The 67,174-nt window shown below is 40.0% G+C and overlaps 2 protein-coding genes across 3 annotated transcripts; both read right to left on the reverse strand.

Annotated features, from left to right (window-relative positions):
• Nucleotides 1-2,264: 2,264 nt before the first annotated feature.
• On the reverse strand, nucleotides 2,265-38,652 carry C4BPA (complement component 4 binding protein alpha). The gene is made up of 12 exons (XM_058540161.1): nucleotides 38,582-38,652; nucleotides 30,579-30,745; nucleotides 29,447-29,629; nucleotides 28,249-28,345; nucleotides 20,819-20,904; nucleotides 20,453-20,647; nucleotides 18,330-18,512; nucleotides 12,967-13,167; nucleotides 10,747-10,935; nucleotides 4,448-4,618; nucleotides 3,224-3,399; nucleotides 2,265-2,664 (listed from the first exon to the last, which is right to left on the reverse strand). Exons 2-12 carry the CDS (start codon nucleotides 30,739-30,741, stop codon nucleotides 2,491-2,493), a joined length of 1,818 nt encoding a protein of 605 aa, XP_058396144.1. The 5' UTR covers nucleotides 30,742-30,745; nucleotides 38,582-38,652; the 3' UTR covers nucleotides 2,265-2,490.
• Nucleotides 38,653-43,883: 5,231 nt separating this feature from the next.
• Nucleotides 43,884-53,606, reverse strand: C4BPB (complement component 4 binding protein beta). Of its 2 annotated transcripts, none has more exons than XM_058538134.1 (6): nucleotides 53,549-53,606; nucleotides 52,821-52,991; nucleotides 51,483-51,659; nucleotides 45,702-45,795; nucleotides 44,625-44,751; nucleotides 43,884-44,053 (listed from the first exon to the last, which is right to left on the reverse strand). In XM_058538134.1, the coding sequence occupies exons 1-6, from the start codon at nucleotides 53,604-53,606 to the stop codon at nucleotides 43,910-43,912; spliced, it is 771 nt and encodes a 256-aa protein (XP_058394117.1). In that variant the 3' UTR covers nucleotides 43,884-43,909. The 2 variants fall into 2 exon arrangements, with proteins under 2 accessions (XP_058394117.1, XP_058394116.1); XM_058538133.1 differs by having other exon boundaries at nucleotides 52,821-52,994.
• Nucleotides 53,607-67,174: the final 13,568 nt, after the last annotated feature.

Raw genomic sequence — 67,174 nt, forward strand, 5'->3', positions numbered from 1 at the left:
GAAGGTAAGTGAGAACTCCTAAGAGCCAGTGAGTGAAACAGAAATTGCCAGATATTCATCCACATGCAACCCCAAGGAACTGGTCAACGTCCTCTCCTCCAGGCGCGTTGGTGTTGGGAGTAGATGGAGAACCACCGCAGGAGACACAGACATAAACACAACGGGCACCTGTTTGGGTTTCCTTTGCTTATGATTACACAGCTGCTGCTAACATCAGACAATGCTGGCAAATCATTTTTTTTGAAATGAAACATCTGCCCCCCTTCTTCATAAGGCAATGGCAATTATTTTTCCATATGTTCTAAAACATATTTTAAATTTTTCTTATAAGATATCCAGGTTCCTTTCCTTCCTCTCACTCAAACCTTCAATGAGCATCAGGATGAACAAGTTCCTCTCTTGTAAATCCTTCTAATACGGCTTTCCTAAGCCTCCTCAGCTCACCCACATTCCAGACGGTATCTTCCACTTCCTCAGATCATATTTTTCGTGAATAATGTGGAGATGGTAGTTATAATACACAAGATATTTAAACAATGAGAGCAGATGGCGATGCGATCCTATTCACAGAATGTCTGAGGCACCACTGGGGCTTGTGCTACATCCTCATACTCCGAACCAAAAAGGGGAGAATCGGTATTTGTGATAGTGGATTGTTGACTTCTTGGTGAATTTTGGTTGTTTTCTAGGCAGTAGTAGAAAATATTTGATTTGTGAGAATTCAGATAGTAAGAGATACCAGGATAGGAACAGAGCCCAATGGGAGATGGAAAACTAAACAGCTCACTCTAAAAAAATGAGGGGAATTGCGTTAGGGGCAGCAAAAAGCAAACTGTTGCTGGAGTCTGATAAAGGGACGTGAGAGATTCGAGTAGGGAAAGAGTGATAGACTAGAACAGTGTGTCAACAGAGAGCCACAGAGAAAAGGCAACTGCAGAAGAGGCCATGTGTGCTCTGCCCATATCTCTGCCCCGGAGGTTACCGCAAGCAGCCCCATAGTGCATTGGCTACCAGTGCCTCTGCTTGAGGGTGATCCCAGCCCTCAGGAGCCTGCTCAGCTGGCCCGCAGTGTGAGTCAGATGTGCTTGGGAGTCAATGCTGCTGTAGCGAGTCTTCATCAACGAGAGGAGGGATTGGTAGATAAATACCCCAGGTCCTTGTCCTGGGAAGGACAAGTCCAAATTGTGTTCCATGTACTCTCAGAGGGTGGTCAGCATGATTGAGTGTCTGTTAGCAACAGCAATGACCTCCTTGATAATATTCCCTATTTAGTCACTCCTCCCTTTCCCATCTTACTATCCTACCCAGTCATAGTGCTTTCTGGGACCACCTCCCAAGGAAACTAGTTACCCACAAATCTTTGTCTCAGGGGAAACCCAAAATAAACATCAACCAAAAGGAACTCCTAGAGCAGGAGCAGGCAAATGGCTTTTAAGACCATAGGTAGATATCTTTTGTGTTAAGTAGGTTTCTCTAACAGTTCAAGCCCCTCTGTTATATCTACAGTTCAGTGAAAGCCTGCTATACGCCATTGCTTCATTAGAGGATGTTTGGACAAATTAAACGAAAGAGGCCAATGTTCCCCATGGGGTTCTGTGCACAAAAGAGAGATGAGACAACCAAAGGAGCTGAGATATGAGTGAGAGAGAGATTTCAGAGGGTGCAAGAGTTGGAGGAAGTGATGAGTGGAAGGAATAAAAGCCTCCGGAATATCCCGAGATGTAAATGTGAGTGATATCGGGTTTCTCCTTATGTGTGGGATAGTTGCTTGAGCCATTTTACTTTGTTATTGAGGAAAATGAGGACCAAATCAGATGGAGGACTTGGGATGCACACGTGGCTGCTGTGTGGGCTTCACGTTCATCAGTCTTTCAGAGTTCAGTCTGGCAGGATGGAACAAGGGGGTCAGACACAAACATAAATCCCCTTCCTGTAAGGCAAAAGTCAAGAGGTAGCACTAGTGAGGCGGAGGCCCAGCGCATGGGGGTTTAGAAAAGGGCCCAACTCCCTTCAAACAGGAGGGAACGGACAAGGCTTTCAGGGTGTGATGACATTTAATCCAAATACTGAGGCCCAGAGTGATTTGCACATGTGGAGTAAAGGCAATCCAGGGCAATGTATCGGTGAAAACCCAAATCCATATTTCCAAGTACGGGCTAGAGTAAAATAAATGTATTAACTTTATGTAATGGGTTTGTTTAGGGACCTCATTTCATGGAGTCCTAATGACCACGAAGACAAAACCGTTTTTGCTATGTAAATGTTTTAATTGAACAATATGTGCACTCTGTGTCCAGGAAAGCAAAAGCATGAGCCACACAGATGATCGATAATTCCACAGTCCCAAAGCATAAACGTTAACCAATTATCCTTCCTAGACATTATTACCAGGAATGACGGTGCAAAAGAGACGGCAAAGTTGATAAACTGAAGCGATCCATGTTGTATTGAAGGCGGCAAGGCACGTTCTGCTCCCTCTTTTGGGAAGAATTACAGTGGCGACTTCAGAGTGAATTTCTCTTCCTTGCCTAACTGTTGTTTTAGTAGTTCAATCTCCAGATACAGCTTATACAGCTCCAGGGCCATTTTCACGTCCTCCGGGCTTGGGAGACACTGCATGAGTTTTCTGCCTATGACCACCTGCTCACAGCCTTCAGGGACCTCCTAAAAGAGACACAGGTGGTGAGTGTGGTTGAGTGGCTTCTCCCTAAACTGTGAAGCAGAGTGGGGGGTGCATTCTCACAATGGCAGGACCACAGGATCAGAACCAAGACCAACCCCAGGACTGGTGGGTGAGTGGGAAAAGCAGAAAACACTTTGGGGCCCACCATAGTCTTCCCCAGAGGGATATAGATCTGTTCTGAGACAGCTTCCCAGAAGGCCTCTATGGGGACAGAGGCTATTTCTGCTGACCATCCAGAAACAGAACACAGTACATTGTATAGTTTAGAAGAAGCAAAGTTCTGAGTCAGTACTCCCAGGTCTCTGAGACTCTCCTCACCCTAAGGCACTCAGTTTTTCCTGTTCTCAAGTGAGAGCCAGAAAACTCACCGCTCCTGACTCCCCAGAGCGCTTCAAGTCAAAAAAGAGAGTTCCTCTGAATGCCACAGAAATGAACCCTGACAAGTCAGATCTCACCGTTGCTGGCGGGGACAGTGCTTTGGGGGAGGCACCATTTTTAGGGTCTGATAGCACAGGAACTTCCTTGAATTGTGCCACTTACCCACTCACATTTGGGTACCTCGGGGTACCAGGTTCTGTCCTCTGAGCAAGTGATACTTTGGGGACCAACCAAACGATAGCCAGAGTCACACTGGACGGTGACATTTTCAGGTGTAATATACTGATCCTTAACCACAAGGAGCTGTCCATGCTCTATCCGCGGTTTTAGACACAGAGCTACGATGGAAACACAATTTTAAGTAATCTGCAAATCTAAGAAAAAAGACATGATGACAGGCTAGGATTATAAGAATGAACTATAGTAGATGTTGCTAATCGTTTTATCTTTTTTTTTCATTTTGATAACAATAATATTAGTTAACATTTTTATTGAGCCTTGGCTACACATCAGATTTGAATTGAGCATTTTCTGTAACCATCTCATTTAAGTCTCATTCAGCTCTATAAAGTGAGTACTGTTGTTATTTCCGTTTTATCTAGGAGAAAGTAGAGATACAGACAGGTTAAGAAACTTGTCCAAGGTCACGGTCATAATGTTTCTAAATAAACATGACAGGATATAAAAAGGGCATGTGACCCCAGATTCTCAGCTAACAAAGCAAATATCCCTCGTATCTTGATGCCTGCAAGACACTGGATATGAACTTTTCCCTCTTGCCTATCATCCTCCTGTGTGCAATGGAGACAATGGTGTCAAATCATCCCTGGAGTTGTTGAGGGCAAGGTGATATTAAACCTGTGTGTATATAAAAATCAGACCCGATCTTGCCTTCTCCTGATCCCACAACAGGGTGGCAAACTAGAAGTCCCCCACTACACACCTACATCAAGGCAAGTGGTGCCCTGCACAAGGCTCTGATAGATAAACCTCTCATTTATGATGTTTGGAATTAGCCCACAAGAGCCTACATTCATGCTAGAGTAAGCTTCTGTGAAAATTTTGCTACGGGCCACAGTTACACTCAGATAAAATGTGCCACTTATAGGATATTTCTGGAAATATATGAGAAACTAGGAATAGGGGCTGCCTCAAGGAGGCTGAATTTTGTGACTGGGAAAAAGAAGTAGGGGAGAGATTATTGCTTCTGTACGTCCCTTATACTTTTTTGCATTGGGTACCATCTGATTATAGTAATTATTTAAAATAAATCAAATCAAATCAAATGTTTTCATGCTGCCTCTGGCCGAGAAGAAACCTTACTCTGAATTCTATCATGACAGTTCCACCCACTTAGCAATGATCTGAAAAGGGACCTGAAGTTACCTTTACATTGAGGAGCTGCAGATGACCACTGTGAAAAATGGCAGGAGAGTCTGGCCTGTCCAACCAGAGTGTATCCTTCGTCACATTCATATATAAACTCATATGTGAAAAGACTGTATGCATCAACTTCTTTATGACGTCCGTGGTCAATGGTAGGAGGAAAATTGCAATCTTGATGATGGGACATAAAAGTGAGAGAGCATGAGCTTGTAGAACATATACAATAACACACCCCAGAACCTGTGTGGTTTGTAGGCTTCATTCTGTCCTGTCATCTTCCCTGCCCACAGGATCACTTAGCCAAACCCAAGACCTGTGCTGCCCTCCTGTAAGCCTCAGGCTGAGGAATCATTGTGGCTCTCCTATTAGACCACTCGGTGGGTTGTTGGCCCAATCCCCATACTGGGTCCTTGGCCTATGGGGTAAGAGCTATCATATCCAGGAAGGCCAAGTAGAAGCCATTGATACTGCCCACACCCCTCCCCCTTGAAGCAAAGAAAGTAAATTTAAAAAATATATCATGTACCAAGGAGTAGGGGGGAAGGGGGAAATTAGCGCAACTCTTAAAGATCTAAAGATGCATGAGTGGTCATCCCCATCGTATTCCCATTTACTTCACCAGTTTGTCTACTACAAAAACTAGGATTCTGGAAAATTACAGTAGACTGTTGAAAACTCAACAAGATTTTAGCCCTTATTGCAGCTACTGCACCAGATGTGGTATCTTTGTTAGAACAGATAAATGTATCTTCAGGTAAATGAGGCCACTGATTTAGCGGAGGCCTTCTTTTCCATCTCTATCAGAAAAGAAGGTCATGGGCTGGCCCCGTGGCTTAGTGGTTAAGTGCGCGCGCTCCGCTACTGGCAGCCTGGGTTCGGATCCCGGGCGTGCACCGATGCACCGCTTCTCTGGCCATGCTGAGGCCGCGTCCCACATACAGCAACTAGAAGGATGTGCAACTATCTACTGAGGCTTTTGGGAAAAAAAATGAGGAGGATTGGCAATAGATGTTAGCTCAGAGCCGGTCTTCCTCAGCAAAAAGAGGAGGATTAGCATGGATGTTAGCTCAGGGCTGATCTTCCTCACAAAAAAAAAAAAAAAGAAAAGAAAAGAAGGTCAGAAACAGTTTGCATACACATGATGTATTTGCAGGTTTAACTCTGGGCTGTGGTAACTCACCTGCCCCTGTCATAATAGAGTCTAAAGATATCATGACCATCTGGACATCCACATAATATCACACTGATCCAGTATATCAATGGCATCATGTTAATTCTACTTAATGAGCAAGAAGAAGCTAGCATGATGTGAGATCATAGGGAAAAAAAATGTATACATTGGTCTCTGCTCCGATTCCTGGCATAGAGCTCCTAAAACCCGTGTAAATTCCTAAGTGCTAAGAGGACTAGGAGTATCTTTTGTTCTCTTGAGGTGACTCTGGGTGGGCTCCTGGATGGGGGCTTGTCCCCAGAAAGAACAAGCCATCATTAGAAGCTTGGAATTTTCAATCCCACCCTCCCCCATCCTCCAGAGAGGGGAGAGGGGCTAGAAACAGAGTTAATAATTGATCATGCCTACATAAGGAAGCCTCCATAAAATCCCCATAGTACAGAATTCAGAGAGCTTCCAGGTTAGTGAAGGAGAGTGATGCAACTCTACTACACGGGGACAGAAGCTCCTGCACTAGGGACCCCCCATACCTCATTCTATGTATCTTTTCATCTGGATGTTTACCTGCCTCCTTTATCATATCCTTTAATAAACTGGTAAACATAAGTAAGTGTTTCCCTGAGTTCTGTGAGCTGTTCTAGCAAATTAATAGAACCTGAGAAGGGGTCGTGGGAACCTCTGATTTGTAGCCAAGTCGAACAGAAGTTGTGGGTAACTTGGGGACCTACTACTTGCGACTGGCATCTGGAGTGGGGGGGCAGTCTTGTGGGACCGAGCCCTTAACCTGTGGGATCTGATACTATCCCCAGGTAGATAGTGTCATAATTGAGTTAAATTGTAGGACATCCAGCTGTGTTGTGGAGAATTCCTTGGTGGGCGGGGAGAAACCCCATATATTTGGTCACCAGAAACGTTGTGAGTGTTCTGAATGAGTAGTAAAAGAGACACACAGGAGAAACAGGATGTGGAGGGAAGGACTGGGTTTTTCCAATTTGCATGATGATGCTCCAGAGTATAGAAGGTAAAGAGTCAGGCATTTGCCACATCAGTAAAATTTTTAGAGGTTCAGGGGTCAGGACTTGCTAGGCTATCCCATCCAAACTGAAGTCAAATTATTGCAAATTGCACATCCCATCACGAAGAAGAAAGCACAATGCCTTGTAGACCTTTTCAGATTCTAGATGCAGTGTATTCCATACTTGGGAATATTATTCCAATCCATATGCTAGGTGACACAGAAGACAGCCAGGTTTGAGTGGGGCCATGCTGGCAAAGGACTGAGCGGCAGATCCAGTCTGCAGTGAAAGCATCCCTGTTGCTTGGAGCTTAGGACCCTACAGAGCCTGCTGTACTGATGGTGGCTATAGTAGCAAAACGTGCAAATGCCATAGACCCTCGACATCCTGACCTACACCATGCACTGCTGCAGAAAATTAGGTGCTTTTTGAAATATGACACTTGGCGTGTTACGTGGTCCTGACAGTAACAGCTCCTGACCTTGGGTCATCAAGTGACCATGTGCCAGAATCACTCATCATGAGGTTGGTCTACCAGACTCATCAAATTGTAAGGCCAGGCAGGCAACAATCCATTATAAAATGGAAGTGGTGCATCTGGGATTGAGCATGAGCAGGACCAGATGACACAAGCAAGCTATACAAACAGGGAGCTCAGATGCTCCTTGTGCCCATCAACTGTTGGACAAGTGCCTCTCCCTTCGCTCACACTTATGGCTATATGGGGTATCCATTATAGCCAACTGGCAGAACAGAGGAAAGCCTGAGCCTGCTTCACAGAGAAGTATTTTTGGTACATGTGTGCAAGCTAAAATGGATGGAAGCTGCATGAGAGTCCAATCAGGGGTGGTCTTAAAGACAGTAGTAAGGGGAAATCTTCCTCATAGGCAGAGCTTTAGGTGGTACCTCTGGTCGTTCTCTTTGTCGGAAAAAAAAGTGGCCTAAGGATACATTAAATTAGAATTCATGGCCTGGAATGAATGGCTTGTCTGTCAGAGCCCTTGAGGACAAAGATGGGAAGATTGGGCACGAGGAGATCTGGAGTAGAAGTAGGTGACTGGACATATGGGAGTGACTGGGAAATGTGAAGTTTTTATTTGGCATGTTAAAACCAGCAGACCATCCCCAATGGAAGAGGCATTAAATAACCAAGTAGAAAAAAACATCTCAGCCAGTGGAAGTCAGCCATCCTCTGACATTGGCCTCACCAGCACTGTCATGAGAGGAAGAGGAGCAAAGCGGCCATGGAGGTGTAAAATATGAAACAAAACAGAGTCACTTATGTCTAAGGGCTTTAACATGGAGCTAGGAGGATATTAAGGAATTGGGTCTTATGCACATCCTCATCGGGGACTTTTGAGCTGAGTCAAGGCACAAATATTGAGAGAGGGCTGCAAGAAACCGGCAACTCACCACGCGGATGGGACTTTTGCCTCCCTCTAGCTGTAGCCTTAGCAATCAATTGTGTTTATCCAAGATTAGCTTTCCACAGTCAACCCCAATTAACATTCTTTGTAATCAAACCTCCCCCTTTTGCCTTTAAAAGCCCCTACCTCTTACTCCCTAGTGGGACACTATTTGGGTTTCTACCTAAATCTATGTACCCCAAATTGCATGATCCCAAATTAAATGCCTCTCTGCCTCTCATTTTGGCTCTTTACTTTTAGGTTAACAGTGGTGTGGGGGATCAGAATTGGCCACTCTGAAATGTGTCTCTTTGCCTTGCCTTGATTATTTTTGAAAACAAAAAACTCTGAAAAGACCTTCGACCTTCCCCCTAACTGCCTAAAAGAATTTAAGATAGAAGGCCTGTTCCCAGGGTAGGCCATCACCATAGACAACTCTGGGTATTGATAAACTGGGAGGGTCCTTGCTAAGCCCATCCTTATCAAAGTTCTGTTTACCAAACATTTGCTTTTCCATCTCCATGTGAATTGCCTTCCTAGCCTTTGAAGTCCTAAACCACTACCCCCAACACTTTCCTTTGTCTTTAGCTAAAAGTGCTATTTCAAGTGGCAGCTTTGGCCATTCTGGCTGAATTACCCAGTTTTCCTGGGTTTCTCCCATGTATACATGTTATAAAGCTTTGTTTGATTTTCTCCTGTTATTCTGTCTCATGTCAATTTAATTCATAGACCAGCCAGAAGGACGTAGAGTGGGTAGAGGAATTCTCTTCCTCCCCTACAGTGGCGTGGATGGAGGATAAGCATGGGCCCAACAGCATGGATTCCCACTTACTAGGGCTGCGGTCACTGCATCTCCATTCCGCCAGCAACAATGCCAAGTCCCTGATATGATACCATCCCTTGAGACAACCAAAAAGCCACTTGGTAACACGTTGACTATATTGGACCCTCTTCCACCTGGAAGGAAGAGATATCTGTTCTGACAGAAATAAACAACTATCCAGGTATGGGTTGGCCTTTCCTTCCTTCAGGACTTCAGTTGCACTGTTATCTGAAGGATTATAGAGTATTTAAACAATTGACATAGGATCCCACTACATGCAACTAGAAGACTCACTCACAGCAAAAGAGATGTGGCAGTGGGACCACGGCCGTGGAATGTACTACTCATATTATAGACTGCATCACCCAGTACCTGCAGACCTGTTAGAACACTGGAGTGGCCTGTTAAAGGCATAGTTGAAGTGCCAGTTGAGAGGCAATACTTTACAATGATGGGACTTTACAATATTACTTTACATTATCTTCCAGAATGCAGTATTCACTTTAAATCAGAGATTGACCTTTGTACGGTATTCAGTCCCCAGTAAAATAAAATAAAATGCATGGGTCCAGGAGATGGAAGCATGAGTGGCCCCACTTACCCTCATTCTAAGTGAGCTACTTGGGAAAATTGTGCTTCTCATCCCTGAAACTCTGGGATCTACAGATTGAAAAGTCCTGGTTGGCAAAGTGGGAACACTTCTACCAGGGGACATAAGAACAATTCCTTTGATTTCTAAGCTGCAACTAGTGCCTGGCCCCTTTGGGAGAATAATGGGAGAAGGGAGGGTTGTGTTTAGCATTTAAGTGCTCTCGGTGAGGGAGAGGTAGGAATTTCACATTGGGGAGAGTCTGAAGGAGGGCCTGGAGGCAGCGGAAGAAAGGAAGCAAGTTCAGAAAGGCAGGTTCAAATAGATTTGGAGGGGTCTTGTACTGCAGGTTAAGGCATATGGACCAGAAGGAAGAGAAGAAAAGAGAATAAACACCAAGAAACAGAAGGCAATAATTCAAAAGTCTAGCTGATCTATTAGATGTGGCCTATTTTCACTGATTCAGAAAAGAAAAGAAAGCCAGGAAAGTCAAGACAATGGGGACAACCACTGGAGGAAAAAAGAGAACATTGTGGGGCCAGCCTCCTGGTGTAGTAGTTAAGTTTGGCACATTCCGCTTCAGCGGCCTGGGTTCACAGGTTCAGATCCCGGGCATGGACCTACACAACTTGTCAGCCATGCTGTGGTGTAAAGTAGAAGAAGATTGGCACAGATGTTAGTTCAGGGCTAATCTTCCTCAAGCAAAAAATGAGGAAGATTGGCAACAAATGTTAGCTAAGGGCTAGTCTTCCTCAGCAAAATGAGGAAGATTGGGAACAGATGTTAGCTCAGGGCTAAGCTTCCTCAGCAAAAAAAAAAAAAAGAGAGAGAGAGAGAAAGTTGGGTGGGGCGCGCAGGGGGGCACAGTGTACAGTGTTTTTTAACAAATTTATCCACTCCAAGAATCATGCAGGGTATATAAATTCTTTTACCTAATGTAAAACCTTCCCTTGGGGGCCAGCCTGGTGGTGCATGCCGTTAAGTGCGCGTGCTCCGCTGCGGCAGCCCAGGGTTCACTGGTTCGGATCCTGGGCGCGCACCGACCACCGCTTATCAAGCCATGCTGTGGTGGCGTCCCGTATAAAGTGAAGGAAGATGGGCACGGATGTTAGCCCAGGGCCGGTCTTCCTCGGCAAAAGAGGAGGATTGGCAGATGTTAGCTCAGGGCTGATCTTCCTCACCAAAAACAAAACAAAACAAAACAAAAAAACAAAAAAAACCCACTTCTCTTAATAATCTCCATCACTTTGATATGAAGAAACTTCTAAAATAAGATAATTCCATTAGCTCTTACCGTAATCACAAAAAGGTGTTTTGGGATGCCACGTGCCATCTCCTTGGCAAGTAGCGGAAAACTTTCTTTTCTCAAAACATGAATATGTAACCGTGTCTCCGTAGAAATAGCCACAGCTGATGACCCTACTACCTTTTCTGTGTTCAAGGATTTTGCCATTTTTCAGCTCTGGTTCTGGGCAACATACCTCTAAAAATAAAAAGGGAGGCTAATGGTTAGTAAAATCGCCCTGAGGAGGCTCCTACGGCTGACTCCCTCAGTTCCACCTTTGGAAGATCTCACCACTGAGGAGAGACTGGGGAAAGAGAAAAGGGTACTTGAGCCACTGGAGTCTGTTCTCCAGTCCCTGACATGCTAAAGACACCAACCCAGTCATCTCCCTCCAACTAAATATTTTCATTAGGAGGCTCCAAAATGAGAAGTTGGGTTAAACCTGTATGAAAATGTAAATTTTCAGAATTTTTCAAGAGCAATGACAAATAACATCCATCTCCTTACGGCTTCATTAGGGTTACATCATCATTAAGTTCTTTAATAGCTTGCACTTCCCCAGTTATAGGAGGAAGAATGTTCTCAAAAGTTTATATCTACCTGACAGCTACTGCGTAGATATAAATTTAAATTATTGCTTATGGCCAGGATTTTTCTTTTTTGGTGCCAAATTTAAGAGAAATAGCTATTCAAATTCATTCATTTTTAATGCAGTAAGAGCTGATATAGGGATATAATTTTTTATTAGTAGAAATACTTTCAGATAGAACTTGATATTGTTTGATGTAAGAGAAAACATCAGAACAGAATAAAATGCTCTATTCCCTTATCAGAAGGTTGGCCAGCACCACAGTGGGGTCTTGCAGGGATACTCAAATACTCTCAGTGCTCATCTGTTTATGAATTATCATAAAAATACTCAACATTTATATCATTTCTAAATTGTATCAATAATATTTATGTAATGCTTTGTTGTAGAAAACACTTTTAAATGTTTGTCATAAGTCCAAATTCATATTTAATCAGATTTTATGATAAGTTGGATAAATATCATTTTTCTACTTTTTAAATGGTTAAAAAAATATCCTTGATTAAATAATTAAGTCAATAAGACCATAATGGGTAAAATACATATAATTCAAAAGTAGGTTTTTAAACATGTATAAACATTCATTTATATTAAAAAATTAGTGTATTAATTACATGTCATTGCTTTTTATTCATTAAAGAGGATCCTCAAAGGCTTGCACTTATCAACATATTTAATTGGTGGCAATAATTTTTGTTAAATATATTTTTAATTCAGTTACTTTGTTAAAATCATTCATTCTATTTCCCCAAAATGAGTCTGAATAACTGCAATTAAACTTTAAGTCCTAAGGTGAAGTGAATAATCTTGCAATAGGTCAATCTAAACTACTATTTTTCATTATTTGTGCATTTCACATACTTTTCAAATTCTACTCTGTAGAATAAAGTTCCCTATATTCAGATCCTCAGTGTCTTTATCTCTAAAATGGCAAGGTTCTGACAGATGTGTGGAAGGAAGCATTTTCTCCCTCTGTTGTCAGTTCTATCAAGGCCCATAAAATTGCATCCACCTGTCTCTCAGCCCCTCACTTATTCTCGCAAAAAGAGAAGGGACGTCTCCTACCAGTAAGACTGCAGAAAGTCTCCTTTCTATCCTACTGAGGCAAGAACACTGGGTCAGGGGTCAGGATCTGTCTTCTAGAGGCAGGTCACAAGACCCAGGTCACGAGATCCAGCTCTTTCAGCCCGCAGTCCCATGGCTCAAGAGATCTGTGACACAAGTCACCTTGCAGCTGGTTGAGTTCAGGACTGTTTCACAGACTTTCCTTCTACCAAGGGCCCCAGAGTCTACAGTGAGGAGGAAAGGGCTGTGCTGGGAGTCTGACTCTGGCTATAGTTGAGCCGTATTCTCCAGTCTACCTTTACCTGTAATGAAGTTCATACTTAATCTGCGTAATGTTTGACTTGTGTGTCTACATCTCATTTGATTCTGAACGAGGATAAGGAAAGGCTATAATTTCTCAGCTCCTCAAACTCCAAGACCTTTATGGTCCCTTCTGGCAATGAGTTCACTATTCTATTGAATTAATACAATTTTAAACTTATCTTGAGAGATAAAATTATATTCATTTAAGGTAGAAAATCCTAGTACATGCTGGACAGTGAATATATAAAAAGATTTCAAAAACAGAAACTCACCCTCACATTTTATGTATGGAGTCCACCTGAAATTTTCCTGACAAATCACAGTTGTAGGTTCATCTGAAGCAGGTTTATAGCCACGCTGGCAGTGGTACTTCAACACAGTCCCAACATCATACAGGTCCTCTTTTGTTGGCTGGTGATACCTAAAGGGTTCCCAGGAGGCATGTGGGATGTCTGGTAAGTTAGTACAAGCATCTGCTCATAAACGAAGAACAAGAGAAAAGGACCCTGTTACTAGCAATGCATCGGCGCTCAATGGCCTGTCCTATCAAAGGGTGTCATGTGTTCTTCCAGCCAGGAGCCAGCCTGCCACGGCTGATGAATCAGCCACACCAGAAAACACACATGAATGTCTGCCCAAATGTGTGTGGCACCAGAGAGGGTCTTACTAAGGGCGCTACCAAGTGGTTTCTGTGTGTTGTGCCAACTATCCAAAATGTTGATTCTCCTTCCTCTTCATTGTACTTCAGAAAGTTTAGTTTCTGAATTGAAGCATTAGGCTTGATAGGTAGATACATTGGAGAACTGTTGCAGACAAATGAATGTAACTTGCTTGTTTCCTGACTGATTGGGGAAAATAAACAAGAGTCATTCCTCTTATCCAGATGACACCAGGAACTTTGTCATTTAAGGGCCTGACAAGAACAAACCAAGCACCAAGCATCTTTTGAGCCTAGACCCTGTGTCTTGTCCTCTTCACTCTTTTCTCATTCTACTGGTTCACATGTTATGGGAATATAATAAAAACATCTGCCAAGTTGGATGTTTATTACATTTTATCTTCAAACATTTAAAATGCTATATAGAGTAATATTCTTTTTTAACAGTTTTATTGAGACATAAGTCACATATCATAAAATTTACCCATTTAAAATATACAATTCAATGGTTTTTAGTATATTCACAGAGTTGTGCAACCATCACCCTATCCAACTTTACAATATTTTTACCAACCCAAAAAGAAATTCTGTACTCATTAGCAGTCGCTCCCTATTCCTACCTGCCCCCAGGCCCTGGAAAACACTGATCTGCTTTCTCTCAATGTGGATTTGCCTATTCTGGACATTTCAAATAAGTGGACTTATGCAACATGTGTAACTGGCTTTTTTCACTTAGCATGATGTTTCAAGTTTCCTTCATGTGGTAGCAGGTATCAATACTTCATTCATTTCTATTTCCAAATGATAGTCCATTGCATGGATATACCACTTTTTGCTTATCTGGTTTTTAGTTGATGGGCATTTGGGTTGTTTGGCTATTAAGAATAATGCTCCTATGAACATTCACATAAGTTTTTTTTGTGTCGACAACTGTTTTAATTTCTCTTGGGTAGATACTTAGGAGGGTAATTGTTGAGGCATACATAGAGTATGGTAAGTCCATGCTTAAACTTTTGAGGAACTGCCAAAACTCTTTTCCAAAATGATTACACCATTTTACATTCCCACCAGCAATGTATGAGGGTTCCATTTTTTCCACATCTCCACGTCTGATAACATTTGTTATCGTCTATCTTTCTTATTATAGCCATACTGATGGCTGTGAAGTGGTATCTTATTATTGCCAGACAACCACCTTCAAAGAAATACTAAAGGAACTTCTTCAGGCTGAAAGCAAGTGACACCAGACAGTAATTTGAATCCACACAGAAAAACAATGAGCACCAGCAAAAGTAATTATGTAGGTAATTAAAAAGGCAGTATAATTGTATATTTCTTTTTCTCTTAACTAATTTAAGCAGCAATTGCTTAAAACAATATGTATATGTGTTGCATTGTTAAGGCTATAACACATAAAAATGTAATATATTTGACAATAGGAACACAAAGGAGGTAGGTGAGAACAAAACTGTATTGGAGTATGGAAATGATACCAGATGGTAACTTGAATCCACAGGAAGAAATGAAGAGAACCAGAAATGGTAAAAAGGGGGCCGGCCCGGTGGTATAGCGGTTCAGTGTGCGTGCTCCGCTTCGGCGGCCCAGGGTTCGCAGGTTTGGATCCTGGGTGCGCACAGACACACAGCTTGTCAAGCCTTGCGGTGGTGGCGTCCCATATAAAGTGGAGGAAGATAGGCACAGATGTTAGCCCAGGGCCAGTCTTCCTCAGCAAAAAGAGGAAGATTAGCAATGATGTTAGCTCAGGGCTAGTCCTCCTCAACAACAAAAAAAGAAATTGTAGAAAGAAGATTAATATAATAAACTCTATAAATATATATTTGCTCTCCTTTATTCTCTCAGCTACTTTAAGAGACATGAAACATAAAATCGTATAAAGCAATAGTTATAACAATTTATTGTTTTGTTGGATTCTTGGGTGACTTTTTGTTTCTACACTTTGATTATGTCATCTCATTGCCCTCTGGCCTACATTGTTTCTGCTGAGAAGTGAGATGTTAATCTTACTGGGTTTTCATTGTACATGATGTGTTGCTTTTCTCTTGCTGCTTTCAACATTTTCTCTTTATCTCTGGCTTTCAACATTTTGACTATGATGTCTTCTGGTGTGGATCTTTTTGTATTTATCCTACTTTGAGTTTAGTGACCTTCTTGGATCTGTAAATTAATGTATTTTTTAGTCAAATTTGGGACGTTTTCATCCGTTATTTCCTGATTGGGTTCTTGATACTTTCTCTCTCTCTTCTCCTTCTGGAACACATGTTTGTTGAGCCATCTAACGGTGTCCCATATTTCTCTGAGGCTCTCTTCATTTTTCTTCATTCTTTTTTCTCTCTGTACTTCAGATTGCATAATCTCAATCAATCTATCTTCAAATTCACCAATTCTTTCTTCTGCCAAATCAAATCTACTGTTGAGCTCCTCTTGTGAATTTTTCAATTCACTGTTGTGCTTCTCAATTCCAGAATTTTCATTTTTTGTATGTAATTTCTATCTTTATTGATATTCCCTATTTAATGAGACATTGTTATAATACCATTCTGTAATTCTTTATATACTGTTTTCTTTTGTTCTTTAAACATATTTATAATAGCTGCTTTGAACTTCTTTTCTGCTAAGACTAACATCTGGGCCCCTTCAAAAGGCAATTTCTATTATCAGGTTTTCCTCTTTGTATGGATCGTTCCTTCCTGTTTCTTTGCATGTCTGATAATTTTTTGTTGAAAACTGGACATGTTAGATAGTATATTGTAGTAACTTAAGGTATTGATTCCCCTTCCTCACCTCTAGGGCCAGTTGTTGTTGTTTCCTTGTTTGCTTGTTTATTTCTTTAGTGACTTGACTGAACTAGTGCTGTTAAGTCTATTTCCCCCAAATTGTGCAGCCTGTAATGGTGCTCCCAAGAGAGCACAGCCTTGGGCATGCACACAGTCTTTCTACCACCAGGGATGACTATGGTTTTTTCTTTGTCTCTTTCCCATTAAGCTTTTGGTTGGTCTGCCTCTATTGGTGTTACTTACAGCTGTTAGTATCCATTAATTGTTAGCTGATTGCTCTATTGTTTTTGACAACTCCCTGGGGCATAAATGGTTTCACAGTCTGATCCAATTAAAGTCAGGTCCCTTGGCAGGGGCAGGGCATTGGTAATCTTTGAGGCTTGCTCCAAATCTCCCCTGGCAGAACTTTTGTGCTATGGATCAGGAGCTGGGGGAAACTGGGGAACTAATTCTTCACCAGCTGCCCCACCAGAATCCTTCCTATAGTATAGGAGCTGTGGGAAGGAGATAAGAGAGGGGGGGTAGGAACTGGTACTGCCACCAGGCTATGCCCACCACCAAAATAGATATTTCACAGCCTAGAGCCAGGAAGAATGAGATTTGCCAATGTTCACTGGCTGTCAAATTTACCCACAATAGTTCTTCCACTTTAGGAAGATGGGGAAGATGGGAGGTGCCACTTGGCTGCTGAGCTCACCAGAGCAGCCCTACTGCAACAGAGGGCTATGCAGGAAAGGACTGAATTCTTTAACAGATGCCCTACTTGGATCTTCCTTGTATAATGGGAGTTGGGGTGGAGGAACAGATACTAATGTCTGGCTGCTACCACCTGAAGCATGGAGCTATGGCAAATGCTATTGCAAGATGTTCACTGGCTGCCAAATCCACTCCAAATAGCTCTTCACCCCAGGAAGCTGGGGGAGATGGGAATTGCCACTTGTGAGCCCACTGAAACAGTTCCCCCATACGGCTATTGGGGGCCGAGTACAGATCCTAGCTCTAATGTAATGGCCTCCCATGGTTTGCTCCAAGTCTCCATAGATTTTTTTGAATAACTGCTTATCAATTTCTTGTAAGTCCTTTGATCAATCTGGAGACTTTGAATGGTTTTCTTTGCTAATTTTGACCAGTTTAATAGATATCTCTCCAGGAGAGAGATTTCCCCAAGCTTTTTGCACCCCTATTCCAGAAGTCCCCTGGGTAAGGTTCTTGACATTTCATGAGGGCAGAAGTAAGAGCAAAAGGCATTAGTGGCTTCCTCCCATTTCCAGTTGTACGACCTTGTGCAAGTCACTTAACCTCTGTGAATGGGTTCTTAATCTATAAAATGAGGATAATAATAGTGCCTACAATTCTTGGAAGGATTCATTGAGTTAATTCTTGTTAGGTACCTAGACTAGCGCCAAGCTATCATTGTTACTATTAACATTATTTTTAATGATCTGCGTGAGTTTATAATTTCTGAGTGTTAGAATCATAGTTAGTCCATACAATACTTTTGTGCAAGTTAGAAAAAGACATTTTTTCCTTAGGACACTTTGCTATTTATCTTTCAAAATAATTATTGTAATATAATGATTTTGTTAGAACAAAATTTTCTATCAACTGTAGGAAAATTGTTGAAATAAATAGACTAATCCACAACGTCTACAACGTTAATGTCTCCTCTTAGGGATGGAGTGTGCACAATCTGCACGACCGTATGGAGTAGCCTTTCGTGATGTTATGTGACCTTGCACAACATACTGTATTGTTTTCTTTTCTTTTTTTTTTTAATATGAGGAGGACTAGCCCTGAGCTAACATCTGATACCAATCCTCCCCTTTTTTCTTGAGGAAGACTGGCCCTGGGCTAGCATCCGTACCCATCTTCCTCTACTTTATATGGGATGCCACCACAGCAGGGCTTAACAAGCGGTGTGTTGGTGCATGCCTGGGCTCCGAACCTGCGAACCCTGGGCCGCCACAGGGGAGCGTTCTCACTTAACCGCTGCACCACTGGTCTGGCCCTGCACAGTATAATGTAATTAGTCTTTTTTCCAAGAAAAAAAATAAAAGAAATTACTGATCTAAATTTAAGATTTACTGTGATTCAAGTGGGCTTAGGCCTACAAGTATCCCCCCCCAACATTTCTGGGTATCTTTAGATGCCAAATATGGAAACTACTTCAGTCCATACTCACTGAGCTCACAAATGGGAGGAGGAGGATCCCAGTTGTTATCAGCTTCACAGTGGATTAAACTGCTGCCGTTGAGGATATAGCCTTTCTTGCAGTCAAACACAATAGCGTCTTTGTAAGAATAGAGGGGTCCAAATCCAGAAACAAAGATTCCATTTGGAACCTGTGGCTGACGACAGACAATGTCTAAAGAAGCATAAGAAAAGACATCTCAGTTACAAAAGAGAAATGGCAATAAGGATGTGACTGCTATTGTTGGTATGGTTCCAAGGAAGACCTACTACAAGTACATATCAAGTAGGTACAAAGAAAACACTTTAGAGCTTAATATATATCCTTTCAGTTCCTAGGAACCTCAGCAAAATGAGGTCCCATCATGCTAGTTGTTGTGGATAAAGTCCTACAACTTTCTTATCCAAAAAACCCTAGCAACATAGATGCAGAGAACAGATTGGTGGTTGCCAGAGGTGGGGCTTAGGGGATGAGTGAAATGGGTGAAGGTGGTCAGAAGGTACAAATTTCTAGTCATAAAACAAATAAGTCACGGGGACGTAAAGTACTGCATGGTGACTACGGTTAATAATACTGTATTGTCTATTTGAAAGTTGCTAAGAGAGCAGATCTTAAAAGCTTTTATCACAAGAAAAAAAATTTTGTAACTATGTATGGTGATGGATGTTAACTAGACTTATTGTGGTGTTCATTTTGCAATATATACAAATATTGAATCATTATGTTGTACACCTGAAACTAATATAATGTTATATGTCAATTGTATCTCAATTTAAAAAACCCCTAACAATATCTAACCCCCAAAGCCTGAATCCCAAAGTCCAATCTTCCCCTTACAGTGGTCTACTTTCCTGGGTGATTTTAGTGTTGGGTCAGCGGCCAATGGTAATGATGTGGTGTTCATGATGAAGAGGCAGCCAAGACATCAGAGCTCTGTGCCCTCACAAGCAAAGAACAAACTGCCCCTCCCCCAGATTTCAGTCATCAAGTCCTGTGAGTCCTACACTTTAATTCCTTTTCAATCCCTCAACTTCTCTCCAGGCCCACTGCCATGACTGCAGTTGGAGCCACCTTCACTACCTGGCCGGATGGCTGCAGTAGGTGCCTGTGGGTGAAGCTTTGTCCCACCTCAAATTGTTGTCCATGCTGCGGCCAGAATTCTCTTTCTAAAACGTAGCACATTTACTTCCCTGGTTAAAGCCTTTCAACGTCTCCCCTCACCTTTGTTTTGAACTCCTGAGAATGACACACGAGGCCCTTCATAACCTGGCCCTGCTAACTTTCCAGCCTCAGTCTCTGCCATTTCCACCTCTCGCAGTCTAGAGTCCAGGCATTTTGAACTGTTTGCAGTATCATGCTCTCTCAACTCCTGATTAGACTGTGTCCTGTGGTGAGTCAGAATAGTAAGTGATACTCTGTAGGCACTTAGTAGCAAAAGGAGATACTGTAGATTAGCAAACTAACAATATCACAATATTTCTTGTAGCTCAATTACTGCTTGCTTTGTCCTGTTGACCTTTTGGTGTTTAGTTGGTTCTGCTTGCCCTGTAGGCAATATGTGGTTGACATTACAATTGCTAACCAATATTTCCAGTTCTACTTCCTGAACAGACAAAAGATGATATTCCCCAGTTCCCTTAGAGTTAGGGTCTATACCTTACTACTTTTGGACAAAAGGCTGCAATGTAAAGTGATATGTGGTCACTTCCAGGCCAAAGCTCTTAAAAGCCAGGGCAGTTTGCTTTTTTTTCTTCCTCTACTGAAGAGATTGTGAAAGCACGGATACAGAGATGCCACAAGATCAAAGCAACCTGCATTGCTGAGCTGGTTGCTAAACTAATGCCTACACTACAGCTGCCCTAGAGAGTCTCCTGGGCATGCAGCAGACTCAGTATGAATGAGAATCAACTTTTACTTGGCAAAGCCAATGAGATATTGGTGCTGCTTGTTACTATATGCTGGTACAGCATACATAAGTATCAGTTGACCAAATAAATGACCACGTCACTGCAATAATTAATTTGTCTTTGAATCATTCCATTTCCCCCAATAAAGATACCTTCCTTTTTCTTTTAAACAAACAACTCAAACCAGAATTCATCATTGTGACTTACTTTTACAAGTGGGAGGGCTTGGCCTCCAGACGCCTATTGTTTTATTCTCCACTGTGCAGGAAATGGAGGCTTTGCCTATCATTGAGAAGTCAGGGTTACAGCTGTAGGTGACAGAAGAGCCATATGTGTAGCTGTCTTCATCATCGCCACTGTGCTTCCCATTGCTGATGGCTGGAGGCGGCTCACACGTGGCAACTGGGACGAGTGAGTGAAGAGGAAAAAATAGTCAGGGAAAGCATCCTTACAAATCTAACGTTCATGATGCAAATTCTACTGGAGGGTACAAGAAACAGCAAAGATGCACAGGAGTTTTACGACCTAACACAGTTTAGGTTTATAGTCAAGTCAGAAAATATCTTTACTTACTTACACATACTGGGAGAGGATCACTCCAGTCAACTCCTTTATCTTGGATGTCACAATGACTAGTGGTTGAGCCAATTAAGATATATCTGAATAAGATAGGTCAGAGATTTTAGTGGAATTCATCTTACTCTAAACATAAATTGCCAATGAGGTTTGGAGAAATGGAATTTTTATTCAACATTTAAAAACAAAAAAATAGTGCTCTCTTGATTACTAATTATCCTTTGGGCCAATTTGGAGCTAAATTTCATGACATCAAGGAGAAAGGCTAATTTGTTTATTTTTTCTTTTATTCACTCATTCATTTAAACCACAATATTAAGCTTTTTAGGATCAAAGATTTTAATGGAATTCTTCCTACTCTAAATTAAATTGTATAAAGGGATCGGAACAAATAGAATTGTAACTCAATATTAAAAATGAAGCAATGTTTTCTCAGATACCACTTTCCATTGAGTACTCCATTCATTAAAATTGCATCACCGCAATGAGGTGTGTGCTTGTACATCTGTTCTTTTACCTTGTAATCTATTATTGAGCACCTGCTAGATCAGGCATGGAGTTCACCCAGAGCTCAGGCAGAACAATGCAGGATAAAAGACTCTTTTCAGTGTGTTCTGCAGTTTTCTTTGGATGAGAGCCCCAGCTAGATTACTGGCTCCCAAATCTCATGCCCTCTGGTTTGCAGCCTCCTTCTGACTTCCAAGATGCTTGCCCTCTTCCCTACACCATTAACTGCCTGTTCACCACCCCCATTTTTACGGCTCTTGACAAGTCCTAAGCTTTCTTCAGTTTCTCTTACTGCCCTCTGTGTATTATGGTAACAGAAAAAAAAGAAAAAAACAGAAAAACAGCATTGTTAATATGATATCAAATTGTACTATCACCAAGGAATAAACCTACAGTGTGATTGAACACTAATGCAAATGTTCCCTTCAGCAATTTAAGAGCCCCTGAAAATTATTTAATAATAACTTACAGAAAAATGAATCTTTTAATAAGATAAAATATGATCATTAAGCATTTTTTTATTTTTAAATTTCTTAAAAATGTAATTTTTCTAATCTAGCCAGGAAAAAAAAAGAAAAGTATTGTCTCTGGTTATTCCAATAGGACACCCTAGTGTTCCAACAGCACCTTAGTTCTGAATCTTCTCACTTTCCCTCTTGGGAGCTGTACACAATAAGGCAAACAAGGGAAACATGAAAAAAATCAAACAAAATGAAACAACAACAAGAAAGATTAGAGAAAAAATGTTAGATATAAATGACAAGCAAAGGAAAATCAACACGTATTTAATTGGAGAAACTGAAGAAGGAACACAAAACAGAACAAAATATCTATTTTAAAATGTATTTCAAGTAAATGTTACGGACATAAAATACTACTTAATCTACATTTTAAAATTGCACATCACATAGCAGCAAAAAATTGAACCAAATAGTCCATATCAAAACAGCTAAGAGTAGGATTATTAGATTTCAAAGATAAAGAATAATATCTTTAGAGAGGCAAACAAAGACCAAGTCCCATCTAAGAGTAAAAACTCCGGGTTGACACCAGAGTTCTGCACAGCAACATCCACCAGCAAAAGGTATGCAGCAATATCTACGAGATGGTCAAGAAGAGAAAGGATGAGCCAAGGACTTTATTCCCAGCCACATTATTTTTTAAGTATCAAGGCCTCGGACATTATTTGAATCTGTAAGAACTTGAGGAATAATTTTCACTGGGAGTTTTTTTTTTAGAAATCACCAGAGGACAAATTATAGCCAACCAAGAGATGACAGGAAAACTATAGCAAAAACAAAACAAAAACCTAACAAATAAAAAACTGGTAGTGAACATTGAACATGTCAATCTAAGACAAAAGCAAAGGTGGAATTAAGAGTGACTGAATGAAATATAAGTGTTAATGAAATAAAAATATAGATGTTTGGCACTACTCTGACAGTGCTGAAATGATATAACAAAAAAGAGGAGATGAGGGAGAGAGTGGAAAAGAAAATGAACTCCCTCATTGCCTCATCTGCAAGAGTTGCAATTGAACTCAAGCTACAGACACATATGAGGATTTAATGTTAAATACAAAATAAACAGTAAGATAATACAAATGACATAAACTTACTGGTAGAAAAGATAGAGGAGGTGGGGAGGGGAGAGGGAGGGTAGGATACAAGATAAGTTTACTGTTGCTCATAACAAGGAACAAATTTAAACTGCCTAGAGATAAAAGGGAATAATGATATTATACAAATGTAAATGTATAAAGGTAACCATTAGAACCAAATTTTGAACCTTCCTAAATATAATATATATATATATACATATATATATATATATATAAATAGCACACACATACACATACAGTCATGCATCGCTTAACAATGCAGATATGTACATTCTGAGAAATGTGTCGTCAGGTGATTTCATCATTGTGTGAATATTGTAGAGTGCATTTACACAAACCTAGATGGTGCAGCCTACTACAGAACTAGGCTACATGGTAGTAATCTTACAGGACCACTGTCGTATATGCTGCCCACTGCTGACTGAAATGTTGTTATGTGGTGCACGACTGTGTATACATATAGTACAAAATATGAAATAATATAACAAAACCATGTCTATGGATATCACTCATATCAATAAATGTAATTGGACTTAAGTTTCCTGTTGAAAGACAAAGAGATTTTAACTGGAACAAAATTCAACTCTATGTTGTACACAGGAGACAGACCTAAAAGTGTCTCAGATAGATTAGAAACAAGAGGAAGAGGGGCCAGCCTGGTGTCACAGTGGTTAAGTTTGCCCGCTCCGCCTCAGTGGCCTGGGGTTCGCAGGTTGGCACCCTCGGCACAGACCCACACACCGCTTATCAAGCCATCTTGTGGCAACTGTCCCACATATAAAGTAGAGGAAGATGGGCCCAGGGCCAATCTCCACAGCAAAAAAGAGGAGGATTAGCAACAGACATTAGCTCAGGTCTAATCTTCCTCACCAAAAAAAAAAAAAAAAAAAAGGAAGAGCAAAGTTATATCAAGCAAACGCAACCCAAAAGAAAAGCAGGGATGATGATGTTGATATTCCAGAAACTGGACATCAGAACCAAGATTATTAAATTACACAAAGATGGGCATATTATAGTGTTAAAGGTTTGATTTGCAGTGAAGAGCTATAAATACTTATGTACCAAAAATGTAGCAGTAATTTTAACAACAGCAAAAAAATACATGGGACATAAGAAAAAAATCAAAATGTGCTGTTCATTATTTATCAATAATTTGTGATATTTAAAATAATTATGAAATTGTTAATTTACTTAATTCTTATCTTTAAGCTTAAGACATATAAATTAAGGATTCAAAAGAGCTAATCAATAATAAAGTAGATTTGATGTGTATATATCAAACTCTGTATACTACTAATAAATAATATACCTTCATTTCAAGTGCCTATGGAATATCAATGAAATTAATCATATATTATGATGTATCCTAAAACCTCAGTAAATTCTAAAAAGTAGAAATAAAACAAGTAATATTCTCTGTTGGTCGAAAAGTCTTAGCCACCAATGGAGGAATGCTTCTACCTTGGGACACAACAAGAGTTCTATTAAATTAAAGTTGCCAAATTTAGCAAATTAAAATACCTAGGATAAATAACCAGGATGCCTAGTTAAACGTGAATTTCAGGTAAACAATAAATATCTTTTTTTAGTGTAAATGTGACCCAAATATTGCACGGGACATACTTATACTAGAATTAAACTGGCAATCCTGTATTTTGGCAACCCCAAATTGAACTTGTAGACTCATCAAGTCTGGGCCCTCATACAAATGAATGAACAGGCAAAGAAAGGGGTTACTCTCACGACTGCTGTGATTAACCCTGATTATCCAGGGGAAATTGCGTTGCTTCAATGCAATGGTAGTGAGGATGAGTATGTCTGGATGCAGGAGATCCCAGGGCACCTCTTTGTACTACTCTCATGTCCTCTAATTGAAGTCAATGAAAACTATGACAACCCAATACAGGCAGGAACGCTAATGGCCCAGACCCCTCAAGAATAAAGGTTTAGGTGATCCCATCAGGCGAGGAACCACCATCAGATGAAGTACTTGCTGAGGGCAAAGTGAATATGGAACAAATACTAGAAGCGGGTACTTATAAATACCAGCTACAGCCACATGACCAATGGTAGAAACAAAGTCCATGAGAGTTATGCATATTTCTTTCTTGTTTTGATATATATATCAGTTAGAATATATAATAGAAGAAAAGATCCATTTGAAATAGCAAAAATGAAATGCCTAGGTTTAAACACTTCAAGAAATGCAAAATCTATGTGAAGAAAACTTGGAAACACTCCTGAAGAAACAAGAGAAACAGACTAAAATGAATGGAGCAGAACATGCTATCCCAAAACGTGCCGCTTTGGAATAAGGATTGCTTTGAGCTAAACACACTTGAAAACAGTAGATGCAAGAAGGGCATTCTGACTTTTCCTTTCCTTCTTGAAAGCAGGAGTTCAAACTTTCACGTGAAGGATGCCCTTCCTTAGATCAGAAGGAGAAAACACTCTTATCGCCAGAGAGGGGGAGTTGAGACCAAGAGAAATCTGAACCGACAGGCCTTGTTGAAAATAACCCTTACCCTCCTTTAGCCTCTCCTCTATATATTTTACTTACTATTTTCCACAATTACTACTCTTTGTTCAATCTAATATATAGCACTTAGGCCTAACTGCTTTTTGGGTCTTCATTTTCCTGTGAAGGTGCCCATGTACATGTAAAAATAAAATTTGTATGCTTTTCTCCTATCAATTTGTCTTATGTCAACTTAATTCTCAGGCCCAGCCAGAGACCCTAAGAGGGTAGAGGAAAAGTTTTGTCTCCTCTACAGTAACATATTCTTGTCTAGGGAGACTCAACATAGAAAAAAAAAAATCTATTCTCCTAAAATTAAGTTAAAAACTAATCCAACACTGATTCAAAAATATGCCTAATATTAAAGTTCATATAGAAAAATAAACAGATAAATGTTGCCAGGAAAATTCCCAAAAAGATGAGCAATAAAGTAGATCTACCCATATTGGCTATCAAAACATATTATAAAGCCTCAATAAGTAGATGACCGAGAAATGTGTATACGAATATATAGGCAAAACAATGGCATTTCATAGAAAGTCCAAAAGTAGACCCAGAGACATATGAGAATTCAGTATAATATCCAAAAGCACTCTCAAATCAGTAGATTGAAGATAGATTTTTAAATAAATGATGCTGGGATAACAGGAAAGCCATATGGAAAAATATAGACTAAGATGAGTACCTCATTTGTTGTTTTAGTGCCTTGAGTCCACCCTGACTCTTAGTGCCCCTGTGTACAGCAGAGCAGAAGCCTGTCCCGTCTTTTTGCACCATTCTTTCACCTTCTGGGTGCTATATCAGACACTGCTCCACTGCTATTCCAATTTTTTGGGAAGTGGGTGGCCAGGTCCTTCTTCCTAGTCTGTCTTAGTCTGGAAGCTCTACTGAAATCTGTCCACCATGGGTGACCCTGCTGGTATGTGAAATACTGGTGGCAGAGCTTTCAGCATCATAGCAACATGTAGGCGTCACAGTATGACAACCGACAGATGGGTGGAAACAAACCCCCCACCCCACCCCGGGCAGCGAGAGCACAGCATCTTAACCACTAGACCACTATGTACCTCATACTGTATACTATATATATTGACTCCAAATGGATCAAAGCTTTAAACATCAAAAAACATGAAAACAAGGAGCTTGCCCAGTGGCGTAGTGGTTAAGTTTGTGTGCTCTGCTTCTGTGGCCCAGAGTTTGTAGGTTTGGATCCTGGGCATGGACCTATGCACTGCTTATCAAGCCGTGCTGCGATAGGCGTCCCACATATACAGTGGAGGAAGATGGGCATGGATGTTAGCCCAGGGCCAGTCTTCCTCAGCAAAAAGAGGAAGATTGGCAACAGATGTTAGCTCAGGGCTAATTTTCCTCACGTATACACACACACACACACACACACACAAATATATATATATGAAAAACTAAAAGTGGTAGAAGAAATCTAGGCAAATACGTGGTTTAAAATCTTGTACTGGGGAAGACCTTTCAAATTAAGACCTAAAATGTAGAAGCCATTTTTAAAAAGGAGATTGATAAATTTGACAGCATAAAAAACAGTTTCTTCTTGAGAAGAAAAAAAATATACCAATAGCCAAGTCAAAAGAAAAATGATATACTTGGGGGAAAAGTTGCGGCTCATATCAGAAACAAGGGCTAACCCCTAATATGCCTAGGCTCATGTGTATGTCCTTATGTATATATCCTAGAAATTAAGAATAAGAAGTTCAAGTTAATAGAAAAAAATCGGCAAAGGACATGCCAAACAGTTCACAAATAAATAAAACATCTCTTGAGCATATAAAAATATGCTCAACTTCACTTATAACAAGAGAAAAATACATTGAAACTATAATGAAATTTCATTTTTACCTCTTAAATTGGAAAAATTTCAAAAATTTGACAAGTTTTCAAAAGTTTGACAATATACTTAGTAGGAAAGTTTACAGAAAGAGACATTTACATACTTTGTAAAACCATGTAAACCCTAGGGAGAGCAATTTGGCAAGATTTTAAAAGTTTTCAAATATATGTACTCTTTGATCCAGAAATCTCACTCTGGGAATTTACAGATACAAGTATATATGTACAAAATGATATATGTACAAGGTAATGCATCAGATCACTGTTCAGAATAGCAAAAGATGGGAAATATCCATGGATCCGTCAGAGACTGTTAATCTATGGAAGTCATACAATAAAATTCTACCCAGTTGTAAAAGGAAATTAATGAGGAACCTCTCTATGCACAAACATGTAAATATCTCCAGTATATATTGATAAGTAAAAAATAAAGCAAGATTCAAAACTACTTTTGTTATTGGAAAGGTGCAAAATAAACATATATACTAATTTGTTAGCTTGTATTTGGAAAGGAAAGACTGGAAAGATACGTAAGAAACCAATAAAAGCAGATCCCTGTTTAAGGACAGGAAGGAATGGGGTGAATGGTGATAGAGTGGAGGTGAGAATTCTCAGTGTATATCTTTTTACATCATTTTCACTTTTGAAATATATGAACACAGTAGCTATTTTTTTTTGTGAGGAAGATCAGGCCTGGGCTAACATCCGTGCGCATCTTCCTCTACTTTATATGGGACGCCGCCACAGCATGGTTTGACAAGCAGTGTGTCGGTGCGCGCTGGGGATCGGAACCTGCGAACCCTGGGCTGCCGAAGCAGAGCATGCGAACTTAACCGCTGCGCCACTGGGCCGGCCCCCACATTAGCTATTTTTTAAGATTAATTTAAAAAAAGGATCGTTTCTAGATGGCCTCACACTCACCCTTCTGAACAGCTGAATTCTATTCGTGATCCGAAATAGAGATCTGTCTTACTTATTTGCCCATTATGTAATTCTCCTGGGTTTCTGCAGCGTTTCTCTGAGAGAAAAATTAAAATGATGATTAGTGATTCCAAGTACTCACAGATATGGCGTCAGAAAAGAAGACTGATTGATTAGCTTCAACCTCTGCTTCCAGAAAGACCCAGGGTTCAGATTCGAACTTATTTCTTATATTGACTCATTGAATTTTTATTTTGGAGGAAAAATGAACACAAAGTTTGCTCTCATCTTTTTCTGGTACTTTTTACCAGTAGAGAAAAATGCTCAGTTAAATCATTTTGGTAATGGAGTCTACAGTCCAGGATTTAAGACACTGACCAGGGAGCCACCTCCATTCTATGTCTGTGGCATGTACGTTGAACTTAGGCCACTCAAAAATGCATGTCTTTGGTCATAAAGGGAATAGAAAAAGATTATAGATTGATACTTTACAACTGGAAAAACATCCTACAATGTATTCTCAACTGAGAGTTTGAATCATAGCATCTTCTTCCAACACAGCAGATATTTGGATGAGGTTTCTTTGGAAACTGCGTTACCACTTTCTAGCCACATAACTTTTTATAATTTTGTAGAGAGTGAGTCTGGTTTTCAATATATTAAAATTGAATTTGTAGTTCATTTCTGAAAGAAATGTGTACTGAATTACATTGTAAAGGATAGACTTATTTTTCAACGCAATTAGGTAGCTCTTAATCTTTCTCTTTATTTATTTATTTGTATGTTTGTTTATGTTTTTCAAAAAGTGGCACACATGTGTACATTGAAATCAGTAACTGACAAACTGGATGGTTTCTTAGTGACCACAGATTCTTATTTGCATTCAGAAAGCTTAGTTCCTAAGACAACTTGGCAAAGAAAGAAAATGCTCAAATAAGAAAAATAAATGTTGGGCCGGCCCCGTGGCTTAGCAGTTAAGCGCGCGCGCTCCGCTGCTGGCGGCCCAGGGTTCGGATCCCGGGTGTACACCAATGCACCACTTCTCCGGCCTCGCTGAGGCCGTGTCCCACGTACAGCAACTAGAAGGATGTGCAGCTATGACATACAACTATCTACTGGGGCTTTGGGGGGAAAAATAAATAAATAACATCTTTAAAAAAAAAGAAAAAGAAAAAGAAAAAGAAATGTTGATACTTACTGGTACAGAAGGTACTGTATTGCCACACACCTCTGGGTTGACAGGTAATCTGAGCCCTTGAACTTATCTTACTGTAGCCAGGGCGGCAGGCGTATTTCAGAACAGTTCCAGTTTCAAAGTTTGTCTCGTTCAACTCATTTATTGGAGAAGCAAAGTATAGAGTGGGTGGGGGCCCGCAATCACCTGGACACCAACATGACAAAGAGCACTGAAAGTTACAGCCTGGACGCAGCGTCTTAGTGTTTCAGTACCATGACTTTTACAGCAGGAACCGTTCTTTTTCCCTCTAATCAAGAAAAATAACAACTTCTATTAGCCCCACTGTTCAATGAATCCAGGGAGTGATCAGTAATCCATGTTTGTCGATAAATGATAATGATAAAAGGCAGAAATGTTTCTACTCTACTATCATATGAGATAACCTATCTTAAAAAGATGGCAGGCATGATTACATCAGCCTATTAGGTTCCTCATATCTTCTGAATCAGATGTATCTGGACAAAGCCAGAAGTCCCTACAATTTCCTTCAACAGAAACATCATTTCATTAATAATAACATTATGTATTGGCTGCCTCAGGGAAGGGAAACTGAGGGGCTGGGAGATGGGCAAGTACAACGTCTTTAATTTGCACTTTTTTGCACCTTTTGGATTTTGAATGATACAGGGAAGAAGCATGGAGCCCTTGAAATGTAAACATCTTAATCCTGCTTTCCTTGCAAGAATTAAAGATAGGACCAATTTACATTTTAGGAGCCCCAGGAGAAGTATACTCTTCCCTTCTCCATTCCAGGTAAAGCCACAGGCAGGGACAATTGTTCAGTCAGGCTGATAGATAATATGGATTTTTTCAATTCATGCTTGGGAGACTGATTGTTTTGGAAATTCCTGGAGAAGAAATTCTAGAGGGAAGTGTCTAGAAAACTGTCTCTTTTATGGGTAAAGCAAATCCCCCTAAATTCCAAATAATTCTAAATCCCCTTATTTTCCAAGTTCCTGGTCAAATAAACTTTTTGTTGCTGAAGCCAGATTTCTGCTAAAAGCTTAGTCATCTCTTTGTTAGTCTTAAAAGTGAATGAGCAGATGATCTTGGATGTTTGTTGCCAATCTGAACTTGTCTCCCCGTTACTCACCAAGAACAGTAGCCAATAGAGCAGTGACCACGGTCATTTGGAACAGAGTTGGATCAGAGACTCTCCACAGCCTGGAGAAGAGCCAGGCTGCCATTTTCTCCTTTCTATGAAGGGTCCCATTTGGAGCTCTTGGGGGTTGCATGACCTGATGCTTCTCCCACATTTTTCTGCTGAAAGAACTCAATTTAATAAACAGTCATTGAATTCCTACTTGTCATAAAGCACTAGGATAAATGGTATGGGATCCACTTCTTCAAGGAAATTACAGCCTAAAGTGGAAGAAAAGACGTGCACAAATGTTACAACACAAGACAGTGAGTTTTAGCCTCTGTGGAAACATCCTGTTCAGGGAGAGATTAATTCCAAGTGGAGAGATGGGAGGTGGCTGTATCTGAGTTAGGTATGCTGTAAAAGTTAGAGAATGCATGCAGGGCAAATTGGGGGAACAGTAGATAATACCTCAGTTTGGCTGGAAAGCAAGGTGTCTGAGATGGGGATATGGTAGTTAAGGAGGGGGCAATCTATAGGTGTGTCTGAACGGGATGTCAGAGTCAAGTTTGGGAATTTACAGACACTACCCTTTGGGGAATAAAGAGCCATTGTTTTTTCGTTTGGGATTTTTTTTTTTTTTTTTTTTGGTGAGGAAGATCAGCCCTGAACTAACATCTGCCAATTCTGCTCTTTTTGCTGAGGAAGACTGGCCCTGGACTAACATCCATGCCCATCTTCCTCCACTTTATATGGGACGTCACCACAGCATGGCTTGACAAGCAGTGCGCGCCAGGCATCTGAACTGGCGAATCCCGGGCCACCACAGCGGAGCGCGTGCACTTAACCGCTTGCACCACCGGGCCGGCCCCCTGGATTTTGTTTTTGGTCGTTCGTTTTTATGCTAAGGAATGACACATTATTGTGCTTTAGGAAGAACACCATGGCAGATGTGTACATGATAGTATGACGTGAACAGAGAGAAGAAAGAGGGAGGCTGATTAAGAGGACTATTGCAGTTGGCCAGGTGAGCCACAGTTAATATGTGACCAGGGAAATGGCAGAGGAGTTAGAAAAGAGGGAACAAATGTAAAACAAAACAAAACAAAAAGGCAGGAAAGTGATGAGTTAGAGAAAAGGAGTTGGACCCATATAGATAGTTTTGGGAGTTCCTCATGGCAACCGTCAACCAAGGCAATCAACCATCACGCAATTAGCAGTTTTGAAAAAAGAGTTTTGTATATAGAGATGTACACGCATCTATATATGTAGATACATATAAATATATAAAGAAAAAGAACAATACATGTGACAAATGTTCCTTCATTATTTAATCAGATTATTTAAAGACTTATTTAAAGCAAAATCATGAGGGACATTTTTCTCTTCACCTCCACTCCCATTCTCTTTGGAAAAAAATGGTATATCTTAAATTCACATTAGAAATAGTCCTCATTCTCAGAGGAATATGTGAAAACTCCCAACGAAATATTGAATTTCATCTTTCATTCTGATACCTCTGTTAGATCCAACTGATTCTACATGCCCTATGTGTCCATAATTCATACTAAGCACACATCCATTTACATAAAGGGAGTCCCCTCAATATTTTCCTGAAAGATGTTTCTGTCCCACATTATAGGGGGGAAAAAAGTTTATAGTGGCCTTTCATGCTATGTGGAGGGGCATAACTTCTCCATTGATTAATGACCGATATAATCTTATCCTTCCAAAATTCAGCTCTGAGGAAGCCATTCCTCTACCTGCGGTCAGTTGTGAGCAACTCCATCTCACACATATCCTATCTCATGAGCTCTGCACATGGCTGCTAGGACAGTTCTGCCAAAAAATAAATTCAACCTAATGAAAAACTTATCAAATGTGTTCACATACTAAGAACATGTTTACAGAATTTGTACTAAATGAATGGAAGTGCTCTAAAGAGGTTGAGAGGAGCCAGGACCAGTGTTTTGGGCCTTCACATATCCCCTTTCATTTTTGTTTCCCCCTCTCTCTTTTCCTAGGACCTCCTGGTCTCTAGTCTCTCCTCTTTCTGCTGGAGCAATCTGATGAGACTGGAGGCACTGGGGGTAAGGCAAGTTCCACATGATGAAAACCAGTCCACTAAGTCATCCACGAAATGTACCAAATATGATCAATTTCTCCCACCCAATAAAAACTGTTATGAACTATAAAAACTATAGGAATGAGTTTAATTTTTGTTAAGTCTGTAGATCTGGTATATTTATTGAATTTCAGTGAAATTGAAGAAAGAGATTTTAAAATACCAATATGTTGGCAAAACAGAATTTGAGTACAAAAAATCAAGAGGATAGTAGTGTAAAGTGCACATTTCCCATATGAATTGTTGCAGTTGTTATGATAGTCACAAGAAAAATACATACATTGAATATACTCGGGAAAATATTCATGAATATACTAATAAAAATACAGCCATAAGATTAAATCTTTACCTTTAAGAAATTGAATAAAAATACTTAAAATGCTGCTACAAAGAACTTATTCACTAGCTATGTTCAAAAAGAATATATTTATAATCACTGAGTATATTCAAAATGAATATTTCTTAAAGCAATGTTCAGTAAATTGATAATTTGATAAATTCAGCAAATTGATTGCAGTGAACTGATCCTTCAAGAATCTGCTTCTGGTGATGAGGTTTTCAGAGTCAGGTCTGAGCCCCGTGCTCTGGCTGGACCTGCATCCCTGACAGTTCGAAACACTTTCTACCCCCTGCCCCTGCCCATGTCATCTGCGCTCTCACCCTTCACTCTTCAATTCCTGCTCATTCTGTCGGTTTCTTCTCCAGTGCCCCCTCCCGTTCTCCAGACCAGTCTCCATATTCTGGTTACAACCTAGATTCTGGCTTGGCTTCTCACTGACATCTGAGGTCTATCTTCCCCAAGACCACAAGGTCCTTGAGTTCACAGGGAGGGTCCTGATTCATCTCTGCCCTACATGGTACCTAGCACTGCCTCACACAGCTAAAGTGCTCCGTAAAAGCTTGCTGGATTTACATTAAAAAGCACCTAGTGATAAAATATGTTTTAAAGAAAAATAATACGGTTCCATGTCCACATCTCTCTTATAGTGTTCATTTTTATCAAAGTCAGATTTTAACTGATTTTAAAGCAAGGCACACCAGTATCTTGAGGAAAACAGACTCCAGCGATTTTGCTCTAGGCTCTTCCCCATCGTTAACCCTAAGTCATCATATCATCAACCATTCCACAGAGGACATAAGGAGGGAAGTAGTAAAGAAAAACTAGTTCTCCTCTCTCCATAGCTTATGACAGGAGATAAAAGGCAGCCACACATACAGACCCTACACTGTGGTGAGGAATCTGTATCTCTCAGCCTCACACCGAGGCCAAAGACACAGTGCTGGGGACACAGGACAACAATATGTGGCTAGGCTCCAGGGCATGGGCTCTGGAATCAGATCCAGGCCATCTGAGTTGAATCCTGTTTACACCTCATGGGATCTGTGTGCCCGTGGGCAAGATACTCAGCTCCTCTAAGCTCCTCTAAGCTTCAATTTCCTTTTTATAAAGTAAGAATGATAACTAGACATGTCTCTCGGAATCACTGAGAGGTAGCTTCGCTTGGTGCTTGGATGGCACATAGTAAACATTCAAAAGAAACGTTAGGGAAGAGAGTGATAGAATTGGTGCTGGAATGTGACTCTGACAGGACCAGAACTCCTAGAGTCACAACATCGACATAATAATGACATAAAATTATAGTGACGGCTGCATCCCTGAGGGACTTGAATGAAGCCCCGGCGCAGAGGAAAGCCCACTGGACTTGGGCCAGAAGCCCTTGGTCGGCTCTTCCCCGTGGCCCTTGGCGCTAGTGAGACCCAGTGCCCACCCTGAGCAGAGACTCTGGTGCCCACGGGGCTGTCCTGGGGCTTCTTCCTCCCTCACCCTTCGCTGTTTTCCTGGGAAGAACTCATCAACTCCCATGGCTTTGACCATCATCCATGACTCACAGATCTCCAGGCCCAGTTATCTCCTGTAGGTGCAAAACTTACATGTTCCGGAAACTCAGTTGTTAATAAAAATCTTATTCTGCCCTATTTCGTCTCATATGTAAATTCTGAGTCATTCAGACCTGCCTCCTTTACACTTGTGGCTAACTGGTGGAATTCTAGTGCTTAGCCTTAAAACTATGGACCTGTCTAAAAGCTGGTGAAAGAAATCTCAGCAAGATGAGGAGGAGATATTTTCTCTTCCCCTGCAGCTGCAGAAAAGGAGATATCTGCATCATAAAACTGACCTTGCAAATGTTATTTCTAACTAAGGAGTAGTTCCTGGACTTTAGAGATTACTGCTTTGCTACTTGAATGTGACATTTAACCCTAGAAAAGTCTATAATTCTGACTGGTTATCTTAGCAAATTGTTTTTTGTCTGGGATAATATTTAAGTTAACGTTTCTGTTTTTGAAAGTTAGAGACACTTGAGTTTTCTTTGCAAATCTGGAAATAAATTATTACACATTCGTCTTCACTTGCAATCCTGAAAGTCAAGTAAAACTTTTGGATCTGTTAGATTTCCTTTTTTTTAATTTCAGCTTTATTGGGGTATAAGTGACTAAATTTTAAGATATTTAAAGTGTACATCGTGGTGATTTGACACGCGTACACATTGTGAAAGGACTTCCTCTCACCATCTAGTTAATTAACGTATCCATCACTTCACGTATTTATCCTCTTTGTTTGGCAAGATTATTTAAGTTCTACTCTCTCAGCAAATTTCAATAATTCAATATGGGGTTATCAATATAGTCATCATGTTTTACATTAGATCCTCAAAACTTGTTCTTATAGCTGAAAGTTCGTACCCTTTTGCCAACCTCTGTTGACTTCTCTTACCACCACCCTGCACCTCCCCCCACCCACCACCCCTGGCAACCACTTGTTAGATTTCTTATTTAAGCAAAAACCTTTTTTAAAAAAATGTAAGTTATAATTTCCATTATAACTTAATCCCAGATCAGTATTTCCAGCTGCTTCATTTGTATCTCTCAGGCACTTGGAATCCAACATACCCCAAACTGAACGCACTGTCTTCCTTCCAACACTACTTGACCTCTGTGTTTTGGCCTAGCTAAGCAAACAATCTCCACTCAGCTCCCTAGACTAGAAACCTGAGTCATCCTAGCCTCCTCTCTGATCCCTTTTCCATATTCAGTCACTAAGTCCTGTCACGTTGGCCATCGAAACACTAGAATCTGTCACTCTCCTACACCCCACTTCCATAGTCCAGGTTTAGGTTCTCATATTTCCCTTCACCCTACCCTAGACCACTGCAAAAGGCTCCAAACATTTTGTAAGCCGGCTTCCAGGTCGATGCTGTTACATTCCTAGAAAGGAATTTACTTAAAAAGAACCATGGTCCCCAAACCTCTCCCAACTCGCCCTGTGCTTCTGCTTACTTAAAGCGCTGAGCTTCAACCTCATGAAGGTGCTTACCCTTCCCAAAGCACATCCTGGAATTTTTTTAAACACCTGCAAGCATTTGCATATAATGTCTCTTGTGCATGAATGCTCTTACCTCCATCCTCCCCTTGATGCACTATCCAGTCAAATGTCACCTCCTTGGTGAAGAATTGCCCAACGCCACCAAGAAATATCAGTCTCTTCTATGCTCCCCTAGTATTTTGACAATAACTTAATTGTAACAGCACACTGTATGGTAACTATCTATTCACTTTTGCCTCCTAAAATACACTGTAGGTCCCTTGAAGACAAAACAGGTATGTATTCAACTTTCTAGTTCTAACCTCATATTGTAACTGGCGTGTAATAGTTATCCAATAAATGTGAAATAAATGAAACTCAATTTAGTTTTATCTTCAGAGTGAGAAGGACTAACTGCCTTACTGAGGACCAAATGAAATATTGTGTGGGAGGTGCTTTGTCAATTTTGAAGAGATGATACAGTGATTCGACTCTTTTTGCTAGTTCTCAGGATGTGTGGTGGTTCAGTGGGCCAGCTGTAGCATTTGCAGTTCACCATCACTACTCCCTGCGGTCCCCGAGCAGAACCTTCACAGGACTCGGAAGACCACATAGTATGGAGATGGAGGACAAGCCTTGTAAGTTGAGGAGACCTGAGTTTGAGTCAGCAGTATAGCAATCTAATTCTGTGATCTTGAAGAAGCTACATCAGCTCCTTGGATCTCAGTTTCTCGTCTCTAAAAGCATGACATTAAACTTAGATCATCTTTCTATTCCCTACAAAGTCTAGAATTGTGTAACTGCCACTGAAAAGCTAAGACTTCCTTAGCAAATGCCCTCATATTTCAATGACATCATCACCTTTAAAATTCCTATAGAAATAAAACCAGCTCAAGAATTATAGTCATGATTTTTTTTTTTCATGAGGAAGATCAGCCCTGAGCTAACATCTACGCCAATCCTCCTCTTTTTGCTGAGGAAGACTGGCCCTGGGCTAACATCTATGCCCATCTTCCTTCACTTTATGTGGGACGCCGCCACAGCATGGTCTGACAAGCGGTGCATCGGTGCGTGCCTGGGATCTGAATCCTGGCTGCCAGCCGCGGAGCACGCGCACCTAACCGCTATGCCATGGGGCTGACCTCAAAAGGTCAGATTTTTTTTTTTTTTTTGCTGGGGAAGATTTGCCCTGAACTAACATCTGTGCCAATCTTCCTCTATTTTTTTGTTTTTTTGTGAGGAAGACCAGCCCTGAGCTAACATCTGATGCCAATCGTCCCCGTTTTTTGCTGAGGAAGATTGGCCCTGAGCTAACATCCATGCCCATCCTCCTCTACTTTATATGGGATGCTGCCACAGCATGGCTCGATAATCAAGAACTATAGTCAACATGGAGGGTCTCTTGTGAAAATACTGTTGGCACTTGTCAGTGCAGTACACTTGGGGAGGCGCTGGGAAAATCCTCAGCCTCCAAATTTCTCCTTCCATTAGGCATTACTTTTAAGTTAGTGTATTTATTTTGTCTAAACTTCCCCTTTTAAAATTCAGATACCTCTGGAAAGGATAATATTTCTCTCCAGCCTCAGGTGGAGTGTCTCCTTGCTTACATGTGCACTTTCAACCACACCACTTTCAGACTCCAGAAAGAATTTGCTTCCACACTTTCCCCTCCCATCCTAGAACGTCTTTATCTCTCTATCAGCTCCTTCCTTCTGTGCTCACGTTACATTCAAATGCATCTCTACACTTAATAGAAACCCTCGTTGATGCTTCCTCCTCTCCTGGATACTCTCCTTTTCATTCTCCTTGTACAAACTATGTTTAGAGACAGAACAGCGGTCAGCAAAGAGAAGAGTGGTTGAAGAATTGAAATGAGGACCAGAATGGTACTACGTCCTGCTCAACCAAGGGACAGGGGAGTTTCAAGAAGGAAGACTAATCAGCATTGCCAGATTCAGAAAGTGAGGGAGAGAAAGGAGCTGAGGATAGCAAAGGCTTCCAGCTTCGGAAACTAATTGGAGGCTGGTCAACATCCTTCTAATTATCAAATCTAAAGGTCTTTGCTGCCAATGGTGGAGGAGATGTGGAGGGGTTAACAAAATCTCCAAAGGAAATTGCACCAATTTTCAGAATGCAGACTATGAAAACCAGGTCTCCTGTGAACCCCTTTGGGAAGTCTGGCTTACCTCCTGCCTCAGCTCCCCTATGTAGAGAGATGGTAAAGGATCGATGAAGCAATACACTCAACTTTTAGATAGAATAGCGAGAGCAGTGTCTTACTTCTTTCTGCTTCTCTTTATTTTATTAGTCTGCATTATTATTCCCCCATTTATAATCAAAAAAATTGAGGCTCAGAAGGAGTTAAAAGTACTCTTCAAGTCACACTACCTCCCACTGCAGAACTCCTGAAAAGATTTCTGCTGAAAACATCCCCAAGTTTTTGTCTTTGTTTTATCCTTCTAATCTTGCACTCCTTAAAGAGCCAAACCCCAGCTTTTCCCCTCAAGGTACCCCAAGTAATCCACTGACCTGCAGGGAGCTGAGGAAGAAGTAGCAGACTCTATCACGCTGCCTTGGGTAGTTTCTCAAGGAAGAAAACGGCCTTGATCTCCGATAGTCCTAGTTCCTCCCCAAATCAGAGCTTACTGGAATACCCTGAAGATAACTAGTAATTGCTCCACCAAAAAGTCCCTAACTTCCAGCCCTGTGGTTGGCTGGTCAGGGCCGGCTGAATGGAAATGGATGGGCAGAGACTCTCTACTGGCCCAGTGAATGATTAACAGCAGAAATAAAGCACCAGTGTTTACCTAATCTTCCTCTTCACTAGCCCTCATTCTTGATAACATGTCGCAATAGTTTTTCTCCTCTGCCAACCATTTCCCCTAAGTGAAATGGTAATATAAATTTGATGCCAGAATTCTTTTTTTAACTTTTCATAAACACAAGAGGGTTATACAAGATGCAATCCAGGGGCCGGCCCCGTGGCTTAGAGGTTAAGTGCGCATGCTCCACTACTGGCGGCCGGGGTTGGGATCCCGGGCACCTACCGACGCACCGCTTCTCCAGCCATGCTGAGGCCGTGTCCCACATACAGCAACTAGAAGGATGTGCAGCTATGACATACAACTATCTACTGGGGCTTTGGGGGAAAAAAGGGAAAAAAAGGAGGAGGATGGGCAATAGATGTTAGCTCAGAGCTGGTCTTCCTCAGCAAAAAGAGGAGGATTAGCACGGATGTTAGCTCAGGGCTGATCTTCCTCACAAAAAAAAAAAAAAAAAGACGCAATCCAGCTAGCCTGGAAACCTTGGATCCTGCAGGGTTCAGTCTAGGTCCACAAAAAACAATCCACTTTCCATGATGCTAGGTCCATCAGGCTTTCCTGGGGCTCAGGAACTGATGACCTTGCCCTGTGCTGGTCTCTATCCCGCCCCAAGAAAATACAAAAGGTGAGGAGTTTAACACATTTACTGAGTTCCAGCTCTGTGCTGAGCTTTCTGGGACGTATAAATGTTAACGACCACCACCACCACTACTACTGCACGCTGGGCACCAAATGACCTCCAGAAGGTGGTCTATCATTGAGAGTTGCTCACAAGAACGCAATGATGGACTGGCCATGTTTGTTATCACATAGATCTAGGAAGGATCCCAAACCCTGACATTATCCAATTAAGCTATTAATCCTCAGGATTAAGGTTTATGTGCTCAGGAGATTGCTATTAAAGAGCAATTCTTGGGCCGGCCTGTGGCTTAGCAGTTAAGTGCGCACGCTCCGCTACTGGCGGCCCGGGTTCGGATCCTGGGCGCGCACCAACGCACTGCTTCTCTGGCCATGCTGAGGCCGTGTCCCATATACAGCAACTAGAAGGATGTGCAACTATGACATACAGCTATCTCCTGGGGCTTTGGGGGAAAAGTAAGTAAATAAAATTAAAAAAAAAAAGAGCAATTCTTCCTGAGAACTTCACTTTTTCTGTAATAAACACCAAAAGTCCCATAAAGTTTTCAGAAAAGGAGTTGAACCATAGCACAAGTTTTGACAGAAGATATGGGATTTGAGCTAGGCTGTGAATGAAAAGTGGAAATTATTAAACGAAAATGAGAAAGGTATTAGAGGTAAAGAGAACACGGGCCAAGTCACAAAGATGAGACTGATTGGCTGACTTGACAAGAAGGAGCGTAGAGGAGGATTCCAGATTGTGCAAAGTCTTAAGACCCAAGCTGAGGAAATACCACCACCAAGATCAAAGTTGGGTCTTCAAAATACCATTTCCCAATCTACTGGAGTCCTTTTCTTTACTTTCCACAGTGACTGTTCCAAATTTTTCTCTCCAGGTTGCCGTGTTGTCTTACTCTCAGTACATGATCTTGCCTCCTACTTTACTAAAAAAATCATTCTACATTAGCTTCTATCCACCTCAAATTTTCTCTCCCTATTCACTTCTGTTTCAGAAGACATCTGTTTGTTCTTTTCCTTCCTTATTTTCCTTCTGAAATGTTCCCTCAATCTTGCCAAAATATCAAATTTCATTTTTCCTCTGTAATGAGAGGCTGAAGTTCTCAAAAGATTCCTTCTCATTAATCACTCCCTGCCCCTCCTGTTGTTGCCTTCCAATCTGGCTCCTTCCCACCCTGTTGACTTACCTCTCTGGGGCACACCTTTATCTCCAAATTCAAAATTTCTTTAACTCATCTCATGATTTCTCGGCAGCCTCTAACACTGCTAATCATTTCCTTCCTGAAACTCGCTTCTCCTTTGGCTTCCATTACCCTAAACCCTCCCGATTCCCTTATCTCACTAATTGCTCTTTCTTAGTTGTTACCACCTCTTCCTCCTTTTTTTTTTTTTTTGTGAGGAAGATCGGCCCTGAGCTAACATCTCGCAATCCTTCTCTTTTTTGCTGAGGAAGACTGGCCGTGGGCTAACATCCATGCCCATCTTCCTCCACTTTATATGGGATGCCGCCACAGCATGGCTTGCCAAGCGGTGCGTCAGTGCGCGCCCGGGATCCGAACCCGCGAATCCCGGGCCACGGCAGCGGAGCGCGTGTACTTAACGGTTTGTGCCACTGGGCCGGCCCCTCTCTTCCTCCTTTTCATCCTTAGGTACAGATACATCTCAGGTTCTTCTTTTTTAAAATTTTCCCTTCACATCTTTGATTCTCTTACCTGCCCTCATGGCTTTAACTACTCCCTGTGAGAGAATTGCCTCATAACTACATTTTTATCTCTGACTGCTCTCCCCACCTCAGACTTACATTTTGGGTTGCCCATTAGATGTCGTATAAGCACTTTATGTTCAGCACACCCCAAGGGGAACTTCTCATTTCCTGCCCAGAAGCTTCATCTTCTGACTCTGACATTAACCCAGGCTCCCAGGAATGGAATTTCAGACTCACCTTTAAAACTTTCCCCTCCCTCATCCTCCAGTGTTCAATCAATCAGTTGACAAGTTGTTTTTATTTGATTTTGCAATGTCTCTCCTGTCTGCTGTGTCTTTTCTCTTTCTGCTGCCACCAAACCAGTTCAGGCCATCCTAGTTCCTCTGTCTCTTCCTCCTTCCACCTGTACTGCACACTGTTGTGGGAGGAATCTGCTGCGTTCTGTCCTTGCCACTTCCTTGCTTGAAAGTCTCCCATCTCCACTCACTGCCTGCCAAATAAAGTTTAAATTCTCTAACATGCCCTTTAAAACCCTCCATAAGCTGGCTTTAATGTGTCTTTCCAGCCTTGTCTCTCATCATTCCCATGCTTTATCCAGGCCAATCCAGGCTATGTGCTATTCCCTAGACATGCCCTGTCTTCCCTACCTCTGTGTAGCGCCTTTATTTATTTATTTATTTTTAATTTTATTTATTTATTTTTTTCCCCAAAGCCCCAGTAGACAGTCATATGTCATAGCTGCACATCCTTCTAGTTGCTGTATGTGGGACGCGGCCTCAGCATGGCCGGAGAAGGGGTGCGTCGGTGCGCGCCCGGGATCTGAACCCGGGCCGCCAGCAGCGGAGTGCGCGCACTTAACCACTAAGCCACGGGGCTGGCCCTGTGTAGCACCTTTAAAAAAATTATTAAAAACTCAATTTAAAACATTAAAGAATTTTAAGAGAATAAACACCTGTAATTTCACCGTTCTAAAACAACTGTTTTCTTCTCTGCCTCGTATTGCCCAGTCCTTTTCTACAAGAATAAAGGTTTTAAATAAATGCTATCATAAGTACTTGTTATTCTGTATTCTATTTTTACTTAAACATATTTTTAAGATTTTCTGGTCATAGTTATCACTGTAAAAGGCTGCACTGCATATGATGTACCATAATTTATTAAACATTTTCCTAAGATTGGATATTACAAATGCTCACAAGGTCTTGCTAGTATATAATGAATAGCTTCAAATCACAATTATTTTGCTCCAGTTAGATTAATCCTAGGAGTGGATTTACTAGGTTAAAATGTTTGTGACTCTCTTACTATGTTTCTCAAATCTTTTTTCCACTTGGAATGTCCTTCTCCCTAATCTTTGTCTCTAAATCCTACTCACTTTCAAAGGCCCAAATAACTGGGACCCCTTTCTTGACAGTTTTCCTGCCTCCTCCTCCTCCCAGACAGAAGTCATCCTCCTCACATCTGCGCTCCCATAACACGCTGTTCAGTGCAAGGTGTTTATTTCATTCTAATCACCCCGAATTAATGGTATGTACATACATGTCTGTGTCTATTAACAGACTGGGCTACTTGAGAGTCCATTTCTTTTTTATTTTTTTGTGAGGAAGATCAGCCCTGAGCTAACATCCGTGCTAATCTTCCTCTTTTTGCTGAGGAAGACCGAATCTGAGCTAACATCTATTGCCAATCCTCCTCCTTTTTGTCTCCCCAAAGCCCCAGTAGATAGTTGTATGTCGTGGTTGCACATCCCTCCAGTTGCTGTATGTGGGACGCGGCCTCAGCATGGCTGGAGCAGTGGTGCGTCGGTGCGCGCCCGGAATCCGAACCCGGGCCGCCAGTAGCGAAGCGCGCGCACTTAACCACTAAGCCATGGGGCCGGCCCCGAGAGTCCATATCTTATTCTCCTTCATAACTTCGTCTAGAGACTTTCCATTATTTCAAGCTCTCCTATGTATTTTGCCCAGATTTCCTGTGTTTTGAGTAGAGGTCAGAGGGAGAGATGGGGGGCAGCTTTTCATAGCAGCTCACTATAACATCTTGACAGGAAAACCTTAGGATTCTTGTTTCTTCCGCCCTCTAAAAAAGGAGAAAAAAATATATTCACTTGTGTTGCACCATCTCAAATTTACCATGCAGGGCTGTGTTTCACCCAAAAGGCAGTAAGCAACATTACTGCAGGAGATTTGGAAACCTGGTTTCATAAACAGGATGTAGGGGACACCCAGGAGAGAATTTGGGTGCAAATTCTACTTTTGTTTCAATAGGTCGTTCTAAGAATACAACTGTTTTGTGCCTATTTTCCCAAAAGGAGAGGCTAATTTTTGCGTTATAAGTTTTGGTGGACTTGAGGTTAATTTTTGCCTTATCATTCATGTATCATATTAAAATATGAGGCACAACCTTAGCTATAATTTGAGCTTCCCACCATCCTTAAAGACAGGAAATTAAACCCTTCACTCTCCCTTAATGTGTTGCTAATTCTGGTCTTAGACAACCATCACACCTGGTCTTTCCACATTCTGAGTGCAACACACGCACGCGTGCACACACACACAGTGCATTATACAACTGCAGCTGGTTACTATGAAGTTGCATTTCAGTCCAATGAGAGAAAAACCTGAAACCAATTTCAGAACCAAGAGAAAAATTTATTCATATGTGTATTTCTATTACCTAGTCTGCTTAGTTACAATGTCAGGGTAACATTTTTGCCGCCAACTCAGCTTTCTTCATTTCCAGAGAATATTTTAGTTCCTCCATTGTTAAGCCATTTTCCTGTAATCTTTGCATAAATTTCTTTACAGCTTTGCAAACTTCCTCACTCTCCTGAAAGTCAAACTGTAGAAAGAAAAAAATTTTTAAGTTACAACTTAAGAACTGAGACGCAGCTGTATACTCTGAGGCCAGTGGGTAGTGCTTAGGTCCCTGAATGGGGCTCAGAACCAGCCTGGCTTAAGCAGAGGCTAGGGTCTTCAACATGATGAGTCACTTAAATTTTCTAGCTTAAATATACTTATTATTATCCCAGTAATAAACATAAACTAAAAGAGGAGTCTCCATGAAAATTGATCTAGTCAGTGCTTTTTGGAGTCTAGAAGAATTTTAGAGATGTTTCACAGCAATACTTTTAAGTCTAAGATATGAGTTTATGCACCTTGCTGTGTAAAGTACACGAGACAGTAACTCCTACCAACAGGGCCTCATGAGGTAATTGTGACCATAGTGGCAAATGGGAACTTCCATTTGTAAAAATGTGAGTTAATTGTTTATGAGCCCCATTCTACAATCAGGCCAAGGCCAATGCATTCAAAGACATCCCAGATTGAACAGATATCTACTGAGTGTGTGCCAAGAGCAATGCCAGGCCCTGGGGATACAGCCGTGAACCAGATATACTTGTGCTACTTACAAGCGCCTTCTCACACTCAGTCTGTGGAGCTGGTGTGGGAGCTTCTTGGATCAGCTCACAGACTGGAATTGCACTGCTCCACTCCCCATCAATGCACTGTTGGTGCTGCGTGCCCACTAAGTGGTACCTGAACAGAAATTAGAATGGCAGCAACGCTCAGTCTTTCCACCAGCTAAGGCTGGTTTTGTGTAGTTGTATTCAGTATTTCATACTGTGATAGAATCCATCTCCCTGCCTGAGCCTGAATGCATGTGTAAGTTATCTCAGTGTTACAAAACAGTAATAAAGTAAAACCACTCTCCCGGGGTTGGAGGGGACTCAAGCAAAGAGTCAACCCATAAAACATGGAGAAGTTAGAAATTCTGAATATGTGTGTTTATGCACACTGTTTTTGGGTGGGGAGGGTGAGCGAAGAAGTACTTCATTATTCAGTAACTTAAAAAAAGCATCTGTCATCTACGCTCTAAAAAGGAGGAGAAAGCTAGAGATGGCCTTCAAATAAATCTTAGAGAACTAGCTAAAAAGGAGCTGCAGATTTTAATATGAAAAACATGAGAGTTGACTGCCAAGTCTGTTGGAGGTATATAATAAGACTGAAATGCCAGTGAGGCCACGTGACTCTGAGTTAATAAGATTGAGGCAAGAAAAAAAAGAAAAGGCTAGGAGATCTGTGAGGTGGGTGACCAGGCAGTCTAAATTAAGGTTAGACTTTAAATAGGGTGTTTTAAGGATCTATACTCTAAATTCTTCTATTTCTACACTTCCACATGTTCTGTATTTCTTTGAGTTTTTTGTTCTGAAATTCTTTAGAAAAACATACATTGTTAATATTTTATCTTGTCTTAACTAACAGAAAAAAATGATATTGTAATTAGGACAAATATGAGGATCAGTCTTCTTCTAGGGATAGTGGAGAGCTGGCAGTGGGCTAAAGCACCTTTCGAAATCAAAATGAGCTCAGAATCCTGAAGCAGGAGGAAACCAGCGGACTAAGTTGAGACAGACTGGGTCATTCCCAAAAACAATGGTACCAGTCAATGGGCAAGATCTTGTATTTGAAAGGCTGCGTACACTTACTTCTCTTCACAGTAGTAAGTAATGGTAGATCCTGAGCTGAAATCTCCTCCTTCAAAATAGCCATGAGCTGGATTCCCAGGAGGGCCACAGTGTCCTGAGAGACAGAAGTATAGGTGTGACAGTTGTGAAGTTCGGTTATGCTCAATTAACAGCACCCCTAAGTGCAACTGTCTATGCCAGCACCGTCTTCACAGCAGCACATGTGGGATCTGGGGACATGTTCTCTGTTCATTTCCTTCTGGTCAAAATCATATTTGTCCATGGGAAAGACCCTCTCCCCTAGCTCATTCTGTGAGTCATTAGTGATTTGAGAGTACTTTCTGATTGGCAGGAGCTTGAGGAAAGGAAGTTTAAGTCGTAGAGATGCTAATTGTCAGTGTACAAAAAGAGAAAAATTAGACCATAGGTAGAGGTGGAAGGAGTAACTCCCTGAGACAGGAGATAAGTAGTGTGAGCTCAAATGGAGGCTGACATCACCTGTGGGACAGAGTTGTGCAATATGACCACTTCAGAAAAAAGGAGAAGGATGGGAGGAGAGAGGATGAGTCTGTAAAATTGTGGAAAGAGACTTGGATGAGGTACTAGATGTTGTGAGTGTTGGTTCTGCCTCTTCCACTAACCACACGGCAGTAAAGCAGCCATTTCCTCCTTCCCAGCTTCCTCCCCAACCTATAAGACGAGCAGGTTAATAATAGTATCCCTAAGGTCCCTATCCGCTCTGAGATTATTTGAGTCTAAACATGTTGATTGAGATTTAGGGCTAAATTAAGAATAATTATGTAGGTGTATATTCATTGAAACATAAAGTTCTTCAAAACAAATAGTTGAGTAAAAACAGCAAAGCACGAAAGAGTATGTATAATACTATTTTTGTAAAACATAGTTATATACAAACTACATATGAACAGAAAAAAAAAAAAAGCCTGAAAAATTATATATCAAGGTACTCTCTTATCCCTGGGTGGTAGGTTTGTAGGTAATTAAATGTTTTCTTCTTTTATTTTCTGTATTTTTCTACAACAGAGATGTATTACTTGAGCAGTTAATAAATAACTTTTAAAAGGTCAAAAACTGAGTTCAAAAGCTGTATAGAGGACAGAAAAAAAGAACTTGACTGAGTTGATTAAAGAACTCCAGTTTAGACAGGGTTCTTCTGGTGACTTTTAAGAGTACAGTTTTGAACTGAAGGAGATGACGTGGGTCTTGGGTCTAAACAGAAGAGAATCTGCTTTATTTAGGAACCTAGGGAGCTTCCCCTAGAATTGAGCAATGAACTAGCACTAAAAGACAGAGATCCTGCATTTTGGAGCTAGGATAGGAACTATTGAATTAAAGGAGAGTAAAATAGAAAAGGCCTGGAAGAAATAAAAAACCTGTGTCAAGCTAATGATGTAAATGATATTATATGCTTGTAATTTAACTGCATATAGTATATACCTATGTTTTAAGTAACCCCAAACTCTCTAAATAAGAATATATATAGTTTGTGATTTTGAACTGTATGTCTATTTATTATTTTAATGCTACTGCCAAAATACATCCGAAGAGTGATATCACTTTCTGTCACTGACATAAGCAGCTCTCATAATCTCTCATATCTTGAAAGATATTAGATGAAATAGATTTTTTAATTTTTTGCTAATCTGATTAGCAAAGAATTTGTATGTAATTTTAATAACCACTTCCGTAACTATTAGTAACATTCAATATCCTTTCATAAATTTGAGGAATATAAATGCTGTTTGGGGCTGATTTTGGAATTGTCCATCCTGAAAATTTGCCATTTTTCTATTGGGTTGTCTATTCCTTACTGATTTTAGGGGGTCTTTGTATATTAGAAATATTAACTTTTTAGCCATCAAATATGTTGCAAATATTTTCTTCAAGTCTATTATTATCTTTTAGTTTTTATGATGTCCTTTAATATGTAGAAGCTTGACTTTTAAAATTTAGTTGAATCTGTCCAACTTCTTCCTTTATGACTTCGGGTTTTATGTTACCGCTTAGGAAGACTTTCCCCATTCCAAGATAACAAACATATTTTCTTACATTTTCTTTAAGAATGTAGTAATTTTGCTTTTTACCTTTATATATTTAAATTCATTTGGAATTTATTTTTGGTAAGGTATGGGTAGAGTTCTTTGTTTTTTTCTAAATAGATAATTATCCCATTACCACTGAATACAGACTTTCCCCACTAATTTAAAATAAACTGTTTTACTTTTCTGTGTCAGTACTTAGCTATTTTAATGGCATATTAATTATAGTATCTACAATTTGCCATTTTAATGCTATTTCACTTATAGTAACTTTGCTGTAATTTTACTATCTGATAAAGTGTCTCCTTCCCCTTAATTCAGCCAAATATATACATTACTCATCATTTTCCAAAAAATAAATTTACAGGATGTCCCCTTTCACCACTCCTTTCAACATAGTACTGAGAGTTCTTGTTAATGGAATAACGCAAGAAAGGGAAATAAAAGGTATATATATTGGATATTGGGAAGGAAGACATAAAACTGTCTTTGTTCACAGATGACATGATTGTCTATGTATAAAATCCAAAAGAATCAACAAAAATATCTCCTGAAATTAATAAGTGATTATAGTAAGGTTGCAGGATACAAGATTAATATACAGAAGTCAATTGCTTTCCCATATACCAACAATGAACAAGTGGAATTTGAAATTAAAAATACAATACCATTTACATTAGCACCCAAGGAAAATTAAATACTTAGGTATAAATCTAACAAAATATATAGAAGATCTATATGAGGAAAACTCTAAAACTCTGATGAACAAAATCAAAGAAAAACTAGATAGAGAATTATTCCATGTTCATGGATAGGAAGACTCAATATTGTCAAGATTTCAGCTCTTCCCAATTTGATCCATATTGAATCTTCAATGCAATCTCAATCAAAATCTCAGCAACTTATTTTATGGATATCTACAAAAAAGTTTATTTGGAGAGGCAAAAGACCCAGAAGAGCTAACACAACATTGAAGGAGAAGAACAAAGTTGGAAGACTAACACTACCCCACTTCAAGACTTACTATAAAGCTACAGTAGTCAAGACAGTGTGGTATTGGTGAAATAATAAACAAATAGATCAATGGAACAGAATAGAGAGCCCAGAAACAGACTCATATAAATATAGTCAATTGACCTTTGACAAAGGAGCAAAGGCAATACAATGGAGCAAAGATAGTTTCTTCAACAATTGATGCTGGAACAACTGGACATCCACATGCAAAAAGGTGAATCTGAACACAGACCAAACACCTTTCACAAAGATTAAATCAAAATGGATCATAGACTTAAATGTAAAATACAAAACTATAAAATTCCTAGAAGATAACATAGGAGAAAACCTTGATGACCTTGGATACGGTGATGCATTTTTAGATACAACGCTAAAGACATGATTCATGAAAAAAAAACTGATCAGCTGGAATTCATTAAAATTAAAAACTTTTGTGCTGTGAAAGACATATCAAGAGAATTAGAAGACGACCCACAGACTAGAAGAAAATATTCGCAAAAGACACATTTGATAAAGAATTGTTATCCAAAATATACAAAGAACTCTTAAAACTCAACAATAAGAAAGCAACCAAATTAAAAAATGGGCCAAAGACCTTAATGGACACCTCACCAAAGAAGATATACAGATGGCAAATAAGGATATGAAAAGATGATCCACATCATATGTCACCAGGGAAATGCAAATTAAAACAACAATGAGATGCCACTACACATCTGTTAGAATGTCCAACATCTGGAACATTGACAACACCAAATGCTGATAAGGATGTGGAGCAGCAGGAACTCTCATACGCTGCTGGTGGGAGTGCAAAATGGTGCAGCCCTTTTGGAAAACAGTTTGGCAGTTTCTCACAAAACTGAACATACTCTTACCATATGATCCAGCAATTGCGCTCCTGGGTATTTACCCAAAGGAGTTGAAAACTTATGTCCACACAAAACCTTCACACAATGTCTATAGCAGCTTTAATCATAATTGCCAAAACTTGGAAGCAACCAAGAGGTCCTTCAGAAGGTGAATGGATAAATGAACTGTGGTACACGCAGAAATGGTATTCAATGATAAAAACAAATGAGCTATCAAGCCATGAAAAGACATGGAGGAAACTTAAATGCATATTACTAAGTGAAAGAAGCCAATCTGAAGAGGCTACATACTGTATGATTCCAAGTATATGACATTCTGGAAAAGGCAAAACTATGGAGACAGTAAAAAGATCAATGGTGGGGGTGGGGGTGGGGAGCAGAGAGATGAATAAGCAGAGCACAGAGAATTTTTAGGGCAGTGCAAATACTCTGTATGACATTATAATGATGGATATATGTCATTATACATATGTCCAAACCCATTGAATGTACAACACCAAGAATGAACCCTAAGATAAACTACAGACTTTGGGTGATTATGATGTGTCAATGTTGGTTCATCCTTGGTAAAAAACGTACAGTCTTGGTGAGTGATGTTGATAATGGGGGAGGCTATGCATGTGTGGGGGTAGGAGGTATATGGGAAATCTCTACCTTCCTCTCAGTTTTATTGTAAACCTAAAACTGCTCTAAAAAAATAATCTTTAAATAGATAAATAAATTTGCAATATCAGATATGTACCCTTCCAAATGAGATTTTAAAATTAATTTTTTGTTTCATATTTTTTAATTTAAAATTATGGTTAGGATTGCATTGTAATACCAAGTCTGCCCATCCAGGATAATCGCATATCTTTTCTTTTACTCAAGTCTTATTTTTTGTCCCTCAGTAGATTTTCATACAGGTCTCATGAATGGAATTATTTTTACATTTCAATATTCATATAATAATTACTACTAAAAAGTAAAACTATCAACTTTTTAATATTTATTTTGTATCCTAGAATGAATTTTTAGTAGAATACTAAAATATTCTAGTAGATTCTATTTTTAGTATTCTATTTTTAGTAGGATACTAAATTATTCTAAAATAATCTTAAAAGATTATTTTAAGTATATTTTGCAAATAATGATATCCTGTGACCTACCAATCATTCTAGGAATCCACACTATAGAAATAACAGCATAGACACAAAGATATATGCATGTGTACACAGATATATGATAACATTCATTTCAGCATTGTTTATAATAGCAAAAATATGAAAATAAAATGTGTTCATCAATATGAGAGATGTGGAATAAATTATAGCATATCCATGTGCAGTTATTAAAAAGCAGGAGATAGAACTATATACACTAATCTGAAAAAGATTCTCATGTATATTATACATGAAAAAAGCAATTAAAAATATATAGCAAAGTTTTATTTTTGTAGGTATATATGTGTGTAGGTGTGTATGTGTGTGCATTTCAACTCATTTCATTTAATTTTGCAATGGATGAGTTGTGGGGTTTTTTTTTTTCCTGTTTTTGTGTATTTCGCAAATAAAAACTTTAAGTCACTATCTTGGAATTAAAAAAAAAAATAGTCACATGCCCCAAACTACCCAATTTGGACCTAGTAGGACAGGAATCCTACTTGAGAAAAGACAAAAGTGCTGTTCGTTTTGTTGGCATACGTCACTTGAGTCGAGGCTTGGCTCTGTGAGCTCCACTTGCTTCTTGGCTACACACTAGATCTTAAGCCCTTGCCAGATACAGAAAAGAGGAAAGCATCACAGGGATGCGGTGAATGCCGAGGGTGTCACTGCTAATCAGTATCTTCGGGATTTGTGCTTGTTTTTCTTATACTTAACTGCTTTTGCAGACGGGAAAGGGTGGCACCCAGGTGTGGTCCTCCAGGCACTGGCTCCAACTGCTGCCCTTGAGGATGTAGTGCTCATTGCACTTAAATGTGATGTTGTCATTCACACTCACAGGCTCCAAGGAACTGAACTCACCATTCGCCAGCACAGGGTTGGGACAGTGGCCGACTGAAGAAGGAAACAGGCAGTGATCTGAAAAGACTAGGCTGAAGCCCACCACAGCAATGGCTACACCTCCTCAGGCTTCGTTGCGAAAACAGGAAATTAGAGCTAAAACTGCAGTTTTTAATAGGGTCTGGTAACGGGTACCAAACTGTAGCAATGCAGGATAAGAAAAGACTGGGTTGGCCTAAGTGTGGCAGAAAAGGTCTTGGTCACACACAAGAGTGACAACTGGCACTTGAACTTACTAAAGGTAATTAAGCATAACTGGAAATTACCAAGAGCATGTTCATCATCCTGTTATGTTAAGCATTGCTCAAAATTCTTGAGCCTATGTTTGAGGCAAGTATTTCCTTCCCTTTCATCCAGCCAAATATATATGTTACTCATCATTTTTTGCTTTGTTTTGTTTTGTTTTTCCCAGTTGGAAAACTAGGAGAGAATGCAGAAGGATGCGAATTTGGTCATATGAATAAAAAATAAACATATTGGTGTGCTTTACTCTAGGTATAAAGGAAAACTAATCCAACTATTCCTAAAAATAGTGATAATAAAGAAGATATGGACTAATTATTCTCCATCTCTATAGATATCACAAATGTTTTGTGAACTTGAGCAAAATACTTGGACCTCAGTTATCACATTTGTAAACTGAGAACATAAATTTTTCCCAGTTCAAAACTTAGATGATGGACGAAATAAAATGATATGATATATTTACTTCAAAGTAACAATAATGTAAAGCAGAATTATAGGTGAAAAAAAGATTAGTGATGTGTTGATAATTGTTGAAGCTGGGTGATGAGTACATATGAGTTCATTTTACTTTTCTGTCTTTTTTGTATATGTTTAAAATTTTTCATAATATAAAAATTTTAAAGCAGTATGATATTAAATAAATTAGAGCCAAAAAAAGTAATTTTAATATATGGAAGATATTTTTCCTTCTTATAGGGGTGATTGAGTCTATTCAATTAAATTAATACTGATCAAGAGCTGATCATGTGCCTTCTAAAAGAACTTCCACCACTAGAGAGCTTTAAAAATGGATGCCTGGAAGTTGAGAATTTCTTTTTTATAAAGTTTGAGCGTGGCCTACTGGAGATAGGACGTGAAAGAACACAGTGGGCTGATGAGATGGACAAGAAGCAGAAAGACCAAACCTACAGCGGCACTCAGGAGGGGAGCCGTTCCACTCCAGAGAGGCGTTGCAGAAAAGGGTTTTCTCTCCTACCAGGTGGTAGCCCTGGATACACAAGTAAGTCCCCAGGATTTTTCCTTCCATCTTGTTTGCAACAAATATGCTATTGTCCACTGGGGGAAGTTCTGGACAGCTCTCTGCTGGAAGGAAAAAGAAAACAGATTCACTTGGCATATCATGTGCTGTGAGGAAGCCCTTATCAGATTCCCCCTCCAAGTGTATTTTGTTGGATGATTGATTCTGATTCCTCGTACTCTTCCAGGTCCAGGTCCTTCCACATTCCTCCCTTCCCAAGGATTCCCAAAGTTTTGTTTTCAAAAGGATAACAGCAATTTCACTCAAATTCAGCCGTAAGTTTTCATTCCTAAAGAAAAAAATCCCCTTGCCAAATAGCAGTCCTGGAGCTTATAACAGATAAGACCTCTCGAGATTTTGAAATTGGTACTTTTTTTGCTCCCAGAACAGAAGGGGAAAGTTAACAGATAACCACCCACTTCACAGAGCAGAATCATCAATAAATATTTACTAAGCCCCTATTGAGTACAGATCATTTGGCTAAGTAATTTGAGATTTTTCTAAAAAGGAAATACATTTCATTAATTTAAATTTCATTATGATCCTAGACAGAATACCTCATAACCCACAAACCGATATCAAGTGCCTTGTAAACTGAGCTTAGGAAAAGCATACATACCATCTGAGGCAGAAACCAGCCACACAACCACAAGATAGCACGCAAACCAAGAAAACATCTTGTGATCCATTGCTTGACCCAGGTTACAATTCACCCAGCCCAGATGCCTGGTTTGGATTAAAATAGTTCTAACACTGCTTAAGATCAGACCAACCACTTCCCTCCTATGGAAGGGTTGTATTGATTTCCCTTCTCTGGAAATGAAAAAAAATCCTACAACAGGAAACAAGAACAGCTGTAAGGAAGTTGGTACAAGGAGGGGCTTCTCAAAAACACAAAGAGGTGGTAAAAGAGCTGCCAGTTTTAAAACTCAGTTTTAGAAATTGCCCAGGTTCTGTTCATGCAAATCCAGTGGACCAGTCCCTTTGAACTGCAGGCTTGTCCTTCCACGACAGACTTGGGCCAAAGGGTCTTGCCATGACCTTCACTCTGTCAATATTTGCTGGTGTTTACAGTCCACCTTCTGCAACTCTTTCCAGTACTGCAGAGACAGAGGGTGCCAATCCCTGGCCCTTTCCCAAGTCAATCCCCACTCTGGGTGCCACCTCCTCTCCCTTTCTCAGATATCAGATATCTGAAGGCTGTAAGCAGCACTGAAAACTGAAAGCTTAAGAAGTAAACTAACCTTGCCTGTCTCTGACCTTCCAGATTTATAGCTTCCCAGCAAGGAGCCAGTCCTGATTGACTCCAAACTGGAGAGGAACTCCCAAGTCCTGCAGTGACACATTGTCCTCGTGTGCCAGGCCTGCACCACGCTTCCCATTCTGCGGGCCTTCCTGGGGCAGGATTTGGCCTGAGTCCAGAATCAACCAAATGAACTAAGAGAGAGATGAGGGGAATGCTTTGGTCTCAGGAATTAAAGCATTAAAAGTTGCTTTTAGGCTCCCATAGCTTCTTGTTCATGACTGTTACAGTAATTAGCTGGTTGTCCATGCTCCAGTTATAAAATGGGGGTAGAATTCCTATAAAATTTTAGGTTTTAATAAAATAATATTTTGTTCATGTCTTTCTCCCACACTAGACTGTTAACAGCTTCATTTCAGGGATTATGTCTCATTTGGGTTTGTATTCCCCTCCTCTGCACTCCATAATGCAAAGCAGAATTGTCTGCTAAACAAATAAAAGCAAAGTAGGTAAATGAAAAGAACACAGTCACCCAGAAACTCTACCACAGCCGCTCAAACCCATATTGACAATTTATCAATCATTGTACACTGTGTTTATGGTTTTTCCATATCTTATCTTTGCTCAACTAATATGTGAGCACCTATACTGCAAGCACCTTTTAAAGTATAATTTTCAAAAAGTTAATAATAGGACACTCATGTAAATATAAAATGAATATGTGTCAAAGATTTTACTCAACTCATTAATTAATGAGGGAACCATTAAGATGCTATAACTAATTCAAAGAAGAATTGGAGGAACAGCGATTTATACAGTCAGTCAGTCAAAGGCATTCTGAAATGACATTCCTAATGATGCAAAACTGCTTAATACCATACAGGGCAACAAACTATAATATTTGGAATCGGCTTTTCTAACTGATGGAAATTAACTGAATCTACGCTGGACAAAATTCATTTGCTTTGCTATGATCAGGAATTATTTGCATTGTTCTCAGAAAAGAATCATTTGCATTCCTATCCATTTTCCACAAATTAACTTCTACTTTTACCAAGTTGTAAAAAAGCCGAGTTAACAGAAAGTCAATCAAAATTATACACCCACAGGGAATCAATAATCCCAAGAGGGTCTGCTAAACAATACTCAATAATCCACTGGAAAATTTCTCCAGTGCTCTCTTTTTGCCTGTGTCCAAATTTTGAGTAATTTTTTTATAACACAGCACATATTCTACTTCCTGAAGAACACATGTTCCTCAGTATCTAATGTGCACGGTGTTTGTATAACAAATAATACAAAAAGTGAAAGACAATTTTGTTTATTCCTACATAAACATGGGCACAAAATACAGCATTATTACAGGAAATAATTGCAAATAATTCTTCGTCTCAATGGCTTATTTCAAATTCAGAATTGTTAGGACTTTAGAAAGGTACTACATTGATTATAATATTGTCTTACTAATATTTCTCCCTTAAATGTAAAAATATTCACACTAAGTGGGATAGAGACTATAACAATCCTCATAAAGTTCAGGTTAGGTTTTGCCGTCAAATAAATTAGAAGAAAACTGTGGTTTCAAAGCTTTTTGGAACTACATATAATGGATTATAGGACTATATATTTAATATATTATAGATTATAATACATATAGGACCATATATTATTATGAGTGTCCAAGGTTGGATAAATTAATAAATTATAATAAGATAATAAATTTGCAGGTTCTTCTAGATCTATGAACATTAAGGACAATTTGATCTAATCCAGATTGCTTTCTGGAGATCTAGGGTAATAGGTCAGGTGCAGAAATTGTACTCAGAGTGGTTTGATTGCTTTACAAAAGAATAGGTAGACAGTTATTAGTGGAAGAGATCAGGAGGTGAGGGAGGAGGGTAGAAATACCAAAGTCAGCAATGCCTAGGCTGGGGGAAGAGCTGCGGGCAGTTAAAAAGGGTGCACACAATGTTGGGTGGTTGTGAGATTTTAAGAGAACTAGGAAAGATGATTTTAGAAAGTTCTACAGGGGGCTGCCCTGTGGCGTAGAGGTTAAGTGCGCGCGCTCTGCTGCTGGCGGCCCGGGTTTGGATCCTGGGCGCGCACCGATGCACCGCTTGTCAAGCCATGCTGTGGCGGCGTCCCATTTAAGTAGAGGAAGATGTGCACAGATGTTAGCCCAGGGCTAATCTTCCTCAGCAAAAAGAGGATTGGCATGGATATTAGCTCAGGGCTGATCTTCATCACACACACACAAAAAAATTCTACAGGACGTTATGAATGGATTTTCTTTGGTCTTCGTCAAGATAATTCAGAAAAGATTTAAATTGCTTGTTCAGTTATTTTTTGTATATTAAGTTGATGTTTCTTGAATACCTCACCAAGGAAAACCAGGGCCAGAACAGTAGCCTTTATGCAGATTACCTGGGAATAAAACTAATATACATTTTTAAAAGGTCAAATTGTTCACAAAACATTGTAGAATAAGCTTTGATTGTGAGTCAATAGTGACACGCACTATGGCAAGTCAGACGATGAATGAAAAATACTCTCTTTAAGTGATGGCAGCATAACTCTACAAAGACAACTGCTCACCTGTTAGATCCCTTCAGACTTGCTATGAAGTCCATATTACCTACCGAAGCAGATTGCTATTCATTCCCAGAATCCATTCCATCCTTCTTCTTTAGTAATTAAACCCCAATTATAGCTGGCACAAGGCCACCTGGAATTAAAAAAAATACATTTCCAGCCTGCCTTGCAGCTACATATAGCCCATTTGACTAAGTTTTGACCAATGGGATATGAGCATTAGTGTTGTGTACAAAATCTAGAAAATATCCTTAAAAACAAATTGGTGTACCCTTTTTGCTCCTTCCTTCTGACTGGAATGTAGACACGATTCCTGTGGTTTGAGCACCTATATTGCACTATGAGGTAGAATGCAACGTATTTTGAGGATGATGAGTTAACATGACAGAAGGATCTGAGTCCTTGGTGATTGAGGGAGGTCCATTCCACTCCTAAGCTGCTTATGTCCACACTTCATTGTAGCTGAGAGTGACCTTCTGTCATACATAAGGTGCTGTCATTTTGGGTTTGCTGACATCTTCAACTGAAACCAACTCTAATCTGAAACACTGATGAATGTAAGAAGATAAAGGTCAACTAGTGTCTGAGTGAAATGACCCAGGAATTTAAATTCAGAAAAACAAAATTTAATAGACCTTATTAAATTGTACCCTGATACTGTTTCTCATCCCATCCATAAATTTTAAAAAGGCAATGGATGAAAGAGAAGAGAGAAAGTGAAGTGAAAACTGAATGTAAACAATAAAGTAAGCAGATCATTAATAAAGAAAACCCAATGGATAAACAAGCTATTCTCTGAAAGTAGGCAGGATGCTTGGTGAAGGACATTACACTTTTTGAGGCTAGGCCCCATTAGATCTGTTGCTTCCCAAGGGTTCCTGTTGTTAAAAAAAGAGACAACAAGTCGAAAATGGAGTCACTTGTGCTAAGCCGACATCACCAAACCAAGACATAACACCTAACCTAATTGCAATTTCAGTCTCTCAGGAATGTGATCTTAACCAACCTGGAATTACCTGGTCAGCACTAGTGAGGTGATCCACCTGCTAGGCCCCTGCCATCCCCCAGAGGAAGATAACCTTGCCTGAAACAACCAGCTCTTTGCTACAATAACCTCCTTGTCCTGCCCTCTTCTGTCTATAAAAGTCGTTCATTTTGTATAGCTCTTTGGAGCTTTTATCTGCTAAATGCGATGCTGTTCAATTCATGAATCATTGAATAATGCCACTAAGATCTTTATAATTTACTCACTTGAGTAATTTACTCAGGTGACAGTGGTGGGATCCAAAGGAAACTTCTGATGGCTTCAGGGCCAATGAGAAACACAGGCATGGTACCTGCGAACCCTTTGAGATCCCTGTCTTTCTTGCCAGTTCCAAGAGCAATGGGTAAGTTCCTCTCAGCTCTGAGCTTTGCTCTCTTTGCATTGAGCTTCTGATCTAATTGGCTTTCCAGTCCAGGGCTTAGCAGGTCAGCTTGGAGTTAGCAGATGGTTCCACGTGGAACCTGAGTCCCTTGCCCTTGGTTAGTCCACAGTTTCCATTTGTTGAGGTCTGCTGGTTCAGTTCATAGTTCCACATTGGGAACTACTGGTGGTGCATATCAAAGGCCTCTTCTTTTTTCTGGCCCATCTGCAGCACCATCTCTTTGGTTACTGCTGGTGTCCACAGTCCCATTTCTCCCATGTTAATGTGCACATGAGGTAAAGGCTATTGCTAACAGGAATCTCAAAAGCCAAAAAGCCACAAAATTGGTGGACACGGGCCTAGCACTTAAAAGCTGTTCGAGTGCTCACCATCTAACTCAAAGACCCCCATGTTAGGATAAGTTGGTCATGGAATAGGTTAGACTAACACTAGGTCACCTGCCAACCTCAAGAAAATTTCCATGCAATGAGGTATGCTGTAAAACACCACACAATCCCTAACCCAATGGCACATCCCTCTTAGGTATTAGTTTGGCTCCAAGAGATGCAAGGCTTAGCTAAAAAAAATGGGATCCTTAAATTCCAAAGAGTCAAGCATGCCACCTTCTGGCACATTTGCTCATTTTATATCCAAGAACTATGGCACCAGAAACTATAAATATCTATAAAAATGGCAAAATCTTACTAAAAACAACCTAGAGTTACAATGGCCATTATGGACAATGTTCCAATTAGTCAAGATCATTGTTTTGTGTTCTGAGAACTTGCCTTGTAACCGCCAGGTTGGGGCCCCAAAATATAGCCTGGCAGAAATGTGGGTTTCACCCCATTTATGGCTAGATATGGCCAAATAGAAATGTGGATTGCACCCTATTTACAGCTACATATTGCTGGACAGAAATGTGGGTTGAACTCCATTTGCAGCTAGGATCCTACTGATAAATAAACGACAAGCAATAGGATATATACTGGAGTACATGAGGAAGCCATTTGGTGTAAAACTAATTCAGCCTGAACTTGTTGTTCCAAAAGGGGTTGACGTGGCCATTGAGCATGCATTGTATATCTGCTTTAAGTATTTACTACATCCCAAAGACAAGAAGAATGCCCTTAAAGATAAGGATGTAACTTCCCCCACATTGGCATTTCCTTAAGGATAAGCATCTCTCCCTAGGCTAGGGATTGACTGCTGACCTGCTGTGTTCATGGGAAGTGGGGAAATGCTGTGCCAGCATTTCTGGCACAATCTGGTGACTATTGTAAAAGCGACATTACAATCGTATGTGATATGTGCTCTTTGACAGTATATAACCACTCTGTACACCCCAACTTGTTTGGAGTGCTCCATTCCTTTGTGAAAGGACTCTCCCAGGCTATATGGTCCTCAGATGTGGCTCATAATAAACTCACCCGAATCTTGATTTTATAGATTGGTTAAGGATTATTTGCATCAACACTACCAAACTACTGCCAGCCCTCAGGGCAATTCATTTAAGAAGTGCACTCAAAAGCAAGGGTTCCCAAATCAAACAAACAGAATGGGATACCTATTTTAACTGGCATGCAGAAGCCTCCAAAAGGCTTCAAAATTCCAAAATTGCATCATTGAAAGATTCATTGTGTGGGAGACCAGGACTGGTCATCCCAAAATATGTCTCTTTGGCATGAGGATTATTTTGGGCTGGTTACTTTTAAGAAACTGCAGGAGGGAAAGAAGCTCTGAAAAGTAGAAGTTACCCTTTGTAAGAGACATTTACATTTATAAGGGAAATCTCCATTTGTAAAGGTATCCCCTCTCTGTACCAGGAAGAAAAGGGGATGACCTTATCTCTAGAAACTCTTATTAGTGCGGAAGGTGAGGACTTAAATCTGCATCCTCTTGTTTACTGTGCTTTCTGGTAATCTCCCATAGCTGACTCCACCCCCCCCCCCACAACCCCAACATCTTCCTCTATCTTTAGCTGAAGTATTTAAGGTGAGAACCTCTGCCATCTTGTCAAGAAACTCAGTTTCCCTGGTTTCTCTCATGTATATATATGTTATAAAGCTTTATTTGATTTTCTCCTGCTATTTGGTCTCATGTCAATTTAATTTGTAGCCCAGCCAGAAAGGACCCAGAGTGGGTAGAGGATAGTCTTCCTCCCCTTCATCTGCGGAAAGGCTAATGAAAAATTAAAGATAGAAGAGGTACCTAAAACAAAAGGCTTTAAGACTGATGTAACTCCTACTGCTCCCTCATCCTTTATTTGAGTACTCATCGTAGTAATCCTCTCTCTGAATTGTCTTTCCACTCTGAAGAGACTACAAGACCATACACAAAAGTCCACCAAGTTAGTAGCCTTACAGACATCCCCATATCTATCCTCAAGTAAGCCCCCCATATGGGCTCCTCCCAGAGTTGGTGGGACTCTGAAGGATTTTCTGGTAGACTGCTACGTTATTCCCTTAAACAGCCAAGGGGAAACTGAAATTAAAATTAATGGAAAATCTTGCTAAATTCTGATAGATACCAGAGCCTGAAGATGGGATCCTGGGAAAAGTGGCAGAAGCCAGCAAAGGGTGAGAATTCTTACCAGAGTCAGCTATCCCAAATCTCTGTTTCTAGTGCCTGGTTGAGAAAAGAAAATAAAATTTCATGTTGTCCCTTCCTTTGCTGTTTGTCCCAGCGGAAAACTGACAATATATTTGAAAGGATTTTTTTTCAAAGTAGCTTTGTGGTCAGAAGTTGCCCAAATTGGAGGCTGATATTCAAAGCCTGGTAGGAACTTTTTAGGCCTTCTCCCCTAAGCCGGAATTAAGAGCAATGTCCTTATCTTACAAATCTTTGCAAAACCAGAAATGTGGCTCCAAAAACAATTCAATGTCCACCTATCCTTACCAATCCTAAAACTTCCCCTATTTTTCTCAAAAGGCTTGTAAGTATGGTAAAAATTCTGGCCTTGGGGAACAAAATTCCTCCTTGGAGGAACTTGCATTCTTTCCCTGTGACTTTGAGATGTAAATGTTTTACCCAGTCTTCTCCCCTCTTATCTAAACCATCACAGTTTATAAGACTAAAGAAAAAAAAGGGAAAAGAGGCTTTTAAAAAAATACAAATTGCTATAGAAGCTCCCTTGTCCAAAATCTAGTCCAGAGCTTCCATAAGAGTACTTGTCAAAAAACAATGCAAATCTTAAGTATCTTCTCCACAAATATTAGTAAGGAAAAAAAAAAAAGCTTTAGCCATCTGAGCAAGTAAACTTAACTTATTCCAACTGTTCTTCTACAAGCTAGTGAGTTTTACATTATCATACCCATCTCACGGCTAAAATTTTAAAACAGAAGCTTTAAGTTCTCTGTTTACATCTGTCTGTATGTTTACGTGTATCTATCTATCTATCTATCTATCTATCTATCTATCTATCTATATGTTGTAAATATATGGTATTTTCTATCTCTGGATATTATTAAAATTAATTTGTAAAGACCCCTATTTAATTAGCTTAAAAATAAACAAGTACTTACATAAATTAAACCCTAAAACTGTCCTAAAGCTGTCAGAAATATAGAAACTAACCCAAATGTATTTCAAGTTCACATGGTCTAGGATTAATCTTTAGTAAATAAAAGCTAGTTTAAGTTTGTTGATTTAATTAAAACAGGCATGTCTTTAGATATGCATTAAATATAATAATTTTATTTTACCTAGGTTTACTAAAGGTCAAATAAGTTCACCTTATCTCTCACAAAATTTGTCAGCAAGAAAAATAGCTTGGGGGGCTGGCCCCATGGCTTAGGAGTTAAGCGCGTGCAATCCGCTACTGGCAGCCCAGGTTCGGATCCCGGGCACACACCAAAGCACCACTTCTCTGGCCATGCTGAGGCGGTGTCCCACATACAGCAACTAGAAGGATGTGCAACTATGACATACAACTATCTACTTGGGCTTTGGGGAAAAAAGGAGGAGGATTGGCAATAGACGTTAGCACAGAGCCGGTCTTCCTCAGCAAAAAAAAAAACAAAAAAAATTGTTTGGGATGATGGCTGACTTTGTCTAGTGTCTACTGAAGTTTCTGTGGGTAGTCTAAACATCATTGTTGATCAGAGGTGAATTAAATAGACGTAAGTGAGGTAAAAGTTTCTAGGAGAACTTTACAGGAAATAATCATGTTTTATGGTATGTCTACTTAAATAGTTTCCCCAAATCTTTTTGGTAATTGAAAATTTAGAGTTTTGCTAAGTTAAATTAAATGATGAATAGTCATCGAATATCTAGATTATATCCAAATTTAAAAAAGTACTGGAACATTAATTACTGAACACAGATTTATCTACTTTTGGCTTCATATTACTGAGAAAATCATTGGGTCTATTAGTAAACTGTTTTGTGCCACATTAAAAAAATTTTACTATGATGAAGAATATACTTCCAGAAGCTATGAAATGTATTTAAGTCTACCAGTCCACAGGTTGGTAGTGTAAGAGACAGTCCACAATTGTTTACTTTTTAATTTTCACTAGAAATTAAAGTTTTAAAGGTTAAAAATTCTAATATATGTAATTAAAGATACTAGAAATAATAAGAAAAATATTTATGTATGGAAGGAAAGTAGGATGTGTGCTTTTGATAAGAGAATGTATGAGAAATGGAGATGCCTTTTTGTTGAGGAAAAAGAAAATAATTTTGCCATAAAGTCAGGCTAGTTATTTCAAAATGAGAAAGAGGGGGAAAAAAACAACAACACAGGACTAAATGGTAGAAGGTTTGTGGAAAAAGAATCTTGGGAAAGGAATTCTATACATGGTCAAGTTGGATACGATTGAATAAATTTGTATAAGGATTTTAAAAATAAGCTTTAATAGCAATAGTGTACTTATGTAAAACTAAACCTTAATTTTTTTTCATCTGCTGAAAGGGCAAATTTTCTCAGATTATTAGTCTGCTCTTACTAAGAAATTTTAAATGAAGATTTTCCTTTAACTTTTAAGTATTCTGCCTAGAAAACAGAGATTCTGCCTTTTAACAACATAATTTCCTGTTTCCTGTTGTCTTTATCAGGTCTTTGCTTACTTAAGAAAACTGAGTCTTCTCTACTAAAAGAGCTAAGCTGTTTTTTTTTTTTTTAAACAGCTATTTAACATTCTGTATTTGCCTGTGAAGTCTTTGTCACAATGGTTATACGGATAACTATGTAACGTTTCACAGTGACCTATGATCCTATTTGATCCAGTGTTTTAAAAGCTTTTGACAGACTTCTCCAAAATCAAATTCTAAATGAAGACTTTTTGACCTCTAACTAACTTTGGGATTTTCCAGAAGGCCCTTGGAACATCTCAAAAGAGTTGTTCTCTCTCCTTATAAAAAGAGAAATGTTAAACTAATAATTAGGCTGATTTGATATGTTAAATTACAAAGGAAGCATTGTAAAATAAGAAGTAATATTTTACGTTGTATTTGTATAGGCATGTAAGTGTTGCAGAAATTCTAGGAAATTCTGGAAAATCTGATATTTCTTGGTATTATGCTATGAGTCATAATTCCAGTTATTATTGTAAAATGTTGTATATCACAGAAATAACTACATTTGCTTACCAAATGAACTCTGAGCAATCTTTAACAATGGGCATTTTTAAGTCTTTTGTCATTTCCAGATAGTTATTATTTTACTCTGATGTTTTTGCAAAACATAAGACTTATGAAAAAGACCGTACCAAGTGCTCTTGACCACTGACACTGCTGCAAAACTAAAAGGCACTGAACCTTGAGTACACATCTCACAGCTGAAGAAGGCTCCACCTGACATCTGGTTCTGTGGAAACTCTGGAGGCCTCCAAATCAAACTGACTAGGAAGAAGTAGCTGACATCAAAGTAGACTGCTTCCACCCAAGATGCCAGATCAAGACTCCATACTTTAACTAAATATGAAACCCACTCTTCTTTTCTTTCCTTCCTTTACTCTGGCATTGGCCTGGAAAGATAACACCATCATCCATATCTTCCAGGCCATTGCTAAGGGGGGTATCACTTCAGATTGCTGGATTGGTCATCAAAAGCTCTGACCTGTCCATGATGCTAGAGATGCCCTGGTCTTCCCTGTGACCAATTTCTCTTCTATTCCCAATGTCACCATAAACTACAATCAATTCCCCTTAGAAGTCACTTACAGAGTCTGACTTTTATGGTCAGAACATTCAGTGCCTTGTTTTTACCTTTCTCTGATTGTAACTGTACTTGCCCAATTAGACACAAATACCTATGCAAATCATAGTATATTTGCACCCCATGTTCTCATGATTATCTAATCAGATCTGCCCCTAATCATGAAAAGATCTCACCAGCAGCATCCATCTTTGCAAGGAATTTAGAACAATTTTCTATTTCAGGCTAAGAGATTTACTTTCCCAATGCACTAAAAACCTAACTGACTCCTGGCTTGAACAGGCAAATGCAACAATCCTGCAAATGAATCCACTAACAGTGCCACCTTAGTGGGAGTGGTTTGTGCCAACAGGATGTATCTTTGTGTGTGATGATTATCATTCTCTTTGGGCCTCTGAATGCCTAAATGGCTGGCACACACCAGGGCAATGCCTCTTAAGCTATCTGTGCCCCTAACTGTTCACAAAGAAACTGAGATACCTCATTGGTCAACTGTCCTGAATTGACATCTTCAAGTTAGAAAAGACCTACCAGGGGGCATTCAGCATTCAGGATTCCTTTCCTTTGGCGGGTTCCTACTCCCTGGTTAGGAGTAAGCCCAAATGAGTTTACGATCAGGAATCTCTCCCTAACTCTTGAAAGCATTGCAGAATCTGCTGCTAAAGCAACAGCTGCGCAACAAACATTCTTAGGCCCTCTGGCGGAAGTTGTTCTTGGTAATGGGATAGCCCTTGATCATCTTTCAGCTGAACAAGGAGGCGTCTGTGCTGTGGCCAGCACCGCCTGCTGCACCTGAATTGACACTTCTGGGGAAGTTGAGACTCAGCTAGACATGATTACTGAGCAGGCCACTGATGTAAGAAAGTGACTCCTTCAATGGGGTCTTTCTTTGACTTATTTGATTTTGATTGGTTTGGATCTTGGGGACCATGGATCCTAAGTGCACTCCAGACATTGGGGATTATCCTGCTTATAATAATCATAGTATTCTCCCTGGTGTGCTGTATTCTATCAGAAGTTTTATATGCATGTTTGCAGCAGCTAACCACCAAGAAAATGATCTCCCTAAGACTAGAACATCAGAAAAGAACGAAGAAAATGGCTGACTTAAAAAATGTGAACCTGGGGCCTGCTCAGTGGTGTAGCAGTTAAGTTCACACGCTCTGCTTCAGCGGCCCAAGGTTCGCGGGTTTGGATCCCGGGCACAGACCTACGCACTGCTCATCAAGCTATGATGTGGTGGCTTCCCATATACAAAATGGAGGAAGATGGGCACGGATGTTAGCTCAGGGCCAATCTTCCTCAGCAAAAAGAAGGGGATTGGCAATGGATGTTAGCTCAGGGTCAATCCTCCTCACCAAAAAAAAAAAAGTGAGCCTGAAATCATTACCTATGAATACCACACAGGGTTCAGCAAAAACTGCAAGAACTTCAGAGCAGTAGATGGGAGCGGCACTAATGCCTTAAATTTTGATCACATCTCTCAGCTAAGCTGAGAGTCTGATCAAAAGGGAGGAATTATTAAAAACGAGACACAGGCCCAAAATGGAGTCAACTGTTCTAAGCCCACATCAGCAAACCGAGATTTCATACCTAACCTAATTGCAGTTTCAGCCTTTTCCCAGGAATGTGATCTTAACCAGTCAATCTGGAATTGCCTGGTTAGCACTAGTGAGGTGATCCACCTGGTAGACCCCTGCCATCCCCCAGAGGAAGGTGACCTTGCCTGAAACAATCAGCTCTTTGCTAGAATAACTTCCTGGTCCCACCCCCTTCTGCCTATAAGTCTTTCATTTTGTACAGCTCCTCAGAGCTCCTTTTTTTCTGCTAGATGGGATGCTGCTCAATTCATGAATCATTGAATAAAGCCAATAAGATCTTTAAAATTTACTCAGCTGAATTTTTTTTTTTTTAACACTATGCTTCTGAAATTATTTCACTTAATTGCAAGCAGAAACTCGCCTATAGAATCTGACCTAGTTTTCACAGGTAAGGTATTGCATACAACCAAAAAAGGGTATTTAATACCTTCGGGAATTCAGAAGGGCATTCCAAAGGGAGTTGTTCTGCCTGTAATGATTGAAGTAATGCAGCTGGCATTGGCTTGATGAGAATAAAAGAAGAAAGACTTTGTGCCTTGAAGTTTTCAAGAAAATATTACTCTCCATGATTAGTGATGCTATCTTACTATAATCCATGCAAATTCTTAAATATTCCACAATGTCCAGTAAAAAAAGTGAGCATTTCAGAATCTCATATATTCTCCTCCTTTGCTTAAAAACGTCAATATCAAATGGATGTCTCTTGATTTATTTCTATGTCAAAGGAAAGAAAGGGAGGCATGTGTGTTCTGTGTAGATTATCGTCTAGCTCCTGGTTTCCTACCGAGGTCCAGGGATGGGTTTCACGAGGTCATGACCCCCCTAAACTGTATGCAAAACTTATGTGTGTCTACCTTTTCCTGAGGAGAGAGTCCTTAGCTTTTGTCAAATTCTCAAATGAGTTCGAGACAATGCATGTAGGTTGGAGGGTGCAGAATACTTCGAGACCAGAAAGCGTGGGAACAGGCTGGCCCTAGACTGCCACAGGAAGTGCCAGCGGGGTTGTCACCAACAAAGGCAAGCCAGTGAGCCTGAGGGCTGACCCCTCACAGTGAGTCCCCAGTGAAGACCCTGGAGAGGCTTAAGACACGGCGTAATTAAGGCTACAGAAATAAAGCAAATAATGACCATCACCCAACACTGGAGCACTCTCTGAATACCCATTTTCTAATCCTGATATCTTTGTTACGTTTCCAGCTAAGTTACATGTTTAAAATGGTAAGTTACATGTTTGCTGGGCCCT

Source organism: Diceros bicornis, chromosome 4 (genome assembly GCF_020826845.1).
Source record: "Diceros bicornis minor isolate mBicDic1 chromosome 4, mDicBic1.mat.cur, whole genome shotgun sequence".
NCBI lineage: Eukaryota > Metazoa > Chordata > Mammalia > Perissodactyla > Rhinocerotidae > Diceros > Diceros bicornis.

Coding starts and splice junctions, on each gene's coding strand:
- C4BPA (XM_058540161.1), bottom strand. CDS start 30,741: ATGTGGGAGAAGCATCAGGTCATGCAACCCCCAAGAGCTCCAAATGGG. Junction 28,346..29,446: donor ATACAGTACCTTCTGTACCA/GTAAGTATCAAC, acceptor TTTTTCTCTCAG/AGAAACGCTGCAGAAACCCA. Junction 2,665..3,223: donor AGGTACCCAAATGTGAGTGG/GTAAGTGGCACA, acceptor TGTCTCTTTTAG/GAGGTCCCTGAAGGCTGTGA.
- C4BPB (XM_058538133.1), bottom strand. CDS start 53,606: ATGTTTTCTTGGTTTGCGTGCTATCTTGTGGTTGTGTGGCTGGTTTCT. Junction 51,660..52,820: donor CTCCCCTCCTGAGTGCCGCT/GTAGGTTTGGTC, acceptor TTCCTTCTTCAG/TCGGCCACTGTCCCAACCCT. Junction 45,796..51,482: donor CTTTCCCGTCTGCAAAAGCA/GTTAAGTATAAG, acceptor TCTGTCTCTCAG/GACACTGTGGCCCTCCTGGG.